The sequence below is a fragment of the Amphiura filiformis genome, chromosome 18 (assembly GCF_039555335.1).
Source record: "Amphiura filiformis chromosome 18, Afil_fr2py, whole genome shotgun sequence".
Lineage (NCBI taxonomy): Eukaryota > Metazoa > Echinodermata > Ophiuroidea > Amphilepidida > Amphiuridae > Amphiura > Amphiura filiformis.
This window is the reverse complement of record NC_092645.1, coordinates 62,265,620-62,337,708: the sequence shown is the minus strand read 5'-3', so window position 1 is coordinate 62,337,708 and position 72,089 is coordinate 62,265,620. Positions and strand designations below refer to the sequence as shown.

The window sequence follows — 72,089 nt, the reverse complement described above, 5'->3', positions numbered from 1 at the left end:
AGGTGCACGCGTACATAGTTCAATCGAGCAAGGCAATTTCATAGTACCGGGTCACATAAGGCTACGATCGCATAGAAGTATACTATCCGGGTATACCATGCACGTTTTGCAGGTGCACGCGTATAGATTAAATCGAGCAAGGTAATTTCATAGTACCGGGTCACATAAGGGCTATTCGAAAAGGCCGTATACCTGCGTATAGTATAGTATCTACCAAAAAAACGTTGGCAACGTAAAGAAATCAGCAAGTTTAAAAAAACCCACCTCGGCTCACTTTTTGAAACTTGTAAAAGGTACTGATTTAAACTTTATCATATTTATATAAATCTAAAACATTTCCAGAAGTGTTATGTATCTTTAATGTGCAGATGCGATATTAATTTGTAAGCTTTCTGGAACGACCTGAAAGGTTATTATCTTGTTCTTGCACGGTAAGCCAATATCCTATTGTGTTTTGTTTTAGAATAATCATGATTAATGATTGAATTAAACGAATAACAAGTAGGCTTGTAATCTAGTTGGAAACGCTGTATTCTGTTGAAATAAAATAAAAGCACTGATTTGCTGTTGGTATTCAAAATGGGACCAAGTTTCAAAAAGTGAGCCGAGGTGGGTTTTTTTTTTCTTGCTGATTTCTTTACGTTGCCAACGTTTTTTTGGTAGATTTCTTTTCTTTTTATGAATGAAGCCAAGCAGCTCCAAGCTTGGAAAGTCATCAGGTTACGAAGTGCTCCATAAAACGAATAAAACGAAAAATAGATGTTTGAAGTTGCTATTCTTCATTCATGACAATAAATAATTAAACAAAACTTTATCAGTCGTTTAAATCTTGCTCGTCACGCGTGACTGTAATGTTAAGAGGCGTACACAATGATCAATAAACATTTTAATATACTTTAATTATTCAAGGCAACGTAAATATGTAAAGAAAATGTAAATATGAACAACACACACCCAATGTTGACAATGCCAAAGAGACACAGAGAGTAAGTCCGATTTAGGCCTACTTCAAGTCGGAACTGGTAAATGCGCATAAGCGTCTAAATGCCCCGACTAGGCAAGATAATCGTGTTTTAATGTTTGTGGTTCTTTGTAGCCCTGCGGGGCAATATACTTGGCTATCCGAATTTCGCGGTTTTTGGTTCTTTGTAGCCCTTCGGGGCAACCTAGTTGGATATTCCTATTAAGCGGCTGTTGTCGGCGATCTTTCGTGGTTTGTGGTTTTCATCAAGCCTTGCCATCTATCGGGAGCTAATTTATAGTTTAAGCTTGTTGGATATCCATATTTCTTGGTTTGTGGTTCTTTGTAGCCATGTGGGGAAATCTAGTTGCAGATCCAAATTTCGCGGTTTGTGGTTTCTTATAGCCCTGCGGGGCAATCTAATTGAATATCTCTATTAAGCGGCGGTTATCGGTGATCTTTCGTGGTTTGTGGTTTTAATTTTTGTCATCAAGCCCTGCCCTCTATCGGGAGCTAATTTATAGTTTAAGCTTGTTGGATATCCATATTTCGTGGTTTGTGGTTCTTTGAAGCCCTGTGGGGCAATAGTTGCATATCCAAATTTCGCGATTTGTGGTTCTTTTAGCCCTGCGAAAGGCAATATAGTTGGATATTAATATTGAGCGGCAGTTGTTGGCGATCTTTCGCGGTTTGAAGTCTTAATTTGTTAGATATCCATATTTCGCGGTTTGTGGTTCTTTATAATCGATAGGCCTGCGGGCAATCTGGTTGGATATCCAAATTTCGCGGTTTGTGGTTCTGCCCTGCGGGGCAATCTAGTTGGGTATCCCTATTAAGCGGCGGTTGTTGGCGATCTTCCGCTGTTTGTGATTATAATTTCCCTTTAAGCCCTGCCCTCTATCGGGAGCTTAATTTATAGTTTAAGCTTGTTGGATATCCATATTCCGTGGTGTGTGATTCTTTGTAGCCTTACAAAGCAATCTAGTTGGATATCCAAATTTCGCGGTTTGTGGTTCTCAATATCAATATGCAGCGGCAGTTGTTTGCGATCTTTCGCGGTTTGTGATTATTAATTTGTGACAATTATAATATTTATTCCAAATATAATTTCAGTCTGAGCTGTGAACAGAGACACTGATAAATGGGTTTTAAATGACGAAGATGTCATGATAGTTAGGCATGGCATCTGGATGGTGAAAGTAGGCCCTAGGCCTACTTCTTCTTCTTCTTCTTCCAATATAGTACAGTCCGCACATAGCGTATATTCGTACTTTTTGCATGGTGGGTGCAGGAAATTTACAGTGCTGACTACATCTAAGGTGCGATAAAACTGGAAGTCGTCTAGCGGAGCTGGACGGACTGCACCTGCCCTCTGAAGCATTCCAGGCAGGTGCTGTCAACAAGCTGCTGGGGAAGTGCATTCCAGAGCCTGATTCCATCTGGGAAGAATGAATGTTGGTAAACATTTGTCCTGGCAAATGGCACATGATATTTCATTGAGTGCCCACGTAGCATCACAGTTGGAACAAGGTAGGACTGTGGAATATCAACAAGTCCGTAAGCAATGCGGTACATCATTTCCACTTTAGCCTGGGCACGCCTTTCCTGTAGGGTTGGCCATTGCATTTGGTAAAGCATGGCTGAGACACTACTGGTAGTTCTGTAGTCGTGGAAGACGAAGCGGGCATATCTACGTTGTACCATTTCCAGTTTCCTGATGTAAGTAGTGGAGTGCGAATCCCAGACAACACCGGCATATTCCATTACAGGGCGCAGAAGTGTCTTGTAACAGAGGACTTTGGTCTCCCTAGGGCACTGATTGATGTTTCTTTGCAGGAATGCACGGGTAGAGTTGGCTTTTGAAGCAACTTTCTGAATGTGGGGATTCCAGGTGAGATTTTGGTGGATATTGATGCCCAAGTATTTAGCAGAGTCTGCCACTTCAAGTGTATGGCCATGAATGTTATATGGTATCTTGTAGATCTTCTTTTTGTTGGTGACGTGGAGCACTTGACATTTTTGGGGATGAAACTCCATCAACCAATCTTTCTCCCACTTCTGCAGTTGATCGAGATCATGCTGAAGACCAGCTGCATCTTCCTCCTTCTGGATTTTGCGGTAGAGGATGCAGTCATCTGCAAATAACTTGACCGTGGATTGAGATGATATAACATCAGGCAAGTCATTGATGAAGAGGAGAAAGAGCAATGGCCCAAGCACGCTGCCTTGTGGGACCCCGGAGTGGACAGGAGATGATCTAGATGTGGCTCCATCCAGGATCACTTGCTGAGAGCGATGGTTCAGGAAATCAGCAATCCAGGCATATGTGCTGTTCTCAATGCCATAAAACTTAAGTTTGTGAAGAAGTCTCAAATGTGGAACTCGATCAAATGCTTAGGCCTAAATGTGAATAAAAAATCAAACATGCTTGTTTGATGAAAAAAAAAAATAATATCACAATAGCAATGGATGTTCGAAATGGTGTTATTCTTGATTTATGACAATAAATTGGTTAATAAAACATAAAAAAAAAAGTGGTGAGAAGTTTCGAACTTGAGCAAAAATTCATAAACGGATTAGAAGTCCATGGCCTTAACCGCTTCGCCACAGGGACATCCCGATACAGCGAGGTGTGAAAGTGGAGTATTTATTAATATGAATGTATGCTGTGGTCCGGAAAGAATAAAAGAATTGTGAAAAACTTGATTTGTTAGCGAATGGGATCCAGAATTTGTATGTAGGGTATCCAGGAAAATGCTAGGGTATATTTGAAAGTGAATCTGAAAAAGTGGTGCGACAGTGACAGCCATGTATGGCTGTAGCAGTGACGAAAGATTGTGGATATCAGTATGATTAGCTATGATTTGCCACTAATTTTGTCTATGAAATACGGCGTGAAATAAAGCAAGAATGTTTGGTTATTATCAAACAATCGCATTGACTGTAAGATTGGTGTAACTTTTTGAAATAATGAGTTATTAAAATATGACACTTTGGACAGTAAATAAGATTTAGCATGGTTTTAGATATATTTTGTACCCAGCGAAAAATATCATAGAACAATAGCGTTTTGTTCCGTGTAAATATAGTCTTGCGGTGCATCTGTTTATTCTTCTTTATCAGTCGTTTATTTTAAAAACTTGCTGGTCATGCTACCGCATGACTCTAATAGTGGGAATCGCGCGTGTTCGATTTTAGTGCAGCGTATACTGTCCAAATTTTAAAAACCTAAAAACCATATGTGACCGTACACCACGAATGAGCCGTAAATGTCCTCAATTGTATTCTGAGTTACAGTGTAAAATGGGCATGAAGGTCATTTAATGAGGTACACGTAGCACCAAATTGAAATACCTATGAATATGACCTTCATGCCCATTTTACACTGTAACTCAGAATACAATTGAGGACATTTACGGCTCATTCGTGGTGTACGGTCACATATGTGGGCAAATTCATTTTTAATAGATGCACTATCTAATTCTGCACATTATGACACCTCATTGAATGCAATGTGACCTCAAGAAGTAAAGTTACAAGCATTTGTTAAGACGAAGAAAATGGGTAAACTGACATACTCGCTATTCGCTATACGAAATACGCTCATTCGATCAGGCTGAGTTCACATAGTATACTGCTATATGAACTCAGCCTGATTGAATGAGCGTATTTCGTATAGCGAATACCGTATACCGTATACTTCTATGTGAACTCAGCCTAAGCAATGATCGCTTAACTGCAGCCTTAGAATTGAAAATGCCATGTCATAGAAATGTTACGTCACCGATGACCATCGTGTTGGGATATAATCCCGAGGATTATGAAACAATAGCGGTTGAAGTGTATAGAAACATGTCGGCAATGCAGAGGTCTGTCGGCAATGTGTTTGGAACTTTGATGATGGTTCGTTGTGGTTCCTTCTCATCTAGGCCTACTATTTCCATGATATGACGACCCGTTGTCTGGCTGTTTATAATAAGCTTTATATTTTGCGTGGTCTTGACTTTCATAAGCCAAATTGGACTTCACGTACACAGAACTTTATTTAGTTGAAAGGATCAGCTTCCATCTAATACCCTTTATTTTTTGGTGGGAGGACATTTTATTCAGGTTTTAGTTCAGTAAAATTTGCTAATTTTCGACTACACATTTTACCATTTAAATTCACAGTTTTCAAATAATTTAATGATATGTAGATGTAATGGTCCTTTACCTACTGAAACATGTAGTTCTTTCAACCAATTTGTCATTCAAAGACAAAAAAATCTAATATTTGAAAGGACCATTTTCAGTCATTTCCAATTTACTAGCGAGTCGAGGTCAATCTATTCAAATCAATGATTGTTTTTATTATATGGGTGAATGGACATGTCACAAAAGGATTGGTTGTCTCCATGAGGCCTGTAGTTAAGCATTTTTTATGAACTGGCCTGTGACTAAGGCTAGCTTCAGACTCCGTATTGTACGTACAATATTGTATGTACAATACTTTTCGTGACGTCAAAAAGTATTACACGTGCAATAAATATACGTGCCACGACGAGTTGAATCAGATTAAATAACGCGCTATAACCCTGACGGTTCATTGTTTGCTAAATCCAAGCGAGGTCACCAGAAAATCTATGCAAGAGAAATTTCTACTGCTGCTGATGAAAAATCCTAGAGTGCGTTTGGAGGTTCTTTCTGCACTTTACCAGTAGCCTAATAAATTCATAAAACAATAAAAATCAAATAAAGATTTAGGGCAAATGTTTTTACTCACTGCTCATCTGATCCACTTTCCCAGGAAACTAAATACCGATACTCCTCAGTTTTTCCCTGACTTTCCAGACATAATTATGAGTAAACATCAAATTTAATGTTTACAAAACAATCAAATATATATATATACATTCTTTTGCATTTTGTACATAAATATTGATATCAATAATGTAGGCCTACAAACATTAAAAAAGGGGGCCTAAGAGTATGTCTATTTTTAATCATTATACTAATTCCGCCATGCCCAAACATATCTTATTATGAAATCGTGTAATGGAAGTGGAACCCAAATTCCAATCAAAAATAAAAACAAATTTGTTATCAAATACACTAGGCCTATACATTGTATTATAGGAATTTAATAGATGGTTCATTTTAATAAATAAATAGATTAACACGGGTAATGGACAAGAAATATTTGGCAATACCGGATTTACCAGAGAGCCAGTGGATAAAGAAATTAATTAAAATTAAAACAAATTAAATGAGAAAATGAAAGCAAGGACATTTGGCGAAGTATTGTTTTAGAATTTGAAGGAGTCCTAAATGTTATCCTGGCCCCAGGACACTGATTAATGTAAATTCGACCCATAGTTATTTTATCTACTTTTGCCAGCATTCAACCTGTTCAATGTGATTTATGCCTATTTTTAATAAAATTCCGAAATCTGACGTATCAACGTTGTATCGTGCACAAATTATGATTCGAGACTATTTCATTTGACACGGTTGTATGGATTTCAGAAGATCGGTCCTATAATAGATATCGATTAGAGAATTACAGCAAGAGGCTTTGAGGATGCCGTAATCCTCTTGACCATCAACCAATCAGAGAGACATATTTCAGAATTATGTTCGTATATTTGAAACTCTTTCAACTCTGAAATATATATTTCAAGTAATCTCGTTTCACATTAACACGTTTATGGATGTATTGGGATGATCATAAGTAGGTCTATAACATACACCATCATAACATGCCTCAACGATATCAACATGTAAAAAGCTGTTGCAAATTCATAACACAACGTGTTATAATGTATAATGTTATATGCCAAAACTTTAAAAAAAACAATGAAAATATCAGTATCAATCAAATCAAAACCAGAATAAATACATAGGCCTACAAATAATACTTAAGAAACTGACTAAATCAATATATGACTAAATGTCAGTATAAATGAATCGCTAAATCAATTAATCAATCAGTAATCAATCAATCAATCAATCAATAAATAAATAAACAAATAAATAAATAAACAAATAGGCCTAAATAAATCAATCTATAAATAAATAAATAAATAAGAACTGAATGTGCCATTTATATTATTATTACAATTTTAATATTATTAATATCGTTAGTATTAATAGGCCTTTTAATATTAAGTACAGTTGAATACAAAAAGACATGAAAAGATGTTCATCATTCCGTGCACGAACACTCACTAAATTTACCACTCTTAGAAATTTGGCAACTACGTATCAATTAAGCAACCAATGATTGTAGCACAATATATATTTTCCCGGTACATACTATTTATTGCACGTGTAATACTTTTTGACGTCACGAAAAGTATTGTACATACAATATTGTACGTACAATATGGAGTCTGAAGCGCGCTTAAGTCCGCTCTATTGGGCGTTTTATTGTTTACGACCAGTAATGCAACGTGGTACTCGAAATAATATAGCGCCAATTCGTTTAATTAGCGCAATTAACGTGGTTTTCAGTCCTCGCTGACGAACTTCATGCTGTTTCGAATTCTCCCGAAATAGTTTAAATAAAGAATGCGGTTCTCGAAATAGCGCTAAATATTTTAATTAGCGTAGCTTTTATAACTTAGTGCAGTTTTGGACCTTTTTGCTCGCTATATACCTCCTGCTTCTAATTCTCCCGTTATTTTCTTAGTTTCAAACAACGCGGTACTGAAAATAATATAGCGCCAATCCGTTTAATTAGCGCAATTAAAGCAATTTATTATATGGACATCGCTTAAAACTTCATGCTGCTTCGAATTCATAGTTTAAATAAAGAATGCTGTTCGCGAAATAGAACTAAATATTTTAATTAGCATAGCGTTTATTGTTCACTCCCGAAGGGCTGTATTTCGAGGTGGATAGCATAGATCGTACACGCTGGTTAGCGCAATTAGCGCGGTTTTCGGACCTTTTGTCTTGCTACAGACATCCTCATGCTTCTCCATGATTTTCTTGGTTTTAAACAACGCGGTTCTCAAAACAACATTGCGCTAATAAGTAAATAAACGATACTTTTACTGATTAGCGCATTATTGTTTTAAACCAAAAACGCATTAAAAGGGTAGTTTAACCCCCGACCGAGTAATTAAAACGAGGCATCTCACACTCACATTAATTATCGCATAAATTATGCAGTTCTCTAAGCATGGCTACTATTAACTAGAAAATAGCAAAATAACAATATTAATGAAGAAGAACTCGTATCTAAGCATCCTCGTGTTTGCAGTTCCTTCATAGCATGCCAGCTATAGGTACAGCGGTTCTCGAGAAAGAGATGTTCAAAACGAAAAAGAGTACTTGATAAATAAATTTCTTGTGTACAGGAAAGTTGCAGACAAGACTCATTCTGCATGTTCTGAGAGTTTTAAAATCAGGAGGCTCGATTTCCGGAAAAAGGGGGGTATTTTCGGTGACTATTTCATATTATATAACCATGCATCCTCATTCTGGCAGCCCATGCATTCAGAGCATGCCGACTTAAGGCACAGCGGTTCTTGAGAAGAGAAGTTTAAAAGGGGGGTAGGGTAGTAGTGTAGGCCTAATACGAGACTGAGATTTAAAATAAGGAGCGGTTTACGGGAAGTGTTTTCATATAACAACGAAAATTTAATATAAATAAATACCAAATATAATATACAGTGTGGCTTAAAAAAATAAAAATAAGGGGATGATTTTTTGTTAAGGGGGTAGTTTTCGGTGACTATTCAGAGCATACCGACTTTACCCAGATAGCAACACTACGTCGGCCCAACGTTGGTCCAACGTGGGCGAACTGACCTTACTACGTTGGGCCAACGTTGCTTTTCGCCGGGCAGCCAACCACCTCAACGTTGGGCCAACGTCGATCCAACTTTGACCCAACCGCAATACAAATTTAATTTGCGACGTTGGGCCAACATCAAATCTTTTATGTTGGGCCAACGTTATTTGACCAACGTTGATCCAACCATTAGCCAACGTTGATCCAACCATTGGCAAACAAGCCCAATGAGAAAAATAAAACCCGAAAAAAATCAGTTACTTGTGTATACTGTGCTTACTTTAAGTCTTAAATTACCTGACTCTCTATTTTACAACGAAGACAAATTAACTACCTTACTTTTACAAAAGTCACTTACCTTAGTACCTACCGGTATTCGAACCAGGGACCTTCTGCTTATAAGTCTGATGCTCACCAATTGAGCTAACTGGGATTACATAGTTGTATAAGTGTTTGAAGTTAATATAAGCTATATTTTCATGACTAAACCTGCCAAAGTGCATCTTTTTAGGGATATTGATCAAATTTACTGTGAATATTGATAACATTTGCTATAAATGTTGATTTTAAAAAAAGAATGAAAAAAAGAAATACTATAAAAATATAATTCTTATTGTTGATTTAATTCCAAAGCAATATTGTTATTACATGTATTATAATTACATACCTAGTAGGTTATAAGCATTATCATTATTATCATCATCATTATTATTATCATTGTCATTATTATTCATTAGGCCTATTATTTTTATTATTATTATTATTATTATTATTATTATTATTATTATAATGGGAGAACACTATTTACAGGTATTTGGGACATCGATGGGGACCCGCATGGCACCGTCGTTCGCCTGCCTCTTCATGTCTAGGCTTGAAGAGCAGATGTTGGATGCTGCCCCTTGTCGTCCATGGATTTGGTGGAGGTACATTGACGATGTGTTTTTCATCTGGACCAGAGAAGAAGACAGCCTTCACACTTTCCTTGACCATGTCAATTCCTTCCACAGAACTATTAAATTCACATCTGAACTTTCTCACCACCAGGTCAACTTCTTGGATGTCACCATCAGAAAGGAAAATGACTCCCTTGTCACAGATCTCTACACCAAGCCCACAGACAGTCACCAGTATCTACACTCTTCCAGTTGCCATCCCCAACATTGTAAAAGTGGTATAGCATACAGCCAAGCTCTCCGCCTCCGCCGCATTTGTACTAATGATTCTGACTTTTCACAGCATGCTAGGGACCTCAAGAGGAACCTTACAACTAGGGGACACGGCGCACACAAAGTGCAGCAGGCCATCAACAAGGTCAAATCTCTTCCCAGGTCAGATGTACTGAAGCAGAAGCCCAGAAGCCAAGACACCAATACCAGAGTCCCTCTTGTGGTCACTTTTCATCCTAACCTCCCTCGTCTCCGCAGCATCACTAATGACAATCACCATATACTTCAAACCTCAGATCGGCTACAACGAGCGGTTCCCGATAACCCCATTCTGGCCTACAGACGTCCCCGCAATCTTAGAGATCTTCTTGTGAAAGCTGAAGTCCCCCCTCTTTCTGATACCATTCCTTCCACACAACAGGGTACTGTCACATGTGATTCCAGGTGTGTTGTTTGCAAGGACCATATCCAAGAAGGGGATTCTGTCACCAGTAATTCCAACAATTCCTCCCACAGGATCAGGGGCAACATCACCTGCACCACATCTAATGTAGTGTATCTCATTTCTTGCAGAGTTTGTGGTATACAGTATGTGGGAGAAACCAAGAATGCACTTAAGAAGCGGTTTTATGGACACCGGTCCACAGTCAACACCAAGAAGCTTGACACCCCTGTTGGTGATCACTTTAACCTCCCCAACCACTCTATCTCCGACATGATCCTTCAGGGATTGAGTCTTTAGGTAACCGTCCTGACACCGTCCGTGCCAGCAGGGAGAAATTCTGGATGAAGCGCCTACGTACCATCCAGCCACATGGTCTCAACATCCAAGAGGGAAACGATTAACTTGGTTTTCATTATCATAATATTCCAAACACCCCCCCCATTTTTTTTTTCTTCCTATTTTGTTATTTATATTTTCCATCCACTTTATTATTTTAGTTTTTATTTTTCCTTTTACTTCCATCATCATGTATTATGTTTTTGTAGTTTTTATTTTTACCACACATTTTCATTTTTCTATTCAGCCCATTGTCTTCATTCATTTCCTTATCCCTCTCATCTCCATTCATGACATCCCACTTCCTGCCCCAATTCCCAGGAACCACTTATGTCTTCTATTGTCTTGCTAATTTCCTTTTCCTTTATGTCCATGTCACTATATATATGCATGTTTGTGTGTTGTCTTGTCACTTTGCCTTTGATAAAGATCCTGCTAGGATCGAAAGCTCAGGCCCCTAAACTTTGAAATATTATTATTATTATTATTATTATTATTATTATTATTATTATTATTATTATTATTATTATTATTATTATTATTATTATTATTATTATTATTATTTGATATTATTATAAGTTTATCTAGGGGCTTTGTCACTCTTTAATACGCCTTATAGTAGTAAAAAGAAAATAATTATAAACATGATCATTTCCATGACTTGAACAACATTTATACCATCGTTGGTCCAATGTTGGGATTCCAACCTTTTGTGCGACGACATTGGAACAACCTCCACGTAACAGCCGTCATTTTACGACTGGCTGGCTACGTTGGTGTAACGTTGGCATACCGACTATCATTTTAAGGTTGGCACAACAACGTTGGCCCATCCTCGGCATACCGACCGTCATTTTAATGTTGGCTTGCTCTGTTGGCTCGACGTTGGCATCTCGACCATCATTTAAGGTTGGCATAACAACGTTGGCCCAACGTTGGCATACCGACCGTCATTTTAAGGTTGGCTAGCTACGTTGGCTCGATGTTGGCATACCGACCATCATTTTAGGTTGGCAAAACAACGTTGGCCCAACGTTGTCAGGCCGACCGTCATTTTAAGGTTGGCTGGCTACGTTGGATTGACGTTGGCATACCGACCATAATATAAGGTTGGCATAACAACGTTGACCTAACGTTGGCCTGACGTTCCCATACTAACAATGACTAAAGGTTGGCATGTCAATGTTGGTCCAACGTTGGCTTGGCGTCGGCTTACCGACCGCGACCATGCCGACCATTGCCAACGTTGGGCCAACGTTGTCTTGCTATCTGGGTAGGCACATCGGTTCTCGAGAGTTAAAATCTCCCGGAGAAAATCACTAGGATCCACAACATGCTCATCTATCAAGGCTCAGTTCTTAAACCCAATACATTTGTACATTCATTGAATGACCTTTGAAAATGTGGGTACAAAAACTCATACTCTGTAACTAGAGGTCAAATTTTGCACTATGATTGTTTAATTGAGGTTATTGGACTATGCCATTGGCATGTGGCCATTATGGTCCATAATGAATCAAGTGGTTGATATAAGCTGCTTATTAGATTGAATTTACAAATGAGGTGTTATTTAAAATCAGATTAAATTTAATCTATACTTAAATCCTAGTCATGTTCTACATGAATCAACTCGGCATGCAATGAGACGACTTGACAACAATTTTACATTACTGATTTAAATCTGCTCAGATTATTCGTTTTAATACGTATTAACGAATTTATTGATTTCAGTTATATAGCCAAAAAAGTACATTTGGGTTTTGATGCTTCGAAATAGTATATTTTCTCTCATTATGACACTTTTTCTTGTAATATTACCAAAATTCATCCATACGGCATTTTTTAGGGCACCCGCTACGGCGGGGCCCCTTATTTGGTATGACTTTGTAAAAAGCTTCTAATTTCACTCTTGCTAGATTTACTTTGCAATTGTTTTGCTTAACGTATGCGCAGCTTAGAAATAAAACCACAATTTGCTTGGGTTTTATTTTACTATTGTTTACTAATATGCACGGGATGAAATCTTGTGCGTATATTCTTTGTTTAAAATACAAAATTAATGGACTTATAAAAACTCCAAATAAACCGACTTTTGTATGGCTTAAACCAGTTTACCGCCTCTTAGACGGTGACCAAGTTGACCATAAGATAACAAGGCAGTAAAACGCCTCTTAAACCGACGGCCTTTGTTTGTTAATCACCATAAAATCCAAATAGTGGTTATTGCCAAACTAACAATATGGTGGCCCAATTGGGCGACAAACTGTATGCAAACAACACGACATACCAATTATACATGTTCTGCATTATCGTATTTTAAAACACTGAAGACCAAAATCTTTTTTACTTTTTTTTTTACTTTTTAATGCTAAGAATCCTTTTGGATATCAGCAAATTGTAGAATCTCTATTTAGACTTTCAGTGTATTAAGAAATAGGTGTATCGATGCTGCGTATTGCAACTATTACATCGACACAGTAGAAATTCAACTAATTTGCCAACATAAGCATGTATTCTGTGTTCAAAGGATAACTGTTTTTTTATGGGGAACCTATTGTCAACAGTAGAGTGTTTGTTTATTAAATATGGGTAACCTATTGTGAACAGTAGAGTGTTTGTTTATTGGATTCGTTCAAGTGTTCTGATGCTTTTTGTGTTGAAGTACAAATTAATCAGGGTTGCCAAACCTATGGTTTGGTAGCCCAAATGGGTGATTTGAAGCTTATCCCTGAGACTTTCGACAATTTCCTGTCCCATAGGAACAGATGGTTAAGAGAAAAAAATGGTGACTTTTCAGCAATGCAGGTGCAAGTCTGGTAAGGTTAAGCATTTGGATGTCTTGAAGGCCTACGTTTATGCATATACGTTTATACGTGCTGTGCAAAATATTTAGGCCCATGTTGAAGCTAAGTGTCCAACAAAATTATAAATTAATTTTGATTGTTTTGAGACTCCACTTCAAATTGCGCTGCATCGGATGAAATTATTGCACCACAACTTTCAAAATGGTAAAAAACAAAAACACCTCAAACATTGAAATTGCAGCTGACCTTCTCAATTGTAATTCTAATCTAAATGACAATATCCTCTCACCTCACTAATCACATTAAATAGAACATTAAAGAAATTATATAAAATATTAGTACCGCAAAATTCTTTTGGATATCATCAAATTGTAAATCTCTAGTCAGATTTTCAGTGTGTTAACAACTATGTATCAAAGACGTTACGTTCATGTACAAAACAATGACGTTCTTCAAATGTATCTTGCAAACATTGTATACCCATAGCTACTTTTATGAAGAATGAATGTTCTGTAATTGTTTTTTATCCTTCATCTCTTTTAGATTTTCAGTGTATTAGCAAGTATGATGATGTATATGTATCACAGACGATGTACATTCATAAAAAACTTCAAACATTCAACAATATTCAATATCCAAAGCAATATCCTCACTACAAACAGATCTCCCCTACCCCACATAATCGCAAATTGACACGAAAGCTTCAGCCAATTCAATTTATTTCATCCAAAACGGTCCTGTCATACACCTTCCTCTTGTATTTGATCATCGTCTACTCTTCCCTAGAAAAAAATTAGTATAATACCAAATCTAAACACCATGGAATTCACCATATCACGTCCAAGCTCACATTGGGCGCCCCATTCCTTTTTAAAGGAATGCATTCGCCCTACTTATTGTAACCCAGTTTCGAGGCGCACTGCCATTAAGGTGTTTACGGTTCGGCGTGCTGCTTGTAGGCGTACATGGTTGCTTCTAATGAAAGACACTAGAAATGCCAACATAATCATCAAAGAAAACTGTTTTAAAAATTATTGCAATATCTAAATCAGTAAGAACGGAAAGCGTACGGTGTACACATGTGTAAATGATTCTCAACGCAATACGAGACATTATCCTCGAAAAATTATACAAATGTAGCACAATTTGACATAACTTTAGAAAATGTTGGAATATTTTGATATCTATTTTGTATTGTAAAACACATTTTGATGAAAAGATATTATTCATGTTATTTGATAAAAAGAATTACCATTTGAGCTATCGTTACATCTTACGGAGATTAATGGCAGCGCCATAAAACTTTCTGGTATACTGCCCTCGTTTTAAATTGGGGGAGATTTAAATTAGGAACACAAGCGAGGGCGACAAAATTTAGTTTTGAGTTGGCAATCATTTGGGGATCAATATGTTCCACCTGTGTTTTTTCTGCCCTTTGTGTGTCTGAATGGGCTGCTTGGACAATTTGATTGTGTTCATCAGTCCAGAGTTTAGCATCCATAGAGACACAGCCAAGACACAGCTGAAGGTAATTATTTGCAACATTACTTTGATTGCTTTTGGAACATTGAGAAATGAGGTTTTATATTATATTATATTGGTTAAGGCGTGGGGTATGAGCGACCTTGAAGTACAGGTATCTGGAGAAGGGAAGCAACGAGTTACCCCAAATCACAGCGACAGGTAGTGACTAGGCCTCCGAGTGTTAATATATATTTATTTTGGAAGGTTCGTGTTTGTTTTAAATTTTGGGGCGTTTTTCCAAAATTGAAATTTTTGGTGATTGAACAGTGTAGCGGCTCATTCATGCATATCGATAGACGATGTTAAGTGGTCTATAAATAAACAGTCTAAACGCAGGACAACCGATTCTTTTGTTCTGCTTAGTCGCGCTAAAAGTCGATCGATACATGTTAAAATCAGCACAATTCCGAGATGCACCTTTTTGCTATGAAATTTATTTTCTCGGTCAAATATAAAGCAAAATTTTATTTTTCTTCAGTAATGTCAAATAAAAACATAGTGCTTGGATGAACATTTTTTTTTAAAAATCCTGGTGTTAAAATTAAGCATCAAATTGTGTCTTTTAGTGTGATATTTTTGATTTTTATAGGCCTTTAGTTCGCCCGTGAGCTTTTTACAGAATTCATTTTTTAGCGTCTCAAACTAATATAGGTTGCTAAAGAAAGATATTTCCCACCTCTGTAAAGCACATCGTGTGGGTCTATATATTATAGTTTTGTCAGAATTTCCGTTTTTATTTTACCCTTTTTCCCTTCATCCTCCGAAAATGTCAAAATCAGTACATTATCTCGAGAGCAACCAGCTGAATTAATCGATATTTCAATTGTTGTCAACCAGGTCCCTTTTCCATTGAAAACCAGGATTGCCTGACCAGCGATTTGGTAGCCCAAATCCCCAATTCTGGTAAATGAGGTGAATTTTGGAAATTTGCTCCCGTGATGGCCTGCAATTTCAATTTATAGGGGCTATGGATTCCATGATTATGAAAACCATTTTGTCTGTTTGTTTGTTTGTTTATTTACCTAGGATGAGGTCCATGGGAAAATCCACTGTCCAAACCTAGAAAAATTCGCGTGTTATTAGAGGGGATTTTAATTTTCTGTCCCTCCTATCTCCAGGTGAATTTTGAATGCCCCCCCCCCCCCCCCCATCGGGCATCGCGGGTTGGCATTTTCATTACACCCTTCAGACTTGCGTTCGGGTTTGTGTAGGCCTATTTGTCATAATTTAGCGCTATAGGACCTACTTTATAAATGTATAGCTATAGCCGTGCTATATAAATATTATAAGGTACCGGTATGTAATATTATGTAGGCCTATGGGGGTGGGGTGGGTACTCAACACATTTTAACCATGACTTACAATGCAAGGCTCATTGTTGCCATAAATGATTTTCCCTTTAGGTCATTATAATAGGTTGTTATAAACTTCCATGTTTAACCTTGTATTGTTTTGGCTGCTTCATTATGACTATCGGTGGGTTTAAGCAATTTCAAACAAACACAAACTAAAGGCACTATACCCAGTCACCTTCATGACAATTGAAACACCGGGTAATTTCTTTGCTATATTGAAGTTCTGGCAACACTCTATCCAGGTCGGGCACCCAGAGATATCGATCCACAATGCTAGTATTAGCCGAAGATTTCACGCGTGGATTTGAAAATATTTCAGCTGGTCGTCAAAAATTATGGAATCAAAACGGAAATTCTGACAAAACTATAATATATAGACCCACACGATGTGCTTTGCAGAGGTGGGAAATATCTTTCTTTAGCAAACTATATTAGTTTGAGACGCTAAAAAATGAATTCTGTAAAAAGCTCACGGGCGAACTAAAGGCCTATAAAAATCAAAAATATCACACTAAAAGACACAATTTGATGCTTAATTTTAACACCAGGATTTTAAAAAAAAATGTTCATCCAAGCACTATGTTTTTATTTGACATTACTGAAGAAAAAAAAATTTTGCTTTATATTTGACCGAGAAAATAAATTTCATAGCAAAAAGGTGTATCTCGGAATTGTGCTGATTTTAACATGTATCGATCGACTTTTAGCGCGACTAAGCAGAACAAAAGAATCGGTTGTCCTGCGTTTAGACTGTAAAACCATGAATGAAATAAGATTGTATAACTATTTGCCGTCATAGTGTGATGTCAAAATCGATCGATGCCAAGTTAACTGGTTTATTCACGGAACCACGATCAAAACGAACACAAACACAAAGCCTGTGGATTTAAATTGGCACAAATTCTTACAAACTGTATAAACCCTGTTTTTTACTGATCATACTCGCTTCGCCGTCCGACATACACCTGTTAAAAAATACTCATTTAAAAAAAACCCCGCAAAACATCGATGCTATGATCTTAACTGGACTGAATGCATGGGTTCGATACACCCAAGGGTGAATTGGTGATTCATATCTCTTTATTATGGTTGTGCATATAACGTATCATACCGTGAATATGACGGACTACTCAAATGCATTCAACAAAAGCATGATCCAATCTACCGCGACATTTAGTCTCACACACAAAGCAAATGCACTACGATCATATAGGTTGATGACAACATTTGAATGAATGGACTGGACTGCGCCATGATTACGGTGAAGGACACCGGTTAAAATCCCTTGTTTGTAGCCAATCGATAAACGTATGCAGGGCATCTATAGATATAATTATTTGTTTCAGCATAGCGCTACCATTAATTTATTGTAGTTAAGTTTCGAAGCGAACGGCATTATGAGGTCCGCCCGCGAAATGCTGTAACAGGTAACCCGTATGGCGTTTCCAGTGAACGCCTCTTCGCAATCTCTCTACTTCCCGCATTGATGATTACGTCTACGCCTAACCAGGAGGGTGAAAGTGCATAGGAACAATGCCGGAAACTACGTCACGCTATTGTTCGACCTAGGCTACATATTTTTTAACGCATGCGTGTTCGTCAATACAGCTTTAGTCTCCTCCACCTTCGCAACATGGTACGTGGAGTGTCTGGAATCATGCTGACGGCGGAGGAGAATATTAGCTGGTCAGACAGTTAAATTTTTTCAAGCATATAATACCTCAACAATCACCGTCATTTGATCGATTTACTGCAGAATATATTGTATATTCAAAATATAATTTTAATATTGTAAACCTGTTAACTTATATATTTGTGTACTAAAGTATAATGACACGTGAATAAAATCATGTCGAAGACAAAATGGCCGCTAATCCGCCTATTGTCTAGACCTAGGATACATATTCCGAATGAGGGCAGCAGTCTAGGATGCTTATCCTTCGTGTAGATCCCTGGCCTAACAATATACTTTTTTATGTTGACTGTAGCTGGTATATACACTGGTATACAAAGAATTGGTTACATGTCAATGACCATTAGATTATTTATGCGCCTTTCTATCATGCAGTATCTTTACCCGCAGACATGTGCCCGTGTCATGAGCCAATATTGCGTAACGTTCAAGGTTAATCCATTTCTTTAACTTCGAAGAAACTGTGATACTATGGCCTAACGGTTTAAGGCATTGTGGTTTCTAAGTTGCTGTTCTGGGCATTGCTTGTTCGAAACCGTGCGTCTGTCACTTTTCTTATGCTGCTTTATTTTTCCAACGTTAGGGCCTAAAAATAATTTATAATTTCTTTTTGTATTATTTATTTATTTATTTATTTTTCGATTGATTATTTGATGATTGAGTGAGCAGATTTACCGATTGCTACTTTAGTTATGGGATTTCTATTTGATTTTGAAGGACATATCGTAAATTAGTATTGATTTTTTCCGTTAAGCATTATCAAGAATTAATATCACAGGTTTTAGAGCAGATAGAAAGTTGGCTTAGTGATATCCGTGGATTCGGAACCGGAAGGTGCAGGGTTCGATTCCCACCTATGCCTATTTTTTTAAAGACTTGGAAAATTTCTGCAGTTTATGAGTTTTTTTTTCCGCTCCACGCACGCTCCCAGGCATCATTTTGTTCTTTTGGGGGGACCCCATTGGAAATAAGTCTACACAGGAAGCTAGACTTTATGGGTCATCCTGGTAAAATAAATAAATATGAATGAATGAATGAATGAATGAATGAATGAATGAATGAATGAATGAATGAATGAATGAATGAATGAATGAATGAATGAATGAATGAATGAATGAATGAATGAATGAATGAATGAATGAATGAATGAATGAATGAATGAATGAATGAATGAATGAATGAATGAATGAATGAATGAATGAATACGATCTCAGTTATTCATTTTCTGATGGCTGTGCCTCTTACAGACACCCTCCCTCTGGAATCCAAACCACGGTTCGCTCATTACACCTCCCTTAAGGTTAGTAATTATTTTAAACTGTTGTGATTTGGTAGTTCACAGCATCTTACGAATGGTAGTGAGCTTTGGCAAAACTGCATTGCTCAATTCATAGCGAGTGTGTAGAAGAATTAAAATATCACAGATATACTTTTATAGGTGCTGCGGTTCTTGAGTTACGTTGTAAAGAGGGCTGAAACAACAACACTTTTGTAAAACGTACATAACTCATTAACAACAATAAATTAAGCAAGTTTGCAAGGTATACGATTTGTAGAATGACCTTTTGCAAAACATCAAGGTGTTATTTTTCAATAATATATTGATCTACAACCATGGCCAAAATGTTTTGGGACACTTATGGAAAACGTACACTATAGTATGAACTTATTTCCGTTATTATTAACGTGATAAAGTGGAGGTTTCTTTGGTGTCAAGTCTAAACACTTTCCTAACACCCCAACCCTCCCCTTCCCCACCAATCAATGTTGGGTGCCACAAGGCTCGTGTGACCAAAAAGTCGAATTCAACATTGATCGGAGTGGGGGCTTATTTACATTACCCTATCAAACCGTCCCAACACTTATGGCCAGCATTGTAGATAATGCAAATCGATTTTTAGGTTGCTTCGACCAACAATACCTCGTCTACCCTTAAGCTTTTAGTGCTTGACGATATTTAACACCAAGTTTTCCTTTTTTGAAGGACAAGATTTAGCCTATGATTTTGTTGATGGACTTGTGGTTTTTGTAATTGTTGAGTTGTTGTTCCGAGATTCTTGTTGTTGTTGTTCCGATGCTGCCTGCCCCGCAACTGCCAGCGGTTTAGAACAATGGCTGCCCTTTGTAGATGAGAATGAGAAACATATATTATAACATATCATTATATATATATGAGAAACCGTGATGCCTATATGAGACCAGCTCCAACCGGAGACGAATCATAGATGGACTAATATACCTCGTCTCAGGCTCTAACAAAACCCGGAACAAGTTGTCAGGCATGTTTAAGTTAGTGGCCTTTAAGGGGGTACTACACCCCTCTATAAATTTGTGCCTATTTTTTGCATTTTTCTCAAAACTGATAACACAGTGGTAACAAAAGTTATGTATATTATAGGGGCAAGGAATCCAACTACTACACTGGAATTTCAATGACCCAAGACAAGCGGTTTGTTATTTATGATAAGAAATAAGGTACCGCTATGATGTACCTCGTTTCCTATCATATATACTGAACCACTTGACTTGAGTGTGAAATTTCAGTGTAGTAATTGGATTCCTTGCCCCAATAATATACATAACTTTTATTACCAGTGTGTTATTATTTTTGAGAAAAATGCAAAATAGTCACTAAATTTACCACAGGGTGTAGTACCCCTTAAAGATGACATTCCGTAAAAAAAAAAAGAAGAAAAAAACAAAACAATTTTGGCATTCTTAATTTCTTGGTATTTGACTGTGGGACTAAGTGGATTTTCAAATCCTTGAAAGTACTTATTAAAACGAGGTTTATTTAACCAATAACTAACAATATTGGGCTATGATAATCCCTATTCAATCATGTGTACGACAGGAAACTAATTAGCCAAATACTCGGAATAACAACTTGGCATCAAGGTATCATTTACAAAATTATCCATATCTTGGAAAAGTATTGATGCCATGTATATAATTTTGGTATTATTTTAAAGCTTATTGTCTAGTGCTTACATCATTATTAGGCATGTCCACTAAAAACTGAAGTACTATTAAATTGATTCAGACCTAACTTATTGACTCGGAATTGATGAAAGAAACATTTTGGCGTTTAAATAATCTTAATCGGACGTTTCATTCCAGAAATATGGCCTTTCGAGTGTCACGGTTTTATATAGGGCTGCTAGAACATGTTAAAAAGTCCAAAAAGGAATACTAACAGAAAGTGCAACTTTAAGGTACTTTTTCTTAATGTATTTATTAACTAGCGTTATCTGGAACATTATATTTGCTTATAACAACATGAAAATAAGATCATCCTGAAAATTTAATCGATTTTGTTGACATACAGCAAAAAATATAAGACCTCAAAACCCATGGTTTGTTTGGTGAAACCTGAAGCATGATCATAGATGGCCGCCATGTAAAATATCTACATAGAGGAGATGAACAATAAGTGCATTATTTCAAATGAATAGCGGTAGTCTTAAACATTGTTCAATCTTTTAAGGTCAGCACATTTTATCTTCAAAAATTATTATATTTCATCATGGCATAATTTCATCATTGGTAACATTAATCACTACCAATTTTGAGAAATTTGCTCCAACTCAAAGGTTATCTTTACTACATTGAGCAATACACTGTGTGTGCATGGAAGCCATGATGGATAGCATATGAAATGGACATGGTAGTGAGAAGTGAGAAGTGCACGGGGAAGTAAAAGATTTGAGATGGGCCGCGGTAGGCTTAAACATTCTTACATTTCTTAACATCCTACACATTTTTAAAAATAGTTAAATTTTATGAGTATGTAAGTTTGCTTGTCTGATTCACTCCAAATTCGGAGATAATTGTGTTTGAACACATGATGCACGGAATGGTGTCACTTCAACCTGTTGTAGTTCTCATCTCATTAAATTTTTCATTAAAAAAGTTGATCTCTTCATGAAGGAAGGTCCTCTCTATTTACTGACCAAACAGGAAAAAGTTTGGTTAATGTTTTCTGGTGGAATCAGGAATTTCTTGAAACACCCTGATATAGGCCTACATTTGGATCAAAACAAGTATGTACGCCATTTAACAGGCCTGGGATTTCTTGTATCGATCAGTTTCTCCATAGACAATACGTGTGTGAGTGCACGCACAAAATAAATAAAAAATCGTTCTAGTGGAAACTGTATTAACAGTGGTCATCCCTATTATTATTAAAATCATGAAATGTCAAAAATAAGTATGTACCCGGTGATAATGCTTGCTATTCATTTCGTTTTATAGGATAACAGCGTTAAAAAAGATGAAGATCACGTTGACAATTTTGCTGGGGGCCATTCTAGTCTCCATGGTTACAGGTTATTTAACAGGTAAATATATATAATATAATATTCAAACAAAGAGGCAAGACAATATAACCCTTTTGGTCCCCTTAGTAAGGAAATCAGGCATTTTATTTGATTGTCACGGACCAAAAGAGTATACTATTTTTTTTAACTCTTCAAAATTTGGTATAATCTGATTTTTTTTTTCACTGAACTGTTTCCCAACTTGAAGCCATATCTCATATGCACAGTTTATCCAGTACATACACTGTGTGTTGAATTGTAGCCCACCAACCATTTGCTTAACACGGAATATCTGGTAGAAGCAGACAGACCGAGGAAAACGAGGGTAGGCGGATTTCTTTCATGCTTTGATGGTTGAGCAAGTGTCCCAAGTTATGCACACCGGTGACATTAAAAAATCTCACGACCCTCTGGTACGAGATACAAGACCCCCTAAAATGACCCCCTGCCTCCCCTTTCCAACAACAAAAAAGCTAGAAAATGGGTATTTTCAAGATGATCAAATATATACAACACCATTATTAATCAAAAATATACTCTGCAGGTATTAAGTTGACATATTAATCTTAACGGATATGAAAGAAAAAGTAAAAAAATCTAATATGTTTATTCCATTTTTAGGAGGGGTGTTTTTCAATTTTTCACTTTTTGAGAAAAAGTGAAAAATGTGTTTTTTACCCACTTTTTGACGCAAAAAATAAAAACCTTCATACCTTTTAATTTTTATTATTTTCACATGTAAACTAGTTTCATGCAAGACTAATTAAATAAAGAAATTAAATTCATGGAGAGTCTTTTAGTTTACGAGATAGAAGCCCCGGAAGTGGACTCCTTTTACCATATTCTAGAATGCAGATGTTGTAAAGAAATTGTGTTTGATTGGTTTTTTGAAGTCTTGATTGTGTATTTTTATTAAAAAGAAATTGCTTCTCCTTTATAATGTCTAAGATGACAATCAAAGGTATTTTGAAGCTTGGGCTATTCCATTATAATACAGAGGCATCACTCTAGAACAACTAGAACAATGACATCGAAAAGGCTAGAAAATAAGTATTTTAACGATGATCAAAGATATGGAAAACCATTCACAATACAAAATATACTCTGTAGGTATTAAGTTGATATATTACCCTTAACAGATATGACAGAAAACATAAAAAAATCTAATTGGTTTGTTCCATTTTTAGGAGGGGTGTTTTCCTATTTTTCACTTTTTGAAAAAAAAAGGAAAATGCATTTTTGCCCACTTTTGACGCAAAAAATAAAAACCTTCATATCTTGTAATTTCTTTTATTTTCACAGGTAAACTAGTTTTATTCCAGACTAATTAAATAAAAAAATAAAAATCATGGAGAGTATTTCAGTTTATCGGATACAAGCCCCGAAAGTGGACTACTTTTTCCTAATGCTAGAATGTAGCTGTTGTAAATATATTGAATTTAATTGGTTATTTGAAGTCTTGATTTTAGTTTTAATAAAAAAAAAAATCCGCTTTTTGCGGCAAATTTGCACAAAATTTGTCGATTCAGCATGTTGGTAGACGTATTATCCCTTCAATGTTAACCATACGAAACAGTGAAATATGGCGAAAACCATGATAATTAAGTTTTACTACAAACACCCCAGTGACACAATGTTAAACATATTTTTTGTTGAAATCATTACCATCTGTTGTACAGGAAGTAGTTTGTGTAAGAAACACATGAAGAAACACAAATGCTTCATTTGACCAATTGTTCAAAATGCTCTGAATTGGTGGATATATGTTAGATGCTATGGTATTCTCTGTAATGATATGCCTGTATTTTTGTGCAAACAGGAATAATGGGATAATGCTAAAAATGAACTGAATTGGTGGACATGTAAGCATGGTAAGTAAGATGCAATGGTTGCAGGCCTTGCCGTTTGAGCGAGCGATCGCTCTCGCGCGCCACCGCTCGCCCGCCACCGCTCGCCCAAATTCGATTTCTAGCGAGCGATTTTCCACTCGCCATAGACATTTAATATCACTCGCCGCGAATCTACCAAAATCTACCATCGAATCAACCAATTCAGCATTTAATCGATTTTGTGCCCTCCAAGCGGAGAAAGTCAAAATTTTAGCGCGCTTTGCGCGCATTTCAACATAAATACATGATACCATTGTAAGACCAAAGCTTTACTTGATTATACCCAAATAAGTGATATTTGTGAAAATTCGACCACTCGGCTAGCATCATGGTAGCGAGTGATTAACCACTCGCCTTTAAAATCTAGACGGCAAGGCCTGGGTTGTCTCAATGATGACTGCATATTTGTGCAGACAGCAATAGTGGAATAATGTTTAACGAACAATAAAATACTTTCCTATAAAAACACACAAATCAAAATTATGAACTAAGGCATTTTGAACATTTTGAACATGGAGACCTGGATATTGTAAAAAAAATCATTTTTTTAAAGTCTTTTGTTGGTTATTGTTATAACCATATTTGTTAAGTTTGACCACGTTAATGCAACTCTCCTAATTAGCATCATACTGTAGCATTTAGCAGACCGTACAGCTATTATCTGCTCAATATCAGCCATTTTACACAGTGGAATATAGCAAAAACCTCAATACCCCAGTTTTCTTCAAACACCCCTTTGAAATAATGGACTAACCCTTGCTAATATCACATGTTTGTGTCACCGTAGTCATGTGGTATAGAGTGATAAACAAAATGTTGCAATTTTAATAAAGTCATCATCATATGCAGTGATATGGAAGTAGAAGTGTAAGTAACACAAATGCATCATTTGACTAATTGTTAAAAGTGCCTTGAATTGGTGGACATGTAAGTAAAATACTAAAGAAGTCTCCATGATTTCGAATGCATTTTTGTAAACATCAATAGTGGGGTAATTTATGACAAAAAATAATAAATAAAAAAAGATATGAAGGTTTTTATTTTTCCCATCAAAGATTGGGGGAAAATTGGGCATTTTCAACATTTCAAAAATACTAGAATATAGTCTCACCCCTCAAGCTGAAAATGGAACATTCCAAAAATTTTTAAAGCTTGCTTTGCATTTTTATATTGTAAAAATATGTAATATTACATGACAGAAAAAATAAACTGATAAACCATTGTGTTATATTCAAACATGTCATCTGAAATGTGTGCAAAATTCAATATTTTCAAATTTGTCAGGGGTTAACAGAAGCATATTTGTGACTCCTCGCCACAACTGAGCCCGGATGTCGCCAGTGCCACTATTGAGATATGCTCCATCGAACTTAACAATAAACAATAGGAAAGAAAGGATTTATTGACTGTTTTATTGATTTTTCACTACTTAAATGTCAAGTACTATAGACATGATATACATCATTTTAAAGCTAATTTCAAGCAGAATATTTTGGTTGAATATCTCAAAATGATGATTGGCGACATCCGGGCTCAGTTGTGGCGAGGAGTCACATTTTAGGGCGGTTTTAGGGTGGTCTGGTATCTTGCTCAGGGGGGATATGGAAATTTTTCATCACTATTTTCATGAATACTTTAGGGAACCTAATGAAACTTCAAAATATGAGTAAAAAATGCTGACCCCTCTTTTCCTCGATGTTGCTATATTGTACTGTTTTCTGAGATATGTAGTGTTAAGGGATCTGGAATGAGCGTTTTGAGCGTTTCGACAGTATTTCTGTGGGAGCACATCAGACATATCGAATTGCATTCTGAATACGAAGAATTTTATTTCAACACAGACAACAGTTGTGGAGTTACCGAAAGTGAAGACTCACAGTGGCGGCGGAAGCATAGGAAGACGAACATATTTTGATGCGCTTATATTAGGACACTTGCGAGCGAAGCACGAAAATTTTTAAATTGCAGCAATTTTAAGCCAAAATGAAGGTGAATTTTGCTACGCAATGGGCCAGTGTAATATGGGGTACTTTTATAGTGTTAATCGCATTTCCTTTTTTTTCTCCTTAGACGCCGAACATGCCGAAAGGATGATTGACGTGGCGAAAAGGTGAGGTTTCAACAAATGTTTCAAGCGCCTAAATAAGTGACTGAGTGGGTCTTGTTTAACAATATCAACATACATGGCTGAGCAATGCTATTGTGAATTATGTCAACCAATACAACTAAATAAATCCCCTGGTATTTGCAGATTTAGTGGGTGACCAACAATACACAAATCACAAGGTACATAAAACCAACTTAATGGGATCCTGGCAAAGGAAAGGGTAGCACCATATCAACAAGTTGATGTTAAATGCCTCAATAATCTCAGCATTAATTCCAAGATTGCTTGAAATGTGTAATTTGCAGAAGCTGTCGGCCTTTTGAAGGTTGACATTTGTGCCACGTGTTCAAGGGATATAATTGTACTATTTAATAATCTGTGGAAATTTAAGGTACGGTATTAGGTTACATACCTGAAATGACCCCTCAATGACCTTTGACCCCGAGTCTGTGTGCAGTGTTTGGACATTGGTTATTGATGATGCAAGTGTGCAGGTAACGTGACGGTAACATGTAATATGAAGGACTAGAATTTAGTAAAAATCACTTTTTTGGCCATCGACCGGAAGTGGATGACCTTTGACCGGAAATGACCATGTGACATTTGTGGCACCACCCAAAGATTTAGTGACAAACTTTGGCCAAAATGGCAGAAAGCATGTGGCTATGATGGCCGATTTAAGGTATTTGGTTACATACCGGAAATTACCCCTAAATGACCTTTGAGCCCAATTCTGTGTACAACTTTTAGACACTGGCTATAGACATGCATGTGCAAGTGACGTCACGCTGCTATATAATATGGGGAAGGAGTAGCATTTTAAGTGGAAACATAATGACCTTGACATTTGCGCCAGATATTTTCACATGCCATTTGTGGCACCCCCAATGGTCCTAATAACCAAATTTCGTCAACATTGACAAACGCATATGGCTACGATGGCTAATTATACGATTGGTAGAAGAAAGAATCGAAACCTAAGAGAAACAGACGAAAGATACGAAATAAAAAGATGCACTTTTGTGTTCTAATCAATGAATGTACAACACTTCAGTTTTTCATGTTAATAAATGAAAGCACGGCGCTAGTTCTATTGTTCGCGAACGCATTGTGTACAAATTAATAGGGCATGCAATGTTGTAAACTGCTGCTTTTAAATTTGCATCTTCCTTAGGTTTTTGGATCGTTGTGTCTTTATTTCTTGAACAATTTCAACAAATAAGGTCTTAATTCGAGCTAAAAGATGTAGCTATTGGCTGTTAGTTCCAATTATGACATATCTGCTTTTGCTTCGTATTTACAAGGGGTGATCCTAACTGGTACCTTAATTGCTTGGCTGATTGTAGCTGGGAGGAAAAGCCGACGATCAATTGAAAATTTTGACCTTTCATATTGAAGATATGGATTTTTTTGCCAAAAAGACCTTTTTTTTTTTTTTTTTTTGGAAAAAAGCACATCTTCAATACGAAAGGTCAAAATTGATCGTTGGCTTTTCATCCCACCTACATACACTTTAAGTATAAATCATCAGATTTATAAAGTTTACTTCGAGTACTGTTAAATATCAATTTTAATGATTTGCCGTAAAATGTGTATTACATTGCGAATTTCAAAAATCAAAATTGTTTGATATCAGAAGGACATTCTTCGTATTCAGAATGCAATTCGATATGCCTGATGTGCTCTAATGTCCCACAATAAATACTGTCCAAACGTTCATACCCCTTCCTTTAAAGCAATATGTGATCTGCATAAAAATTAAATTCCTATGTTGTCCCTTGCCTAAGGGAAAATGACCCTTTCCAAAAGTCACAAGTAGGCCTATACTTGCTAACATGGTTAACTGCAAGGCGTATTGGGACAAGGAATGGAACTGGCACCAAGGGGATTTGCATGGCTGAATGATCAAAAATCGGTACACATATACAGTAAATGTTCACTTGGTGAGGATTTTAAAGTGCACTCAACCACAGGGGTTTTCCATCGGTATCAAGCCATGAATCAACTTTTTTAACAAGCATAGGCCTACTTTGTAACTTTTGAAAAAGGGCAGCCCTGAAGTCGTGGAAATCTCTGATTTTTACACAGCATCTAGTAACCCGTCATAATTATATAATTATTTTAAAGTTAGTTTTATTGGTATAAAACGAAACCTAAAAAGAATGTAAAATGTTATGACGAAATGTTGAGAGGGGGCTTATTTCTTGTGCTGTGTTTATAACTTACCGCTCGACCAAGGTAAACGTATCATGTGATGAAAGCGGGTTATCTTTTAATTGTGTGCCAAATATATTAAGATGGAGTACACCGAGATTTGAATTTAATCTAGCGGCGATGTAATTATGTTTATAGTCTTTATCAGTAATTTTTTTCAAACTTGTTACAGCTACCGCGTGACTCCAAATGTACGAGAAATTAAAAAAAATGCATTTTTTAGCTTGACCATTAGACTAAATAATAAGTAACATGGTCTACGGGAAACATTTTTTTAACCTAACAAAGAGTTTTTCATTTCACTCTTACACTTAGATTTCAATTCATCGGCTCTACAATCGTGCAAATGGTGTTAAAGCTGCAGTATTTGGCAGAGTAATAGTACTTTAGAGTGATTGAAATATATACATAAAAAGTTTAAATTGCTCATGGAGCTCAAACTTGGTGTAACTTTGGCCAAGGAAGCTCAGGTTTGCGTTCGTTCTGTCATCCATGGTCAAAAGTCAGGTCAAACTTCAAATTGAGAGCGAAAAACGGGTCAAATTGCAAAAGCTGCAATTGCGCTCTGCTGTGAGGACAGTGATTCCAGCCAAAGGACACACCCTGATTTTTGAGATCTGTAAAAGCCAATAACCATGAAAGCTGAGAACCGCGAAATACGGGTATCCGCTTTAGTAGCCTATAATGATTAGCTCTATGATAATAGTATTGTATATCTGCCAAATGGCAAATCGATTTGCACATTAATGGTTTATACGGCAATATATTGGACTAAATTTTCTCTTTTCTATCTTGATATAGAGGATGGTGCACACCCTCGTCCGCAGAAAGATTGTTTAATACAATGTGCCTTTACGTAAAGCGAAGAGGTAAGATAGGCAGCATTAAACACAAATCACCAAAAGTATTTAAATACCTACAATTTTCGCAGAACAGTAATTGGAACGCTTGGCACACTCTGTTGAAATTCCGTGCAGAATTTCTTACGATTATGGAAATCACGTATATTGTATTAGGGAACAAATATGACATCTCAAAAAAATTGTGCAAGTGAAAAGCGCCCTCTGTTGCAATTAGAAAATACCATTGTGACATGGTGCTTACATCAACGTCAAGGGTATAGTCTTACCTCTCAAATTCCGTTTGTTCTGTTCAATTTGCTTTTTTAAATCTTGAGATATGCTAGTTGACAACGAAAGGGAAGAATCACAATTGTGCCACTTTTACTAGGGAATAGGTACATGTAAATCAATGATAGCTGATAGCTGATGTTGATGCTTCTAATGCATTCCCCCCTTCGGAGCTCGTGCATTAGACACATCAACATCAGCGAGCGTGCATTATTTTGTCTAATTTCATTAATTTGTCAAATTTCATAAACTTGTCGAAGTTCATTAACCTATAAGTGTGCAATATTTGTTTGTCTTTTAACATGTCTTGAGTGACAAAGAAAAGAATATTTACCATGATAAAATCATTAACATGCACGTGTATTTAATTTTACAGCAGAATGTAAAATATTTATTCATCTTTTAACTTGTCGTAAGTGGAAAAAGAGAATCATCATATCTGTAAAATGATAAAACAGTAAAAAACTATTTTGTATTGTTGTGTAATTGATGTATTCTTTTGATTTCACGAAGGAACTCTTGATAAAATTGATGCTATCATTGATTTACATGTACAGCCCCTTCCCTAGTAAAAGTGGCACAAATGTGATTTTACCTTTTCGTTGTTAAGTAAGCATATCTCGAGATTAAAACAAGCACTTTGAACGAACAGAACAAACGGCATTGGAGACCCAAGACTACGCCCTTGACGTTGATGTATTATGTCATAACGGTATTTTCTAATTGCCAAAGAGGGCTGTTTTCACTTGCACAACTTTTTTTGAGACAGGCTGTATATTAGCCCCTGGGGTATATTGGGTTGCTCTGTTCCCCCTTTTCTCAACATGAGTATTTTTTAACATGTTTTGAGAATTTGCAGATTTGTTGTACATCTCTTTAACATATTTAACAATGACGGTTATAGTACATGCGCGTATATTGAAGGATGGGGTGGGGTGGGGGATTTGTTTGTTTGTATGAAACATAAACGATGCATGGAGATGGTTTGATTATGAATTAGTTTATTATCCCGGGAAGCACAACCCACACCTCTTTAAGAGGGTCTCCCTCCCTATATAACCACCTCTTCCGTAAGTGACTCCTTCTCCCCCTCCTCCTCCCTTACATTCGATATCTGCATCTCAAGCTCTCTTTCACTTCCAATGCTCTCTCCCATCTGTTTCTCTTTCTCCCGGCCCATACCACCTTGCCCTCCCCCCACACACACCACACATGATCTCTCCTCCCCTCTATCTTGCTTCAGTAAAAGTCATTAAATTGTTCGAAGTCATATAATGGCCTTTCATCGATTATGGTACATGGGATTAAGGACATGAATCGATTTTGTTTATAGCACCTATACAATTACAATAGTGGCCCCTTTTGTAATGTCGAATGCAAATGGTTTTTTTTCCTTAAAGGTTATTTAATAGGTTTTTATAAACTTCCATGTTTAACCTGGTATTGTTTTGGCTGCTTCATTAGGGCCTATGACTTTCGGTGGGTTTCCAAAAGCAGTTTCAAACAAACACAAACAAAAGGCACCATACCCAGTCACCTTCGTGACAATTGAAACATTACGTCAAGTATTAACATCCAAGTTATTCTGTTTTTAGGCAAGCAATTTTAAATAATTCTCGCTACTCACAATAAGGGCGCCGCCAGCGGTTTGCGATGTAATCGTGATGTATCATGGAAAAAGGTCGACATCCAAGTCCGCGCAATACGAATATTACCATGCTATTACATAGGAACACGTGACAATATTTTTTAGTTTGTCAATATAACGGTATTACACGCAAATCGATAGAGAAAAAATTAATTGTGCACATTTCAAATCACATTATTAAGTATTATTGAGTATCGATTCGCGTGTAACACCTTTATTTTGACAAACTAAAAAATATTGTCACGTGTTCCTATGTAATAGCATGGTAATACAGTTAGAACGCTGGACTACCGATTGTTAGTGTTCTGCAGGGCTCACTCAGTCATTTAATAAGGCAATACAAACGATCGAATTTGGTATTCAAATGAACAAAATTTTGAGTTACACCTTTTCAGTGTAAAAATTTTTTTTCTCGGCCAAATGAAAAGCAATAGTTTTCATTTTTTCAGTAAATGTCAGGAAAACTATAATGCTTGATACTGTATTTTTTTTCCAAATCTTGGTGTTAAACTTAGTCGTGAAATTCAGTCATTTAGTGTAAGATTTTCGACTTTGATAGGCTTCAACTCTGCCCGCGAGCCTTTTTTTGGATCAACCTTTTAGCTTTTCAAGTAATATAGTTCGCTAAAGAAGGATTTTTCCCAACTTTCTAACGCACATCACCGTGAGCGATATATCATAGTTTTGTCAGAATTTCCGTTTTGATTCCATAATTTTTGACTACCAGCTGAAAAATTTTCAAATCCACGCGTGAAATCTTAGGCTAATACTAGCATTGTGGATCGATATATCTGGGTGTCCGGCCTGGATACAGAGTTGCCAGAACTTGAATATAGCAAAGAATTACCGAGTGTTTCAATTGTCATGAAGGTGACTGGGTATAGTGCCTTTTGTTTGTGTTTGTTTGAAATTGCTTAAACCCACCGAAAGTCATAATGAAGCAGCCAAAACAATACAAGGTTAAACATGGAAGTTTATAACAACCTATTATAATGACCTAAAGGAAAAATCATTTATGGCAACAATGAGCCTTGCATTGTAAGTCATGGTTAAAATGTGTTGAGTACCCACCCCACCCCCATAGGCCTACATAATATTACATACCGGTACCTTATAATATTTATATAGCACGGCTATAGCTATAGCCTACATTTAGAAAGTAGGTCCTATAGCGCTAAATTATGACAAATAGGCCTACACAAACCCGAACGCAAGTCTGAAGGGTGTAATGAAAATGCCAACCCGCGATGGGGGGGTCATTCAAAATTCACCTGGAGATAGGAGGGACAGAAAATTAAAATCCCCTCTAATAACACGCGAATTTTTCTAGGTTTGGACAGTGGATTTTCCCAATGACCTCATCCTAGGTAAATAAACAAACAAACAAACAGACAAAATGGTTTTCATAATCATGGACTCCATAGCCCCTATAAATTGAAATTGCAGGCTATCACGGGAGCAAATTTCCAAAATTCACCTCATTTACCAGAATTGGGGATTTGGGCTACCAAATCGCTGGTCAGGCAATCCTGGTTTTCAATGGAAAAGGGACCTGGTGGACAACAATTGAAATATCGATCATTTCTGCTGGTTGTACTCGAGATAAAGTACTGAGTTTGACATTTTCGGAGCATGAAGGAAAAAGGTTAAAATAAAACGGAAATTCTGACAAAACTATAATATATAGACCCACACGATGTGCTTTACAGAGGTGGGAAATATCTTTCTTTAGCAAACTATATTAGTTTGAGACGCTAAAAATGAATTCCGTAAAAAGCTCGCGGGCGAACTAAAGGCCTATAAAAATCAAAAATATCACACTAAAAGACAAAATATGATGCTTGAATTTTAACACCAGGATTTAAAAAAAAATGTATATCCAAGCACTATGTCTTTAACTGACATTACTGAAGAAAAAAAAAATATTGCTTTATATTTGATCGAGAAAAAAAAATTCATAGCAAAAAGGTGTATCTCTGAATTGTGCTGATGTATCGATCAACTTTTAGCGCGACTATGCATTTCTAAAGAATTGGTAGTCCAGCGTCCTAACTGAATATTCATATTGCGCGGACTTGGATGTCGACCTTTTCCCATGATACATCACGATTACATCGCAAACCGCTGGCGGCGCCCTTATTGTGAATAGCGAGAATTGCTTGAACAGGTTTTTGTTAAAAAACAAAAACCTGTTTAAGGGATCTAACATGAGCGTTTATTGCGTTTCGACAGTATTTTTGTAGGACATGAGAGCACCTCAGACCTATCAAATTGCATTCTGAATACGAAGCATGTCTTTCTGATATCAAATAATTTTCATTTTTTGAAAATCACAATATAATACAAATTGTATGACAAATTATAAAAAATTGATATTTTTCAAATTTTTGATATATAAGTCCTCTAAGTAAATTATATTAATCTAATGATATATTCTTAAAGTGTATGTAGCAGGAGGAAAAGCCGACGGTCAATTGAAAATTTTGACCTTTCATATTGAAGATATGGATTTTTTCCCAAAAGACCTATTTTTTTGGTGTTTTGGGAAAACAAATCCATATCTTCAATACGAAAGGTCAAAATTTTCAATTGATCGTCGCCTTTTCATCCCACCTACATACACTGTAAGTACAAATCATCTGATTTATAAAGTTTACTTCAAGTACTGTTAAATATCAAAAATATCAATTTTTAATGATTTGCCATAAAATGTGTATTAAATAGAAAAAAAAAAAAAATGAAAATTATTTGATATCAGAATGACATTCTTCGTATTCAGAATGCAATTCGATATGTCTGATGTGCTCTGATGTCCCAAAATAAATACTGTCCAAACGTTCATACCCCAGCCCTTAAGTTAACAATGATAATGAATGGCACAATCTCTGATGAGGAACTCAAAGCGCGTAAAGCACGAAATTTACAAACAAACATAAAAACAATCAATTTATAAAGATTGGTTTTAAGCTGGCGTTTAAATAACGAAAGTCTGTAGGCGTTACGAAGGTTATTTGGAAGTGTGTTCCAAACAGTTTGATCATAAAACATACAGCGTAATATTATGTTTTGTAAAAGAAAGTTTTGTTAAAAATATTGTCCAATTGCATGTAAGATTGTCGGGCAAAGTTGTTTTGAGGAGAAGCAAATGTCAACACATTGGTCCGATGATCACGGTGATGATGAAATCAAATAATTAATCACTCACGTGATGAAAGATCCTCATCGTGCTATAAACATGATCAGTTAGTGGCGTAGCTGCCGGGGGCAGGGGGCAATTGCCCCTTGGCAAAATTTGCCTATTTGGGCCCCCGCCCCTAGTGCAAGGAAAAGAGGAAAAGGAGGGAGAAAGAAGAAAAAAAAAGAGGAGAAAGAGGGAAGAGAGGGGCAGAGAGATGGAGAATCCATACGATATGCAATACCATACGATTATATTCAATAAGCCTGGCAAAATTGTCTATTTGGGCCCCTGCCCTCCCCCCCCCCCAAGTGCAGGGAAATTTGGTGGATTTGGGCCCCCGCCCCATACAGGCTTGCCCCCCTTGGAAAAAATCCCAGCTACGCCGCTGTGATCAGTTGGAGCGCTATTAGGCCTGGGAATTTCGTTGCTATATTGAAGTTCTGGCAACACTGTACCCATGCCGGTATTCCTATTAAACCCAGGGATATCGATCCACAATGCTAGTATTAGCCCAAGATTTCACGCGTTGATTTTGAAAATTTTTCAGGCGGAAATGGTGAAATCAAAACGGAAATTCTGACAAAACTATGATATATCGCTCACGGTGATGTGCGTTAGAAAGTTAGGAAAATCCTTCATTAAGGAGGACAGTTTTTATGGTCTACTTAGCTCAGCAATGCTTTGCTGTCTTCGATAATGGTTCATGTACGCTAGAGCGTTCGATAGGAACAAGCGAACAGTATACGAGTTTGCTGATATCTATCGGAACGTTCAGCAGAGCAGCAGGATTATAAACACGGTCGATGGTAAAACCAAAATCAATCTCCTTTGTGTTCAGTAAGTACATAACGACCCACTCATCAACTACTTAAGTGGTCATTAAATACGCATGTCTCGGGTCCTGTCTGTGATCAATAGAACGTAAATAATGTGTGTAAGTTTATGTTTACATAAAGTGGTGTAATTAGGTTTCAAGGGGTTGTTAATTCAAGCATGGTCGTAAAATTGATTCGATCGATATTTTGGTCAATGCGTTGTATCGGAGCAGAGTTGTCAATTGAGCGGAGCCTAAAAGAGTTTGCTACAGGCTTTAATGGGTTTGGGCTTTGATAAAAGCCAGGTACCTCTCCGATACAATGCGCTATCGAAGACAGCAAAGCATTGCTGAGCTCAGTAGACCATAAAAACTGTCCTCCCTTAGCGAACTATATTACTTTGAAAAGCTAAAAGGTTGATCAAAAAAAGGCTCGCGGGCAGAGTTGAAGCCTATCAAAATCGAAAATCTTACAAGAAATGACTGAATTTCACGCCTAAGTTTAACACTAGGATTTGAAAAAGAATACATTATCAAGCACTATAATTTGACCTGACATTTACTGAAAAAATGAAAATGATTGCTTTTTATTTGGCCGAGAAAATTAATTTTACATTGAAAAGGTGTAACTCAAAATTTAGCTCATTTCAACACCAAATTCGATCGTTTGTATTGCCTCATTAAATGACTGAGTGAGCCTTGCAGAACAAAAGAATCGGTTGTCCAGGTTGCTAACTGAACCTACGCTTATTCGATTTTGTAAACCACGTCTTTCAATGTAGATTACTATGCTCGATTTCTCTCCTCGTGAATATTGCACTGCGAAATTTAAACATTTCTATTGTATACCAAGGGGGTGACGCTAAATTCACGGTTGTTCTATTAGCAACGCAAAACCTATGAAAAATTCCGCTGGTTTACTAGCTAGAAAGTGAGGCCAGTTATCGATCCGTTATGAATAATTCATTTTCGACCCCTTGGATCATGTTAATTGATATTGGCAAATAACAACGTTGTTAGTTTTGCGAACTTTGCCTGTTCAATACGAGTATAGCGCGCCCCAATACATCTTGGCACAAACCAGGCGAAAACGATCCAGTTTAATGAAATGGCGGACGGGTATTCCCATCAGGCACCAGTGATATGTTTTTTTAAAGAAAGTCTACTAATTTTATATGAAATGACATTTTGCAATAGCAAAGTCAAAATTAGGACTTGCTGTCAATAATATGAAGGAAATATGTGACAGAGGCAAGGTGTGAAATACAAGTAGTATTTCAAGTTACAATAACCTTTGATACCCGTCCTGACCTTCCATCATGGCGCCTTAAGCGCTCCACAGACTCGAGTATTGTACGTATAATATTGTATGTAACATATATATACGTTATTTAATATATTGCCATTCTATTTCCAGTAATGTTTAAGTTCTAACGAATGTTTGACGAAAAATCGATAATATGTTACATACAATATCTAGCAGAAATATATTATCGATTTTTCGTCATCAAACATTCGTTAGAACTAAAACATTACTGGAAATAGAATGGCAATAGATTAAATAACGTATATATGTTACATACAATATTGTATGTACAATAAAAAGTCTGAATACTGCTTTATTCGTCTTATGTATTTCTATTATGCTCTCAAGTAAAAAAAAATACCAATCTGCACTAAGCAGACAGAATGTTACTTGGCTCCCAGCATGAATTATTGATTTTATACGGAGGTAAAGAAATGCACAGTTGACTATACGACTATGCAAGCCGTAAAACAATGCTCCAAATATTTACGGTAAATCTGAATAGTGGTCACATGTTGACATATCATGTGTTCGGAAAATCACGTGGCAACATTTTAAGATTTCAGGTTTGTTTACTCGTTAATTGCCATTTGTACTCTTTATTATTTATCTTTGTTAATTAACATATATTTTAAATGCCGATAAATCGTGGTTGGATGCCCATGATATCTGTTAAATTCAATGTTTTATAAATATAATTCTACCACGCAGAGGGGGTCGCGCAGCAGAATTTCACACCACCTGACTTAGCTAGATTTCGAAGCTCTGCTCTTCAAATTCATGTAAATTTCAAAGTTTATACACTTAATATATTTAATATGATACTAATTTTTGTTATAACCAACTGGGACACGAAATATGCTAGCTTATTACCTATACAGAAAGGTGATTATCAGCCTTCATTCAGCAATTTGACATGCCCGGCATATGCTACCATTCTATCAGTTGTCTAACTATCAGATATATCGCCGATATTTTATAAAATGTCCAAGTTCCTACTTTGTCTTATCTAAATATCGCCACCTATATCTAACTAGACGATATGTATCGTTTGTCTAATTGTCAGATATATCGTCGATATTTCATAAAATTTCCAAGTTGCTACTTTGTCTAACTATCGTTCTCAAAATCTAGCTAGACAATATCTATCAGTTGTCTAACTATCGCCGATATTTTATAACATTTCCAAGTTCCTACCTTGTCTTACCTAAATATCGCCACCTAAATCTAACTAGATGATATGCATCGTTTTTCTAACTATCGGATATATCGTCGATATTTCATAAATTTTCCAAGTTGCTACTTTGTCTTATCTAAATATCGGCATATAAATCTAGCTAGACGATATCTATCAGTTGTCTAACTATCAGATATATGTCTAAATGTCACAAAATATCGTGGCACTATCAAAAATATCTAAATTTCTCCCTATCTATTAGTACGTAAAATATAATTCACCCACCCAAAAAGACCAATCCTGCACCTTCCTCCAGTTTCTTCAATGAAGCTTTATTTAAAGGTATTTTCTATTTCAGTTTTTACTTCTCTGTACTTTTCATAACACTCATTTTATTTGTCAGTTCTTTTGTTTCAGTTTTCTTTTGTTCCATTTGTTTACGCATAAATTAGCCATTCACCACTCTCAAACCAGATGTCTAGTCCGTGTAGTTTTGAATAGGCCACTTTGTCACTTTTAAAACTGGACCTGCGTCTAATCAAATGCACGTAACTTTACTTCTTGACCATGTTGACGTCACATTGGATTCAATGGGATGCCATAATGTTCCGGATTAGAATAATATTGAATAAATAAATTTACCCAAATATGGTTTAATTTTAAAATTGGGATTTTTCTTCCAATGTAAGGATACTTTTTTGGCGCAGTATAGTTCCTTTGCAGAAATAGGAAGAAAATATGCGCCCATCTCATGAAATTCCCGTTTACAATGGCCATAGGAAAAATCTCATGAACACATTTGTGCTCATTATGACCAGTGTTTTTAGGATCATTGGAGTAACTTAATTATGACTTCTACAAACACAAAAGTAAACCTAATGATGAACAAATTCACACACAAGCTACTAAAAGAACCTACTCATGCACTGACGATTCATTTATTATTTTAAAAATAATCGTTAATCTTGGCCATGTATAGATTTCAAAACGGAGGTACCCATTCATTTTGTCATTCAAGGTTAATTAGAAAAATGTATTTCACAGCCTACGACTGAATTACATGCATTGTACAAGATGCACAGGTTAAACAATAAATGGCATACATATTCTTAAAGGGCATATTTCTCGGACAACATCATATATTGGCAAGCTAATATTATGAGGACAACGAAAATGACTCCTTTTTAAATAAAGAAAATAAGTCGTTTAAAATTGATATTCCGCAAAAAACTGTAAGCCTTGAGTTCCTGCGAACGAGACCGATTTGACCTATAAAACTGATGTCATGGAATAAAATGTCTTAGCTTTGACAGAATAGACTGTCAATACTCTCAATGCACAGAACGTATACTGTTTTTGTTATAAAAAACCTCTGAATCAAGTATTACAAATTTAATTGTTTTTACACATATTTTCATAAAATCAGGCCGCTTCTTTATTATATATTAGTAGATTATGATATTACAATTCATATGTATATCAACATGATAAGAAATATTTGGTCTAAAAAATACAAAAATATTTTAGATCAATATGTTACCGGAAAAGCTAGAATCTGAGCGTGATCAATATTGTATGTATTTGCAAATAAACAATTTCAAAGGGCCAGGAGCTAACCTTTTGTGACCATTCCCAATTTATCGCGATGAAGGTCGCGCATTTATACATGAACGAACATGAAAAGAGCTCTAGTGTACATAGAGGAACGGCGGGTAATCCCGAATGCGGGATAATCACACTACTCTGCAGCAAAAACTACTACAAAGACACATTCACAGAAATCAAAATATTAAAAACTAAATTAGACACTTTTGACTTGTGATCATCGGTTTTCGGATGCGTAGGAAATATTGTAGTTGTATAATTAAAAACAGGGAAAATATGACACAACATCCAATGGGGGAGTAACACAAAATATATAAACAGAGTTAAAAACCCGACGTTTCGAAAAGACAAAACTTTTTTTTTTTCAAGGAGTAAAAATGAGACCTGCTCTCAATATAGTGGAGACCAGCTCTGATCATAAAAAGAAGATAAAAAGCATTGATTAAGCAGCAGAAAATAAAAGAAATCTAAATAACAGTAGAGCCTAGAGTGGGTTAAGAGAGGTGTGAAAAACCATAACAGCAGGCAAAGTATGGAGAGCCAAATGTGCCAAAAGACTGGGGAAAGGCACAAAAAGATATGGTAGGCCAAGCAGGTCACAAACGGGGAAAACGACGTGGTAAGGGAAAATTGAAAATAACCAAAATCTAATGAAAATGAGGAACACCTCTTAACCCACTCTAGGCTCTACTGTTATTTAGATTTCTTTTGGTTTCTGCTGCTTAATCAATGTTTTAGTCAATGCAGCTTTTTATCTTCTTTTTATGATTAGAGCTGGTCTCCACTATATTGAGAGCAGGTCTCATTTTTTACTCCTTGAAAAAGAAAAGTTTTGTCTTTTCGAAACGTCGGGTTTTTAACTCTGTTTATATATTTTGTGTTGCTCCCCCATTGGATGTTGTGTCATATTTTCCCTGTTTTTAATTTTATCCATTGCTAGTGTGACACTGTTGTATCCTTTTGGATCCATCCTTTGGTTCCCTGCTGGTCAGTTGGAACAGATTTTCCCTGTTTTTATATGGGTATATAGTGATGAAGAGGGGCGGATTGTACAAATTAATAAGACATTAGGACGATTGCTTAAAGATAATATTTGTTGATATAAATAGCATATCAGTACAAGTAAGAAAAAGTAATACATGAGTGGTGGGGTAGTTTGATTATTGAAAATAAAATAAAATATGAATGAATTAATTAAGGTTTAGTTAATGAGAACGTGCTTATAATTAAAGTGTTACCCACTCTTATATTGGAATGATTTATTCTATCTTACGTTGTTTTAATGTGTAGTAATGTGCTTAAATGAAAAGGTGTTCGGGATTACCCCACTATAGTATCCTTTTCATTTACTTACGTCATTCAGCCCGCTGCCTTGAAAATCAATTTAGCTTCGAACGAGCCCGCATTTTACCAACGAAATTTCTCCTTTTTCAGGAGAAAAAAGAAAAAAAAAATGCAACTAGTGTCAACTTGTAATGTAATAATTATTCTCTTCGAATGGAGGTAAACTTGTTTTGCAATAGATATGCAATTTAAATAAAGACACTTCAAAATGCCAATAACTACCTTGCTCACAACCGTCACTCGCCTGTACACACCCACACCACACCCCCGCCTGTACACACCCACACCACACACTGGCCTGTACACCCCCACACCACACACTCCCCCACACGCCCCCACCACACACCACACACTCGCATGTAAACACCCCACCACCCACTCACCCCTACACACCTACACCACACACTCGCCTGTACACACCCACACCACACACTCACCCCTACACCCCCACCCCACACTCGCCTGTACACCCCCACCACACACACCCCTGTACCCCACACACCACACACTCACCCCTACACACCCCACCACACCCCCGCCCCACACACCCCACCTGTAAACCCCCACACGTAAACCCCCACACCACATACTCACCCCCACACATCACATCTCACTTGGTTGTGGTACAGAAAAGATGGCTCCTCAATTTATTGTACAGCAGCGTGGATTTCTTTCAAAAACTTATTAGACGATTTCCGCGAGCACGCATTCCAGTCAAAGGAGCGATAGTGTATAACGTAAAGAAGTTTGACGAGCACAGAACTGTCAGGAATCGAAGCTTCAGAGTGAAGCTTCAGGTGCTCGTAAGACTATAAGAACTAGAGCGAACATTGCAGCTGTCCGGCAAGCTTTAAGGCGCAACCCCAACAGTAGTTGTCGTCAAAATGCTGTGCCAAACATCCCACGTTCTTTATTTAATCGTATCGTGCCATTTTCAAGGGTATGCAAGTCGTTTGCGCTGAAAATGAAAAGCAGGGTTTTCATCAATTTTACATTATTGCATGCCATGCCAAAACAAATAAAGGTAGCGTGCTGAAATTAACAGAATAAGTAGGAGACATGTCCAGCATTATAATGCAGGTATCAAAAATAGATAAACTGCCCGTCTTCTATTTTTAGTTATTTTTGCAAACACAGTACAAATCATTCTGGGACACCCTGTATATCAAAAATTGAAAAATATCAAATTTTATAATTTGTCATAAAATTTGTATTATATTGTGATTTTTAAAAATGAAAATTATTTGATATCAGAAAGACATGCTTCGTATTCAGAATGCAATTCGATAGGTCTGAGGTGCTCTCATGTCCCACAAAAATACTGTCGAAACGCGATAAACGCTCATTTTGGATCCCTTAATGCAAGCCTGATAAAATACCAATAAGGCGACGAAAAAAGAAAACCCTGTTCAACGGTCCCGACCGACCCAGATCTTGAATACTTTGGGAAAAAATTCCTGTACAAATGAATGCCGACCCAAATTTCGAAAATTTCGGGAACATTTTTTTTTTTAATTTTCTCAAATTGAAAATTATTTACAGATTTTGTTGATTTTTTGGGGTCATTTAAAAAAAATAAAAAGCAGACCGATCGACCCGCCTTGATAGGTCAGTCCGCCAGTACAAAAGGATTTCTTATTTTCGTCGCCTTAAATTGATAAGTTATGTCACAAACTCATTCTTCCTTTTTTTTATTCATTATTCATTTTAGATGCTCTCGATTTCCTGAACCTGAGAGATGTGGGGAAGCGAGCCGTGTACAACGCTGGGGCCAAGGAATCTATTAACGAAGAGTGTTGTCAAGAGAGTTGCATCAACGAAGAAGTTTTTGAACTGTGCTGACTTATGGTTACTTAACTATTTTGTGATGGCGTTGCCTCTCAAAATATCTTGTTGCTTTACATGTATAAGAAAGCATGCCTATACTAATCATGTAGAATTAAAAAATCTAGAACAAAATGTATCAATTATTTTAGCCTACTTTGTCAGCTGTTGTGAAGGACCAGTGTGTAAAATATAAACCGTTCGCACGTCCGAGATGTTCGCCCGTGAGAGTCGGACTTTTTTCTGTCTTCGGACGTGCTATTTTCTTAACCAGCCCGTGTTGTAACTATAACTAGTAGAGTCAACTCATATTTGAGGGGCTGTAACTAGAGATCTGTAAGGAAGCTGCTTTCATTGGAAAGAACAAATTCTACACGTCTAAGTTTAAAAATAATTGTTGCAAACTCAAGTTATACAACCACCCATTTTTGTAGCTGCACACGGTTTCACTTCCCAAGTACCTATTATATTGAATGGTTAGGCCGATATTCAAATGCAAATAAAGTTACGTGCAGGTGTGGTTTCGATCAACAATTAAAGGGTCCTTTTCAATATGAATTTTATCTCATTGCACTACATTATAATGAAACGGGCCAAATGACAATATGGCACCACAGTTTACGGCACGGGAGCGAGTCGAGTCGAGTCGAGAGAGTGGGGGGAGGAGAGGAGAGTTAGGGGAGAGGAGGAGAGAGTGGGGAGGAGAGAGCTGGGGAAGAGAGGAGAGAGTTGGGGGGGAGGAGAGGAGAGAGTTGGGGGGAGGAGAGGAGAGAGTTGGGGGAGGAGAGGAGAGAGTTTGGCGGGAGGAGAGGAGAGAGTGGGGGGGAGGAGAGGAGAGAGTTGGGGGGAGAGGTGAGATTTTGGAGAGGAGAGTTGGAGGGAGGAGAGTTGGGGGAGGAGAGGAGAGAGTTGGGGAGGAGAGGAGAGAGTTGGGGGAGGAGAGGAGAGAGTTGGGGAGGAGAGGAGAGAGTTGGGGAGGAGAGGAGAGTTGGGAGAGGAGAGGAGAGAGTTGGAGGGAGGAGAGGAGAGAGTTGGGGAGGAGAGGAGAGAGTTGGGGAGGAGAGGAGAGAGTTTGGGGGAGGAGAGGAGAGAGTTGGGGGAGGAGAGGAGAGAGTTTGGCGGGAGGAGAGGAGAGAGTTGGGGGGATGAGAAGAGAGAGTTGGGTGAGGAGAGGAGAGAGTTGGGTGAGGAGAGGAAAGAGTTGGGGTGAGGAGAAGAGAGAGTTGGGGGAGGAGAGGAGAGAGTTGAGGGAGGAGAGGAGAGAGTTGGGGGATGAGAGGAGGAGATGGAATCCTACATATCTTTTGACTCTTTCCTGTGTAACATGCTAACTAGACATCGTAGATAGTGCAAACTATTCTTTTTCTGAAACCTCTAAGTTAGGCGAACAATTTGCCTCAACTTTGACCTTTTGTGCCCCATAACGACGATAGGTCGTATAGACGAATCCAACGAGCCAAGTCATGGTCAGGATTTGGTCGGCCATATTTGGGTACCCGTGTGCACCAAACACATGTTGTGAGTACCCAATTGGGTGGATTAAACCAGCTTAAAATTCGTTAGATTCTTTTGTGTTGTAAACTGTCATTCTTTTGTCTACGTGTTACACGGGTGAGAGAATGCAGTTTATAATACCCTTCAAGGCCGCATCAACCCACATTTTAGGTGGGATAGTTGGGTACCCGTCGCGGCTAATGGCTACCATTGAGGAGCAGGAATGCGTGAAATTGATTCGTCTATACGCACAAACATACCAATTCTGGGATCTGTGAGACCAGACGCATAATTTGACATGTTTGAAAGTATTATTTTGGCCCCTTACACGATCCTATGGGGGAATTTGGGTGTATTTGTCTTTTTGAGGGTCACGGTCTCAAAATATTTTTGGCAGACAACAGATTAGAGTTCAGCATACCCATTAACAATCTGATTGCCAACTTACGCAAATTTGCCGCTACGAACTCGATTTTGCCAAAATAGAACCAGCCTACAATGCTCCGTTTCGCCACAAATTATGATCATCATCGACACATGAAGACTGAGAAAAACCAGTGGGACCTGGGGGAGTGCATAATTCAGTAGCGTAACCAGCGGGGTGGGGGCAGTGGGAAGAGTGCCCCCCTGACAAAATAGAAAATGAAAGAAAAAAGTGCCCTTCTGACAAAAAACTAAGAGAAAATCAGGAGGGCAAAGGAAAAGAAAAGGGCAAGGAGCCCTTTTCACCGAAATTCATCCCGAAAATACTCCATTTTTGCGCTACGCGAGCACATTGTAAATTTAAGGCCATTTCCATCCTGATAATGGGCAAAAATGGTGTAAAATACCAACCTTTTCCGCGCTATGCGCGCACATCGTCTCAATAAAGCTTTTTGTCTCTTGTAATTTTTTTCGTCTATGCCCTCGAAAATTCCCCCCCACGACCAAAGCTAAGCCCCTGGCATAATTTTATATTAGCCTGACACCTCTTGCATATTGAGTAAAGTATGATATAATTTGTGATCAAATGGGGATAAGTGCTATCCCTGCATGCATTGCAGTGGTTCTGAAGAGTAAACGTACAAAACTAAAAATAACTAAGACAACTCGGATATTGGGGCATGTGGATAGCTTCTGAAAACTTAATTAAAGCATTGAGCTTCTTTTTCAAACAAAGCGAGTAATTTAATTGAACTTTGAACTTGAAGAATTTGTAAGGCAAAACTTAAGGAGTTAGATTTTCTAAAATAGCCAAGATCCTTTGCACCAATATTCCCATTCATATTTATCAAGGACATTTGGTGAAGTATTGTTTTAGAATGCGAAGGAGTCCTACGTGTTATCCTGGCCCAGGACACTGATTAATGTAAATTCGACCCATAGTTATTTCATCTACTTTTGCCAGCATTCAGCCTGTTCAAGGTGATTTATGCCTATTTTAAATAAAATTCCGAAATCTGAAGTATCAACGTTGTATCGTGCACAAATTATGATTTCATTTGACACGGCAAGTATGGATTTCAAAAGATCTGTCCTATAATAGATATCGATTAGAGAATTACAGCAAGAGACTTTGAGGATGCCGTAATCCTCTTGACCATCAACCAATCAGATAGACATATTTCAGAAATATATTCGTAGTGTTAAAACTATTTCAACTCTGCAATATATATTTCAAGTAATCTTGTTTCACATTTAGCTGCACTTTGGCTTGCAATAAAGCAACGAAGGGCGGTAATGCTAATATACGATTTCAGTCAAATATTGGTGCAAATATACGATTTCGGTCATTTATTTGGCTATCCTTTGCCCGAAATTATGCAATGTATATAAGTAACAACTCTTAGAAGGGTTAATTTTAACGACATAATGAGGTAAAATAAAAGAAAACCCACTTACAATTTTGGACTTGACGCTTAAATGTGGTGTTCTAGGGGAATTAAAATATCACAATTAACATGTTTAATTTAAAATCGTTGTCCTACAAGCACATGTTATATGGCTCGATTCACATTAGGTATAAGTTGGGACATTGTCAGATTGTGTGAACATTACAAATACAAACAATAAGGTTGTAAAAGAAATAGCCAAATAAAAATGATTTTAAAAGATCGTACATTTGTAGCTTTATGACACTGAATAGACCAAATATCTGCCTCTGACGAAAAAAATGCCGATTTGTTTTCGTAACGAGTATGTCATTTCAAAAAGGACAAAAGGCGGATATTACTTTTTAAAAACTCAACGCATTACTATTAATAGGCCTATAATTATAATTATAATGTTATACTTGATTAGATAACAATTAGCCATGTGTTTGATAATTACAGAAAATAAAATGGTGTTAAAGTATGCAGTTTAAAGTGAATTGTAAACAAAATGTGAAAAAAGAAACGGACCTCTTGCATTATATGACCACTGGGGGTCAACTTATATTCAATTTGCTCCTCCTGATCATCCTCCACCCGCAAATTATGCTAATTATATACCAATTATTCAAATGTTAATAATTGTTTACAACATTTATTATGCTTACTGTATTGGTCTCATCACAAGCTTTAGTTTGACATCAAATTTAACGACATAGGCTGTATGCCTATATTATGAACCCCAACATGTCGCGCGCATGTTACATCTCCACTTAAAACGCATGGCCACTTATTGACGTATTTATTGACTTATTTATTTCTTTATTAACTTATTAATTAATTTATTCATTTTTATTTTACAGACATTAAACCATGATAGTAGTTCAATATTGAGTTTACCTATTATTGTATTGACTACGTACAGAAATTCTCTAAATTTTGCTTACCTAGGTCAACGGGCAATGCTTGGTAACAGTCTGGCAACGCTGTGAATTTATGAAATACATGTATATCTTTCTCTGGTTCATAGTTTTATATTCTGAGCCGCATATATTTTGACGACCAAAAAGTATTCAAAGCCGAATATTCGCCTTCGAATATACACTTTGAACCGGCCTTAAAACTAACTGAAAACAAAACATTATCAAAAAAATGTTAGGGCGTAATTTTCCAAACCACAGTAGCTCTAAGCCATTGTGTGTGTCCAAGGCCATACTATTTTTGTATACGCGATACAGTAGAATGGCTGTTCCTTTTACCATTTGTCTCCCCATGTTAATCCAGAAAACAAAATGTTAATTTAAAGTCTCATTGCAAATGAATTTTTACTTTTACTTTTCGGATTTAGCTTTGAGCAATGGTGACACATATCTTGTTTACAGAAAAAAAATGAAAATTCTATTCTAGACATCGTCAAAATGTCAAACTTTGTATTTTTGTATTATATTTAAAGGTCCGCAACCCGATCGACAGCATCATCCCCAGATTTTTTTCATTGTTGATGAGGATTTAGTATCACATAATAGATACTATTTTTCTCATTACTATCCTGAAATTTGACGCTCCAAGTCGATGTATTTCCGGAGAAATCATGAAACACAACGGTTTTTACAGGCTACCAGTTGTTCGCATTTTACACGACACGGGAGTTTTGGGTAGTCATAGAATGAAATCGAAATAGATTCGGAAGACTTCACCCCAGTACCAATTCGTCCGCAAAAATACATCAAATAGGCCCCCCAATGTCAAACTATAGATGGCGCTATAATGATATAAAACAAAAAACAAAAATAAAGAAATACATAAGAGGCGAAATAAATAAGGAAACATGACCTATATTGTCAAGCATGATACGAGGAATATGAAAAAAATTATGAGAGCATTCCCCCCCCCCCCCATTAAAAATTATTTAAAAAATAAAACAATGAAAAATCATAAATATGTGAAAATGTGCATCATATGTGACCGTAGAATGAGCCGTAAATGTCTCAATTGTATTCTGAGTTACAGTGTAAAATGGGCATGAAGGTCATATTCATAGGTATTTCAATTTGGTGCTACGTGTATCTCATTAAATGAGGTACACGTAGCACCAAATTGAGGTACCTATGAATACGACCTTCATGCCCATTTTACACTGTAACTCAGAATACAATTGAGGACATTTACGGCTCATTCGTGCTGTACGGTCACATATAGCTAAAAATAAAGAAATAATTAAGCGAAGTAAATACAGCATGGGCTATCTTGTCAAGAATGATAATGAGCGCAGTGATATGTAATGTTTTTTAAGATTAATCAGTATGAATAGAGGGTATAAAAGTGTACAGGGGCGAGCCGGTTTTCAGTGCCAAGGCGAACACTTCCTGCTTCCACCGGGACATGCGCTCGGCCGTTGTTTCGGGATGCCTGACCAGAATGCAATTCACGCGTACCAGTGTATTGGCTTGCTAATATGCTAATTATTCACATTTATGCTGAAATTGTTCCCGTTTTCTCGCATAGATGGATAAAGAGGACAATATTTGACATTGTATGTAAGTTTGAAGAGAATCCATATCCTAAACCAATAGGGTTACCCCCTTTAAGTAATTAACTGCAGATTCTTTATTCAACATCATAACAGGTTCATACTTGACAAATTTATGGTGAATGAATAAACTTTCATTAAATAAAAAAAAAAAACCAAAATTACTCATGCCTAATTTACATAATAATATCATAAATACATAATTAGCTGTAATTAGCTAATTTGCATATTATTACTTTTTGTGTATTTTTTGTTATCAATTGAAATAACTTTGTATACATATGTGTGCAAAAAAAAACCCGCACCCTGATATCATGTACGGTTTTCTATTGGCATCAATTTTGCATATTAATTAGCTGAACTTAGTAATTTTTTCACCTTTAATTTGTCTGCTGGTTGGCTGAAATAGCTAAAATATTTGGTTAATTATAATTATTCAGTGATAGATTTTTAAATTTTGTTTTCTTTAACGAAGTACGGAAAGATAGGCATTTAACCTGTGATAGTTAAATTAACGCTGCTTTTTCAAGCAATGGTCCAAATAAACCTTCAAAATCTCGAAATGTGCCAATTTTGTCATTATAGCAGGTTTTAATTCCATTTATGAGCATCTTCAAATTGACACTACATCACAATGCATTGACCGATTTCTATTCCGTTTTTTTTTTTTTTTTTGTTTTTTGATACTTTAATAAAGCTCATTCATGTGGAAACATTAAATAACGTGTTTCTGCTGCGCTTATCTTTGGGGTGATATGCCTAAAAATTATCCTATCATGTTGTAATGTTGTAATCTCAAATTGTTCCTCTCATCGCTAAGAATTTAAAAAAAGACAATTGCCATAGTTCTACGAAGCTTAGTTCAGGGGTTATAACATCGAATATATCAAAAATATCATAAATAAAGGTCAAATTTTAAAATGGTCCAATTGCACCAATTAACGTAAGAAACCTCAATCGTATACTACATTCAAATGTTGGTGCAACGATTTGTATTCCCGTGTTCCCCTTCACAGTTAATGCAGCCAAAGTTGAGGTAATATTTCCCCTACCCTTAAATATTATCATATTTGACACTGTTACACATGGAAGGTTTTTTCTCACATTTCCTTTGTATCTACATAACAACTAATGATACTAGAACGTTAGATGAATTCATTATCACGAGTAAAAGTTGAGTTATGGGAGTTTATATTTCCCCTACCTTGATATTGTCATATTTAGTGACCGTTCACAAACACTTGTAAGGGGGGCCTGATGCAAAAAAAGGGGCGGGGGTCTGAAAAAAATGACCAAAAATGTTCCTGGAAAAATTGAGTTTATATGATTTTCTATGGGGTTGACCCATAATTTTCATGTCAAAAAGGGGGCCCTAATTTTTGAGGTCTGTAAAGGGGGGCGAAAAAATTTTGCGATGAAATTTTTTTGCATCAGGCCCCTCCCCCTTACAAGCGTTCGTGAACGGTCCCTTACGCTGCTTGATATAGAAAATGACTTCTTCTGACAGTTTCTGTGTGTATCTACCTAACAACTAATGCTCGCTTTGTTTATTGAAAGTTAGAACTGCCAATCGGATACATTTTGATACCGAGATGAATTCATTTTCATGAGTAAAAGTTGAGTTATGGCAGTTGTAAATTTCCCCTACCCCTTAATAGTGTCATTTTACGCTGTTAGACATAGAAAATTTACCTTTAACTCACAGTTTCTGTATATCTGCCTGACAAATAGGCCTATCAATAATAGGCCGAAGGACATCTGACTAAGGCTACTGACAATAGCCCAGATTACCTCCGTGACTGACCTTGCTGTGTGTCCGAGTCGAGCATGGTAGCCATAGGTCATATTCTTTTAGACTACCTTCACGATTGGCCGATACACTGCGCTATATAATTCGGCACATATAAATCAGAATTATTGCGGAATTATTGTCAGTTTTTGACTCAAGACGCAAGCTGCTGTCTCAAAGCGCAAACTAATTGTACGACTATCATGTCTGTTCAAAATATATATTCATGTGCAAGGAACCACATCTGGTTTCTTTATACGAAATCGTTTACGGGAGATATTCATCATTTTCTACACCGGTATCCAAAGATTTTCTTCTCATATCAAACTCGTGCATAGCAAATTCACATGTATCGATCCCGGGTATTTATTTAAGTATCACTGCTGACAAAGTAATTATTAGCCAGGCGATGTCGGTGTGTGCCACACGATTAACGTCTCACACCACGTTATATCATCCCATCTTGACCCAAAAGGTTTTTTAACGGGTCGTTTTATGAAAGTTTGTTGTCATAATGTGTACCTGTAATGTTTAAAAACCTGCGTATATAAATATCATAATATCATTTAGTTTAGGGCTAACGTGCTTAAATTATTTTACATTTTGACACGACACATTATCAGTCCAGGAGAACGCCAAATATGGATCAGGAGTATTACATAATAATACCCTGCTATGACAATAGCTGCACTAGGTTAATCGTATAATCTCCTTATGTGGTTAGCATGGCTGGGCCAGGAAATCCACAAGGTCAGCCAATGTATGTACATGTATTCGGTACATGTGCCATATCTTTTACAATGGGTGATAAATTTCTGGTTTGTTTTATTTCAAAACGCAACAGTCGATGTTCTAAAGCTTGGTCCAAATCCAAGAGAAGAACCAACTCTAGTAATTTATGTGGTTTCAAATTATATCGGCCGTTGCCTTTTTGATAGAAATGGTGTTTGTTGATGTGCACAGTTTCCCATTAGATCATAACATGCTGTTGTACATCCAAGGTCAAAGGTCTTTTAATCCATATTTGGCGTCGTTCTGGGACTGATTATCATTATTCTTGAAAAGAACTCTTTGATAATCGAGTATTTTCTCAATAAACCTATAACCGAAATTGTTTTCTCTGAAACACGTTCGAGGCTTCCCTATATCTGTTAATGGTAACACGCTTGAATGATCACAAGATGCAGAGAAACGCGCCATGTCTTTTGTTGCTACGTATGCCATGGTTAAATTTGTTGTATTTTTGTGCTATTCGCGTTGTTAAAACGTGAATAAGAGTGTCAGGGGTTGATATTAATTAATTACTGAAGTCCCTGAAGCGGAAGCACTACTACCAAGGAGCATTTCTAATTTATATGTAATCGTAGTTTGATCAAGCCAACTTTCTTTTCAAAAGATATTTCCGAATTGTATGAAAATCCGAAGATCATTGTGTAAATAGATCAAATGCAGCAATATTAGGATGAAAATTTACGTTTCTTTTATTTTGATCATCATCGTCACTGGTAAGTTATATTTTTTTATTTTACGTTATCAGTATTGGATAGATGTAGAAATCTATGTTATCATAGCTATGACATGTATAACTGACAAACATGATATCACAATATAATGGTGTTGGGGGCTGCCATTTTCTTCGGAACGGGGGTGGGGGGTGTCATGGATATACATGGGGGGTCATAGAGTTTTTAGTCTAAAAATAGGGGGTACACCAAAAATAGTATGGGGTATAAAATTATGAGGACTTATAGAATGGGGGTTATAGAGTTAGAGAATTAAGGTGGTTATAGAATTATTAAGGGATGGTGACCCAAATTCAACTTACGAGCAAATTGCAATCTTTAGTTATATAATGCTACATTTTAATACGCTCCGTGCAGTTTCTTCGCACTTATTTTTTAGGCGCTCCACGTCTTAGTTCCGGCAAAGAATGATTTAGTCTGGCAAGGCGGAATTGGGGGCGCATATTTTTGACCCGATATGGGGGGCATAATATAGCCCTCGATAGGGGTCATAAAAATTGGCTCCGGCCACCGACATTTTCACGACTCCACCCCCCTTCTTTCGAAGAACATGACATTCCCCTTAAATTAGTTTAAAGGGCATATCTATTGCAAAAACAAGTTTGACTCCATTCGAAGATAATAATTATTACATTACAAGTTGACACTCGTTGCAATTTTTTAATGCGTATTTCTCCTGAAAAGAGAAATTGTGTTGGTAAAGTTCGGGCTCGTACGGGTCCTTCCCCTGTTTGAAGCGATTTTTTTTTTCAAGGCAGCGGGCTGAATGACGTAAGTAGGTAAATGAAAAGGAAACTCTAGGGTAGAGTGGTGTTCTCCCGAACCCTTTTTCATTTAAGCCTATTACTACACATTAAAACAACGAAATATAGAATAAACCATACCAGTATCAAGAGTGGGATTACCTGCCGTTCCCCTATGTTCACGATAACACATGAGCCAAGAGCTCTTTTCATGTTCATTCATGAAAGCGCGGCCTTCAATGGTCGACAAGAGGTTAACTACCGGCCCATTCAAATTGTTTATTTGGATAAATAAATACAATATCGATCACGCTCAAATTTTTGAGTCCAAATAATTATTGCTCATGATGTTGATATAGGCCTATATGAATTGTAATATCACAATTTAATAATATATAAATAAAGAAGCGGTTGGTTTATCGATATGTTTAAAAACCAATAAATTTGTAATACTTGCTTCAGAGGGTTTTTTCTGAGAACAACAACAGTATACGTTTTGTGCATTGAGCGTGTTTTACAGTCCATTCTTTCAAAGCGGGCACATTTCATTTCATGACGTCAAACTTTTTTCCTAGGTCAAATCTGTCTCCTTCGAAGGAACTCACCGCTTACAGTTGTATTTTGCGGAATATCAATTTCAAACGTCTTGGTTTCTCAAAAAAGAAGTCATTTTCATTGTCCTCATAATATTAGCTTGCCAATGATATGATGTTGTCCGAGGAATATGCCCTTTAAACATGTTGCAAAAAGCATTTGAAAGCATTTTACGTTTATTAATCTACTCTCGCTCTTTGTTTCCTCATTTCTTTTTTTCCTGGTAAGAGTTAGGATTGTGTAAAACTTAGCGATTCTTTAAGTTTTTCACAGTGTTCTGGATATTGTAAGGAGTTGTTTTCTAAGGAATAAATTTAATTGTGTAATAGGGATGTGGTTATATGGTATGTATGCATCGCAATTCAATAGAATTTAAAAAATGGGAATATAAGGCGCAGAAAAAAACCTTGGTTTTTAAGATTCATTATTTACACCATGTAGTCCAGTATCTACCAGGGTTTAATGTGTATCAAACCAACCTTTAACCTATAACACATTCAACATGTTATTAAAAATAATTGTGTTGGTCGAGCAGCGTTTTTTTTAACTGTTTCTTGCTTCTTCTTTTAAATATTGGTAAATGTGTTTCTAAATAATTTTTTCAGCATAGAATGTTGAAAAAGCTTAGAAAAATGTCAACATTCGAGCCCGATGGTTTTGTTTATTTCAACCACAGGAATCTTGCGATTTCCGAAATAAAAATAATGCCGTTCATTAATATCATTTGTTATTTAATATAGAGTTCAGTCTGCAGTAAAGCTAATAAAGTAGCCTGTTGGCAGCAATAACAACCTGACTAACAAAGTAACACTATTTGCTTTATAGACAATGAAGTATCCAATGATGCATATTTTGAAATGCATATATCCCTTTGTTAGAATTCATATATTATTTATAGCACTTATTTATGTGGCTTTTTAATTGCCACTTAACTCTATATAAAATAAGCAAGACTCTCAAACTTAATTATAATTAAGTGGTAAGAATAGCTATAATGGTTTACTGAGCTCAGCCAAGCGAAGATCGTTCGTGCACTAAACCAATCTCATGATTTGATAAACGCATAAATAAAAACAATTGTTAGGGAGACAGTGGTAAAAAAACTGTATTGCATTGATATTCAAAATAATATTAATGACCGGCCTACATAGGCCTACACCCAACACACACCCCCCCCCCACACACACACACACACACACACACCACACCCAACTCATAACAAGACAAGAGAGAGAAAAAAAGATTCCTAAACGCTACCGTAGTGGTTCGAACCGTTAACCTCTCGTACTAAAAACAATGGTCTTAACCACAACTTGCAAGAAAATACTTGTGCGTTTTAGCAACCCTGTTTCTCTTTCAGTGTCTCACTTAATAACAATCCGTTTAAAACTGAGCGCACTTCAGTAAAATAAGGTGATATTACTTTTTACATTGTCCTCAATATTTTGTTCGACGATACCCTATCTTGCATTAATAAACATCACTAGATGATTTTTTTCTCTTTTTAAAGCTATTTCGCGCACCATAAACATTATTTTTCCGCAATAATTCAACTTTTATACGTTATTGTTTGCTTTAAAATCATGTTTCATATCTTATATATGGGCTCAATACGGAATCAAGCGAGAAATGTTTGAGCGTTTTCCATAAAGCTGTATTTGTCGGCTTGTTTTCACCGTTTTGTTACGTAAAAGTAGAGGACACACCGGTAAAAAATATCGGAAGTGAGCTAAGTTGCCGTCGTACTGTATTGGTGTTTTGCACCAAACTATATCTTGTTTTGTAACGGGTTAATAAATTTAGTATCCACGCCAAAATTACAGCAATTTAAACAGTCCGTAGGGCCTATCTGTCTTGAACAATTATCCTAGGTCAAAAGACATACTAACGTGTGTATCAGAACGGGAGCCAAAATTATTACGGTGGAAAAAGGCGTTTTTAGCGGGGAAGTGTTAGCTTTCGTTCCGTATAAAAAAATCTGATTGGACGAAGGGAACATTTGAGATCTCACACAGCTCTTATGATGCTATGCACTCAACCGTGTAGTATAAATATAGACTGTGTAGGGGCTAGACTCGCTGTCCTTGGAAATATATGTTGCTTGGGTGTATCGAGGTGGAAACTCAGTGCACGTGGATGAATTTATAAGAGAATCGTTTTTGTAGTCGAACCTTTTCATGTGAAATGGAATTTGAAGACCTGAATTTGAGGACCTGCACACAGAAAATTGATGGATGTTACAATCTAAGTGCGGATATGGTTGGGCAATATGCGGCTGCAACTGGGCCGGCTAGTTGATGCGATCTGATTGTGATAATTCACTACGACAGCGCTTTGAATCCTCCAAGATTTAGAAAAAGAACGCTGTATCAATCCGAAATGTATTTATTTACTGCGATAGACCTTAAAAGGTATTTAAAGACGATTCAACGCGATTGAGGCCACAAATACGTTTCTGCCCTAGAGCTTGTTTTTTTCACCAACCCTTTTGGTATTATTTTGTTACCATATATCCACAATCCATCACATATCCAATAATAGTCCAACTCCTGTCAATTCGTTGTCTTCTCTAAGTGTACTTTGATTGGTTTAACGCTTTGGTTGAGAAGTTATTCACATTAGAACACAGGCGCAATCCCCTTCAGGGTTCGTTGTTGTGCACTTCCCTTTTTTAACATACAAAGTTTACTTCAGTATGCATACATTTCCATACAAAAACTATTACGAGATTAAAATTTGCCGATAAAACTGCTAAACATAATTTCACAATATTACGTGATACGTGATGTATTTAATGTGATATGTATTTAAGTTTTTGGTTTCCAATTAACATTTGCTTCATTTACAGCTCATTTGGGTGCGGTGCAGAGCCACCTTTGCGTTCTGGAAAAAAGACACGAACCATCAAGAGGCGGTGCCTTGAGATGGTCTCTACCATTTGCAGAAATATGTCTTTGTCATGGCGTTGTAGCACCTACACGTGGCAAAACCTGTCCAAGAAAGAATGTAGAGTATGAAGAAGGTATTCTGTGGTTTGTTGATGACCCGCAGTCACTCACCATGCGTCATAACTGGGAAAAAGATATAATTGATGACCTCTTGGTTCGCACTACGTATTGCAGTAAGAAGCTTTGTATACTCATAGTCATAATTTCAAAAATAGAATATCAATAAAGCACTTGATATAATTAATGAAAAGAAGACAATGCAAAGGTTCAATCATCATCATCATCATCTTATACTTACAACGTATCCAATTCCAATCAATATCACTCTTATTTGTTTTAAGGGGGAATAACACCCTGATTTTCATCAGTACCCCTCTTCTTTTTTTTTCTTGCAAATTTATAAAGTACATATATATGTTCATCACCTCATGTCATGAACTTATAAAATATATATACATACAAAGTATTTTAAAACCATTTTAGTAAGCCATTTTAGCCCTATATATATTTTGTTTACTGTAACCTAGTAACTGAGAAATGTACTCACTGATTATAACACTGAATAAATTAAATACGCCTAATCTCTTCCACATAGACAATTTAATACTACACCATGTATGTATCTTCAATAATGTGTTGTTAGGAAAAGAGATTAAAAAGGCTTAAGGTCATCAAAGGTCAGGTTATAGGTCAATTGGTTCAGGTCAAATTCAGGCATCAATTTTGAATACATGTGATAGTCTGTGATACCATACATGTCATAATGAGGCATCACTTTTGATATTTTGTCTGTTACTGGATATTTAATGGAAATTTGTGAGGTGGATATACTAAAATACCTTGGGATGTAAATGGTGAGTACAATTTAAATTGCCTAGTTGAGATGGATTGGGCAAATAAATATAAAATAGTTACCAAAATCACAAAAAATGAAGCTTACGGGAAACTACCTAATATGGTGGTATAGATGACAAAAAAATACAATCTTTTTCAACATTGCTGTAGTGTGGTTGTGGTAACCTGTTACCTATGGCTTAATTAAGTTTCAGTGAAATAGTGTCGCAAGTTCAAAATACAAAATATAGCTCAATATTGAAAATAGAAGCATTTTAACCGGTTCGTTTTTTGATAGTTGTGGAGCACCAAGCTCATGAAGTCATATAAGAAATCAGGGACCACTTTTCCCCATTTTACATACCAACATTATTTCCCTAATGTGTTAGCAACACATATCCAAAATTTAACGAAATCCGTTGATAGTAAGCTTTCCAACATGAAGTGAAATTAAAACATCATTGATGTACCACTTTTTGGCTCATAGCATTAGAAGTATGTACGCGTCATTGATACTGATGCCACCAATTGAACGAGAAGATTTGCCCCTTCATTTTGCATACCACTTTGTCCAATTTCTTTTTCTCATTTCTTCACAAAATGCAAAAAAATGCAAAAAAAATGCAATGGGTGTAGTACCCCCTTAATAACATATTTGTTTTAATAACATAATACATAACTTTACATAGCCTACACCAAAAAGTGAACGTTACAGAAACTGACTTAAATCGTCCATTTCATACAGAATGTACTTTGGGTACTGATAACTGTGACGCAAACGCAGCTTGCACCAACATCCCCGTTGGTTCCTACACATGTGCATGTAACGCGGGTTACAGTGGAGATGGAATAGCATGCACAGGTTGGTTTATTTTGTGTCATATCACCATTCTATTTATTTCTAGTAATCACCACTCATTGGCGAGTCACAATACTTGTTGGAAATTATGGATATGGTGAATTCATATCGACATTTTCAGCTCTATGTGATGTGATATATTATATATTATATTGGCAAACTAATCTATAATTGAGTTCAAATTCTATCGTGCTCCCAAATCTATTTATTTCTAACATTTGCCACTCATTCGCGATTCATACTACTTTTTTGAGATGGTGCATTCGTATTCGTATGTCGACATTTATATGATTGCTTTACGTTTTCAAAACAAATCCGTTTAGTTACAAGAATCATTTTTAAAATGAAAATTTAAAAACTTTCATTTTGATTATAGCTCAAATGTTGTACCTAATAAATTTGTACCTAAAAAAATATGATTTATTTCATACGATTTGTTACAGATGATAATGAATGTACTTTAAGTACTGATAATTGTGACACAAATGCTGCTTGTACCAATACCGTCGGTTCCTTCACATGTGAATGTAATGCCGGTTACGGTGGAGATGGAATAACCTGCACAGGTTGGTTTCATTTGTGCCTTATAACCATTTTTACTTATTTGAACTTTTGCAAAACATTAGTGTTATTTTTTCAATAATATATTGAGTTAGATAATGAAAATCGATATTTTGGCAACTTCGACAAACAGTACCGCGTCTACCCTTAAAACACGATACTTTCAGGTATTATTATGTTAGTTTCTATTGGGCAAATCCTAAATACACATGTGACACTCTTTTGTACCCCTACTCACATGTAGTAGCTGTACACAACCCTTGACATTTTCAATACATATTTTAAATTCCATTTTGATTATAGCTCAATTTTGTTTCTTCCTAATGAATTATGACTTATTTCATACAATTGGTTACAGATGATAATGAATGTACTTTGCGTACTGATAACTGTAACGCAAATGCTACTTGCGCCAATACGGTCGGTTCCTTCACATGTGAATGTGATGCCGGTTACAATGGAGATGGAGTAACATGCGAAAGTTCGTCTATTTTGTGCCAAAAACCCCATTCTATCTATTTCAAATAATTGTCAGTTGTCACCTAAACGCGAGTCCAAATGTATTTCAAAAATGTTTAATTTTTTATCTAACACATAAAATATGACTTATTTCATACATTTTTGTATAGATGATAATGAATGTACTTTGGGTACTGATAACTGTGACGCAAATGCTACTTGCACCAATACCGTTGGTTCTTTCACATGTGCATGTAATGCCGGTTACAATGGAGATGGAGTAACATGCGCAGGTTAGTCTATTTTGTGCCAAAGCGCCATTTTATTTATTTTAAATAATTGTCACCTAAACGCGAGTCCAACTTTATTTTAGAAATGTATTTATTTTATCTAACACATTATAACTTATTTAAAACATTTTTGTATGATGATAATGAATGTACTTTGAGTACTGATATCTATGTCGCAAATGCTCCTTGCTTTACTTTTCTTTTGATTACACCTTGAAATCTGCATTTTACCTTTCATTTAATTCATGGCTTATTTCATACATCTTTTACAGATGTTGATGAATGTGCTTTAAGTCCCAATAACTGTGACGCAAATGCTACTTGCACCAACACCGTCGGTTCCTTCACATGTGAATGTAATGCCGGTTACAATGGCGATGGAGTAACATGCACAGGTTAGTCTATTTTGTGCCATATCACAAATCACAATATTCTTTTCTTTTTTTTAGTATTCGTGCCCATATTCAAAACTATATGATTGCTTTAAGTTTTCAAACAATCCCATTTCAATACTAATATTTGTGATGTGATCTGTCCATTTAAACATGATAAATTATATTAGCAACCTAAGCTAATTTATTCAAGAATTATTGAATTTATTTCTAACATTTGCCACCCATCCGCGATTCACACTACTTTTTGGAAATGGTGCATTCGTATCGATATTTAAAACTATATGATTGCTGTACGTTTACAAAACAAATCCGTTAAGTTACAAGAATCATTTAAACTTTCATTTTCATTATAGCTCTATTTTGTTTGTACCTAATTAAATATGATTTATTTCATGCGATTTGTTACAGATGATAATGAATGTACTTTGGCTACTGATAACTGTGACGCAAATGCTGCTTGTACCAATACCGACGGTTCCTTCAAATGTGAATGTAATGCCGGTTACAATGGAGATGGAGTAAATTGCACAGGTTGGACTGATTTGTGGCATACAATCATATTACTTATTTCCATTAATTGTCTAGGCGAGGCATCATATTTTTTTAAATGGTACATTTATATGGACATATACACGCAAGTCAATTTACCTTTTGGAAATGATGCATTCTTAAGTTGTTGTTGTATATCGTTATCAATCAAAAATGTCACACTATGCCATTTACTCACGCTTTATTGAACTTAAATCTTTAAATTATTTCAGATTACATTGACCATTAGAATGCTTTTGACTAAACTAGCCCTCTAGCTTGCAAGTCATCACTTGTGGAGAAAAATGTGATTGGGAGGGATAATTAAGTTTGAGATAGGAAAGGTGGCAAACCATACAACATGCATTTGGTTAGTATAGGCCGTGACAGTTGTGACCTAACAAGTTTGAAGGGGATATTCAGTGGCTTCTTGAGAATATCAATTGAGAATCAATCATGTCTATTGCATGCTTTAAGCCGTCGCCAAGTGCTACACTATCGTAAGTGAAATTTTTGGCCAAAATGAGATTTTGACGAATTATGGAAGGCGATATAAAAACGCACATTTTAAACCAGGTTTTAAGTTTCAAAATTGCTTAATTATTTTTTAATTAATAAAATAAAATGTATGTGCCACTTACGATAGTCTTGCACGCTAATTTTATTTTTCATTTGTTGCAACACCATCGTATGTGCACATACGCTACTTTATTGGGCCTAAACAACAAAATCACGGAATGCTACACCATCGTTAGTGCAAAACAGTCTCTAACATATCACTGGCTGTGACGCTGTATGCGTTGTCACCATTCTGGCTAAGTTCATAGCTCCCATGACTGGTAATAGAGACGATAAATCCGGTGTTTGTAGTTTTAGATTCAGTAATAAATCTTGAGAGATAACATTGCGGCAAAAGGTGTCTTGCTATTGTAAATATTATGTGCCAAAAAAATTAACACTTGTTAAGAAACATATAATGACAAAATATTGGATATTTGAGCCGATATTACGCATATCCTAATTTAGCAACGCGTGCTAAACTATCGTATGTGGCACATACGATAGTGTTGCACTCTACACTTATTTCTATTTGAGTGCAACACTATCGTATGTGGCACATACGATAGTGTTACACTCTACACTCATTTCTATTTGAGTGTAACACTATCGTATGTGGCACTTACGACATCTAAATCAGTAAATAATTCATCGCTTTGTTAACTTTGACCTACCTTGACCTAAGGCGTCGGCACGGATGCTGATGCACTCTGCCTTGCCATCTGATCCATGGTGAATCCATGCCATACCACTCGGTCTTTGGCCATTCTTCCTGCTGCTGCTATGGAGGTGATATTTTTAGCCAAGCAGTCTGTTTTGATAGTGTCCATCCATCTTTTGGGAGGTCTTCCACGTGGTCTTTTTCCATGTACATTGCCCTCTATCACAATTTTGGGGTATCTGTCATTTCGCATTCGCTGAATGTGACCAAAGAAGCGGATCCTTTTTTGGGTGATTTTATCAATGATTGTGTTGTTCAGTCCAAGTGTGTCCCGTATTATGGTGTTGCGTATTCTGTCCAGTCGTGATACGCCCATGATCTTTCTCAAGCACATCATTTCAAAGACTAGGAGTCGATTTTCGTCTTCTTTCTTGATGGTCCAGGTTTCGGCTCCATACATTAGGACAGATAGTATTACGACTCTGTACAGTTCAATTTTGGTGGCCTGTTGAATGTCCTTTGCATTCCATATGCTATGAAGTCTTTGGACTGCTCCTAGAGCTTTTCCTATTCTGTGTTTGATGTCTTCTCTGCTTGTGCCCTTCTGAGATATGGTGCCTCCCAGGTACACAAACTCATCCACTTGCTTGAGCAGATTGCCATTAATGTTGATGTTAAGGTTGACTTTTTGGCTGCTGATAACCTGTACTTCAGTTTTACCAATATTGATCTTCAGTCCGAGGTTTGAGCTGCTACGAAAGACGTTGTCCACTGCAGTCTGCAGGTGACTAGCAGAGTCAGCTAGCAGGACAATGTCATCGGCGAAGCGGAGGTTTGAGATCATATGTCCCTGGATCAGTATTCCTATGTCGGTGTCATGGGTTGCGTACAGCATAACAAGTTCAAGAAGTATGTTGAAGAGTTGTGGGGATATCACACACCCTTGCCGCACTCCCACTGTTGTGTGAAACCACTCAGTTAGGTCGCCATTCACACGCACAGCACTGTTTGATATACTGTATAGTGCTTTGAGGAGCCTGATGATCTTACTTGGGAAGCCGAAGAATCCCATTGCTTTCCACAGCCCATCCTGCCATATGGTGTCGAAGGCCTTTTCAAAGTCAATGTAGCAGCAATACAGGTTCTTGCCTTTCTCACGGAATTTCTCTGCGATTTGACGTAAGGTGAAAAGTTGGTCGACTGTTGATCTTCCAGGTCGAAAGCCAGCTTGGGATTCTGAGATGACCTCCTCTGCTTTTTTCATGATTCTACGTTGGAGAATGGTGGTGAACACTTTCCCTGCATGGCTCAATAGGCTGATGCCCCTGTAGTTTGCACAGTCTAGCTTGTCTTTTTTCTTGAATATGGGTGTTATTACGGCCTTTCCCCAGTCCTCTGGGAAGACTTCATTCTTCCATATTTTGTTGCACAGCCGGTGCAGGATTTTGACACCTGCTTCACCCGATGCCTTAAGCTCTTCAGCTGTCACGTTGTCATATCCAGGTGCTTTGCCATCAGTTAGCTTTTTTATGGCACTGGTAATCTCATCCTTCAGAATGTCTGGCTCCTCTTCTGTGCTTGGCATTTGTGGGATGCTGTTTACTATATCTTCATTAATAGGGTTTTGGTTGTTGTAAAGTTGTTCATAATTTTCTCTCCATCGGTTTTTCACATCTTGAAGTTCAGTTAGTATCTTTCCTTCTTTGTTCTTTACAGTCTGCATTTTGGTGGTTGGTTTGTTAGTGATTTTCTTTATTGTAGAATACACCTCTTTTGACTTGGCAGCCTGGTGTGCATTCTCTACATTTCTGCATAGGTCTTTCAGCCAAATGTCTTTGCAGCCTTTGGTTTTCCGTTTGATTTCCCTAGTGAGGTAGTTGTACCATGTCTTTTTTCTAGTTTCTATCAGTTTCTCCTGCTTGACCTTTGAACGTTCTTCACTTAAACTGATGACCTCCTCGCTTATCCAGGGTTTAGGCTTTTGAGCCTTTTTGTTTCCCAGTATCTTCTTTGATGTGTTGCTGAAAGCTGTTTTTATTGCTTCCCATGAGTCATTGATGTCAGTGTCTTCATCGTCAAGCAATGGGGCAAAACTACCCCCCAATTTCGACCTCATACTGTTCTCTTGTAGCTTGAGTCTTGAGTTTGAAGACATCATATCGCTTGGGATATTTAAGTTTAGACTTAGTCTTGAATTTCAATTGGATGTTTGCCATTACAAGTTGGTGGTCGGATCCCACATCGGCACTTGGAAAGCTCCTTGAGTTTGTAATGCATCTTTTCCATTTGCTGCTGATCATAATAAAGTCAATTTTATTATGAGTTCTTTGATCAGGGGATTCCCATGTCCATTGTCTGCTGGCTTTGTTTTGTTTGAACATAGTGTTGGTGAGGCACAGATCGTTTGTGGCGCAGAAAGTTAACAACTTTTCACCTCTGGCGTTTATGTTCAAATATCCATAGTTCCCCATTACATTTGCCCATTCTGAGTTGTTGTCTCCTACTTTGGCATTGAGGTCCCCATTACCATTAGAATGTCTTTTTTGGGCGTTTTGTTTATTTCATGTTGTAGTTGGTCGTAGAATTCGTCCACGCTGTTTTCAGTATCTGCAGTATTGGGTGCATATACTTGGATGATGGTTCTTGCTCCCGTCTTAGTTTGAAATCTTGCAGACATTATTCTTGCTGAGATGGGGTTGTAGCCTAGGAGGGCATTTTGTGCCTGTTTGTTGAGAATCAGAGCGACTCCTGCTCTGTGGATGGTATCATTTCCTGCGCAAAGGATTTTATAGCCTTCCATGGTTAATTCGCCAGAGTCTGTCCAATGCGTCTCAGCAATTCCCAGTATTTCCCATTTAAAGTTTTTCATTTGATTAAGTAGTATTTCCAGGTTCCCTGGTTGATACAGTGTTCTAACATTCCAGGTCCCGATTCCAATACTTGTTTTTGTAGTTAGTAGTGCCACTCTTTCCTTTGGTGTATCAGCAACAACCCGTCTAATTGGGAGTCGGCTTGGTGTTGGTCCCGCGCTGGGAGAACCATCAAACCTTCCGATTGGCTTTAGGGCTGCAGCGTCATGGTGCTCTGTCCTTTGTAGGCCCATTAGAAGAAGTGGCGGGTTAGTAGTTTCAGGGGCTTTAACCCTGGTGCTGTTTTGGTTCTTCATCATGAATCAGTTACACTCATATGTAAGCTAGGCGGGTGAGTAATCCTCTCCTAGCCACCCTGGTCTGTCCGCCACCAACTGAACAAGTCAGTTGGCTCACAACCCCCGCCACTTGAAGGTAGACCAGGACGTTTACCCGTTATCTCACAAGTCGGTCGTCCCCTCACACTACATGCTACACTACTGTCTAAACTATCTACATGCTACATGCAAGATGCTACCAGGGACGGTCTCCTCCTTTGTTAACTTTAACACCATTTATATAGTTTATATTGTTAAAATCAAATTGCTTCACATTCCCATGTCATTTTATGGCCACTTGGAAACAAACGTCTACGCTAAACACAAAAATGCTCCTCCTGTAAAACTGTCCAAACTGCACTTACGATAGTGTAGCACTCTGCCGACGAATCATTTCTACTGCATGCTTTTTAAAAGCATAAGCGAAATGTCTTATGGTGTCTTTTGTAAATCTATCAAACTTCATTTGGCCTACTATACTGTGTTGCTGACACTTTATATGACATAAATGAAAGGTGATAAAGGCAGTCGTGTGTGAAAATTACCTCGTACTTGGGAAACTGAGAGCCAATGTTTGATTTCAGGATGGAATTAATATATATGTTCACTGCGTTTAAAACAGCTTACACAAAGCGAGTTGCCGTATTTAGGCGTTTCACTAGGTGCGTTCCGTGTAGTTATTGTCCAGATAGTACACTGTACACTTTTCCAAATGTCAATGTAATATACGATTGAACGAAGTTTATGTTTACGAGTAATCATCCAGGCTTATTTATTCTTGGTTCAATATTCCAGTTTGCATGGATTATCTGGGAATGAGAAATGGTGACATACCTGATGAGAATATTCAGGCATCATCAGAGTATAACTCTATACACGCAGCAAAAAATGGAAGGCTGAATGGTTCACTCCCTTCATGGCATGCGGCTGGGTCACAGACAGGAACAATTTGGATACAAGCTGATATAGGTAATCACACTGCTCTATATCGCATTAGTAATATTTTATAAACAAATATAAATTTAGCTTCAATTGCTTTAGACTCCCGATGAATAACCAAAATAAGAGCATGTATGAATGGTTCAAACAGCTCATTTATTAAGTGTTCAAATTGTCTTAAACGTGAAACATTAATTCATTTAGGAACTTAGGGGAGTTAGGGCCCATCACTTTTGCATCCCATGTACTGTGTACAGGGTGTATCAAAATGATTGGTACCCATCAGTTTCCAGTGATTATGGACAGGACTACATTTGTACCACAATAAAATGCAACTCAGGACCATGTACCTTTTTTTATAGATAAATGTTATGAAATGTCATAAAACTATAAATCCTGAGCATTTCAAGATGATTCAAGGTTGCATATTGAAGAAGCAAGCAAAGCAAGCTTGTCAATAAACACCAAAACTGATAGGATTTTGGGGTACAACCTGTACTCACAGACATGCATATAGTAAAAGTGACATGACTTCAGCGTACACACTTATTCAAGGCAAGACGTCAAGGACTCTAAAAAATAAATATATACATTTTTTAGTAAAAACAACAATAATGGAGAAAATCACAAAAAAAGAGCATGTTTGGCAACTCTTTTTGGCACATCATAATAGTGAGGGGTGTAACCTAAAGGACTGACCACCCCATCCTTTACCGAGAGGTATCGTATGCCATCTGGATACCCGGACTGTTCTGAATCTGAAGATGATTTCAGTTGAGGTCATGTATAGTGCACACCCCACCGCACCGCTTAGGTGTGTATCTAGAGTGAGGGACCAGCACCCTCACTCTTCAACTTCTCTCGCTACAAGTAAGTTAAAGAAGCCTCGAATTAAAATGGAAACGACCCATGTCTACCCAATGACTACGTGAAACGGACCTGACTTCACTAGAACATCAGAGGACTACGTTCTGTATATAGACCACCTAGTGTCAACAGTGATATCATCAGCTATCTGAACTCCAATACCTTGTCAAAGCTTTCTTAATTCAATACACAATCAGTAGTTCTTTTGGCGACCTCATTGTCCACCACGAAGAATGGCTAGGTAGCCGCACAACAGATGCTGCTGGACGTCGTACACTTGAGATGTGTAATGATCTTGGTCTAACACAATTTGTTGAAGAACCTACCCGGGAAGACCAGCTTCTCGACTTGGTTCCTCTCTGATCTTGATACCACCAACACAGTACATCAAAGACCGCGGTCCACCTCATTTTAAACTGAACGTGCCACTGTACAGAGATAAACCCTACAAGCGCAAAGTGGGGCAGTATGACAAGGCTGACTACTGGGGAATGAAACGTTTTCTTGCATCTGCAGACTGGTCTCTTGCGGCCAGAAGAAGCTTGCAGCAGCATCACCACTATCACCAGTAATGCTATGAAGATCTTCATACCAGCAAAGCACGTTTTCAAGAAGACTGGAGACAAGGTATGATTTGATGGCCACTGCAAACTAGCAGCAACCAAGAGGCGCCGATTAATCAGGAAGCTGAAAGAGAATAACACCAATTAATACAAGGATAAGTTTACAAAATCTAGAAAAGAGTATAATCGTGCAGATAAGGTAGGCAGAAAGAACTCTCAGATGGCAGCCTCAGCAGCAAGAAATGGTGGAGCACTGTTAACACTCTAGCTGGTAAGTCCACCAGAGATTATAGGACTACCAGTGCTTAAGGGTGGCCGTCAAGTATACACTACATCAAAAGACAAAGCTGAAAAGTTCTTCCAAATCTTTACCTGTAAATGTCAGCTTGCAAGTGCAGAAGAATCTGCTCCTGAAGTTCAGCACTCAACAACGTGCACAATGGAAAATATAGCCTTCAAGATCAAAGATGTTAGGAAGCTGCTCAGGAATCTGCAACCAGATAAAGCTACTGGTCCTGGCGAAATCCCTGCAAGAGTCCTAAAGGACTGCAGCGCAGAACTTGCAAGACCACTCAGTCTGCTGTTTGAGCCTTGTTTCTCCTAGGGAGTTATTTTTCCAAGCCAATGGAAGACTGCATCCGTTATCCGTATTCACAAGAGAGATTCTAATCTATCTATGTACCGGTACCGCCACATCACTCTGCTCTGCATCACCAGCAAGGTCATAAAGGCTGTTGTACAGAACCAACTTCATAAGTACCCCCTAGTAAACCAACTTATTTCAGATAGACAGTTTGTATTCATGCCACACCACACAACAGCACAGCTGACATCCTCACCATTCTGACTCAAAGGTGGCCAACTCCCTGGACAGAGGCAACGAAGTCCACTTGATTGCCCTGGATATCAATGGAGTATTTGAAAAGGTCTGGCACGATGGCCTTGCTCGAAGCTCATGGACAAAGGAGTATCCGACAAGCTGCTTACCTGGATTAGGAGCTTCCTGGCGGATCGTATCATCAAAGTTATGCTATCTGGCTAGTCATCAAGTACTTCCTCCATCAATGCATCAGTTCCCCAGGGGTCAATATTGGCCCACTTTTATTCTCTGTCTTCATAGATGACCTGCGTTATCAGTGTAAAAACCAGCTATACCTCTACGCAGATGATTCCACCTTGTTTTGTGAGATTACATCTAGAGACAACCCTGAAGCATTCACTGCTAGCCTAAACAGAGACCTGGATAAAATGAGGATGTAGGCAGACAGATGGAAGGTGACCTTCGAGACATCAAAATTGAAAGCATTGACAAAACCAAAAAGAGGAATCCAACAAAACTAAATATCCTGTTTGGTACCACCACATTTGCTGAGAAGGAGGCGCTAGAGATCCTGAGAATCAAAGTTGACAGCAAGCTGACCTGGACAACGTCTCATCCAGAGCAGGACAAGAGCTGGGCGCTCTGAGGAGAGTTGCAAACAAACTTTATGTGAGAGGCAGAGCAACCGTTTACAAGGACCAAGTGTGATGGAATACGACTCACTGTCTTGGACGAGCGCCAGCGCCAGCACACTGGGATTATTAGACTCTATCCAGAGGAAGGCCCTTCGAATCACAGGTGTGAGTGAAGATGCGATTACAGAGCTGATCATTACGCTTGTCCATCAAAGACGTCAAGTTGCTTCAGCAACAGTCTACAAAGTACACACCAGCTTTTGCCCACCAAATCTGAAGGCACTGCTACCAAAGCCATTTGTAGGCAGAAGGGCTAACCGCATCAGCTTGTACATGCCTTGCCATGCTCTCACAGTATCAGCATCTAGAACCGTGTCATGTCGAAATGCCGCCACACTTAACTGGGGTACTGTATCAACAAATGACGTCAGGGGTGCGTGGCCGGCAGACCCGACACCGGCGACTCCCTCACGATGACTAAACACTCCAAGTGGGACCCCATATGTGCCCTGCTACCATCGTAATCAGCGTAAAGTCGCCGCGACGTTATGCTCATTTTGTTGAGTTTGTAGTTTGGAGATATTTGGCCTGACTAAGTTGATGTTCTTTGTTTACCGCCACGTGTACAAGCCAGCAGTGTTATCCTTCGTGAATGTCCCACTGTGCCGCCATTCACAAAGGACATACAGACATACTTAGAGGCTTTAACAGGTAGCCAGGTCATTTTGAGTGACTGCTACCTTGCGACTTTACGCTGATTTCGTGGTAGCGGGTCACATATAGGGCCCCGCAGGACATGAAAGCATGATTAATCTTAATTTAAAAAAAAAAAAAAAAATCAATATAATACAAAAAACGGCCCCTTTTTACGTTTTGAAACATTTTTGGCAGATCATGCTTTGACCAAATCAATCTTGTTAAAATTGCATTCATGGTGTTCACCATGTTCCCAAAATGCACAGCCCTTGTTCTTGTCATAAAAATAAGGATGTATAGTTTGATCTAGCTGTGATGTAACTGTTTTTGAGCTGCAAGCGGAAAGAGAAACTAGACTTAGCTGTGGTATAACCCACGAACACAGCCGTGTTGTGACCCCTAATGACATTTGACCCCAAAATATATGAAAATGCCGATAGACATTGGCTAATGTCAATGCATGGGTGCACGTGGACCCATTTTGCTATGTTACTTGTGGCAGAAGTGACCCCTTAATGACCTTTGATCCCAAATATGTGAGGACCCCATAGACACTGGATAATAACAATGCATGTGTGCAAGTGGTGTCACGGTCCTACGTAATCTGTGAGAGAAGAAGCATTTTGAGTTGAAATCACGTTTTTGACCTCTATGACCCCTATGTGACCTTTGACCCCACGAGTTTCATATGACATGTAGGGGCATGGTCAATGATGATTGTGACCAAGTTAGGTCAAAATCGGTGTAAGCATGTAAGTGCTAGAGCAAATGTAGTGGTCGGCAGAAAGAAGAAAGAAAGAAAGAAAGAAAGAAAGAAAGAAAGAAAGAAAGAAAGAAGAAAGAACCTGTAAGAAAAAGGACACAGCCGGCTGTGTAAAGAATGGACAATAGCCTTAAAAAATGTTTTCTCAATTTCTTGCATCAATAGGTAACCTGACCTATGTATCTGGTGTTATAACGCAGGGTGATGGACATATTGATGTAGGCGCTGATTATGTGACATCTTTCAAAGTGTCAACATTCGTGACTACTGGTGCCGACGAGGTATTTGTTGAAGATCAAAATGGAACCGCAATTGTAAGTAATAATTTTATATAGTGAATATCGTCTAGTATCATGCTTGTGGACATGCAGACCATCCAATTTCTATGATGTATTTTTTTCTAACTCACTGAAATAACATTCTCTCCCCTACAGGTATTTCCAGGCAACGTTGACCAGTACGCCAAGGTGACCACAGTTTTTTCTGAACCAGTATTTGCCCGTATTGTACGCATCAGCTGTGTGACCATATTTAGATCCCACTGCGCACTGAGATTCGAAATATTAGGATGTAAAAAGGACTAGATATATGACTCAACGCGACAGAATGAAGCGGATATCGGCAAATGTAAATAAAAAATGTGGTAGATGACAACATTATATTCGTGGTGGCTGTGAGGTCATGGATTGTTTCATCGGTACATCTCTTTAGTTTCCAATACATTGTCTTTTGCAAAAATGGCCAAAAATTGTGTTTTAGTTATGTTATGAAGTGTATTACTTCCAAACATGTTCCAGTCTCACCAAAATGCATAACTTGACCTCTTTCTGTTGAGATTTAGAAAATATCCGTAAAAAGTGGATAAAGCACATGACAGTCTAGATGACCGTATACCTCGTTGATGCAAAATAACAGCTACAGTTAAAATAAGATTAGGTCAAGACGGTAATATTACTGGCATCTGATAATAGCAGATGCTAGTAAACCACGTGAGGCGGATTTTTTTTATTAAAGAAAAAAGGTTGTTTTTTTAATTACAGAAAACTTCTCTTTTTAGTGTAACATAAAAGGTGTCTTATATACAGGGTGATTTGAAATGAACTGTACCCAACTTGCATGCGAAATAACTTGGTTTTGCTGTACTGTTGTAGAGAACAAGGATAAACTAATTTCCGTGTGTCGGTCTAAAAATAGGATAATAACTTGAAATAATTCGATATCTTCTGACTAAAACCACTTATTATCAAAATTCAAAATTTCTGCTACAGAACAGTTATCACTGCTTCCTATGATAGTTTTTTTGATATTTACAACCTCCACAAATATATATAAAAAAATGGACGAAGTTGGGTATAGTTCATTTTAAATCACCCTGTATTTATATATTGTTTGTGATTATCGCATATTTAGAGAATAAAGGTATTCAAAATATTGTATCAATAAATGGAGCAAGGTATTCTAATAACATTTGGCATGCACATTGGAAATATTTATCTGGAGCACAAGAGTTAATGGTTGATGATTATTGATTATTGATCTAATCAATATTATTGATTTTGGTTTTTTGCCATTTTTCAGCTCGGATCAATAATGATACCAAATTCAAACATTCTAAAAAGCAATTAAAAATTATGAATTTGGTTTTAAAATGCTTGGTATTATATTTTATGAGCACCGGAAACATCAAATCTGCTAATAACTCAATTTCGTTAAACACTCCATGCCTATACCTTTACCAAAACCCACGCAACCACATCATGGCTTGGTAACTGTAAAGCAGAAGTATACGTAAAGTGTTGTTTTGTTTTTTGAACACACCAATAAAAAAAATGCAATTTGAAAAGTAGGTAATTTTAGCAACGTTTGCCCACAACCCCGTGCGCTAATTGATCGTTATTTTTACTTGAAAAGGGCAAAGTATTGTTCAATGTATCACTGCTAATCTAATGTTTTAATGCGAAGTCTTATGTTAATACAGGGTGTCTCAATAAAAATAGGCCCTATGGAAATTGGCGCATAACTTAAAATATCCGCAGTAAAATTAAAAAAATTCTTAAAGATTCAAAAACCATGAAGTGTCTGCTTAACAATGGTGCAAAAATGATCCAAATCCGTTCACGCGTCACTGAGCTAATTAAATTTATACAAACAGACACATTTTTGGCCCATTCCAATGGCGTAATACACATAAACAGAAATGTGGAGTTTATTATAAAAGAAATAAAAGGAAACGCCAAGTGTTTCTGAGTATGAGTTCAAAATCAATATCAATCAATCTCCCAAAGAATGCCTCATTTCAAATATATAGTTTTAGTTTTGGTTTTGGTTTTGGTCACGTGGTTTCCTATTGTCCTGCCTAACCACTTGAATCATAAGATATC

General features: G+C 37.1%; 1 protein-coding gene across 1 annotated transcript; it reads left to right on the top strand.

Annotated features, from left to right (window-relative positions):
- The first annotated feature begins 14,938 nt into the window (after window positions 1-14,938).
- On the top strand, window positions 14,939-43,130 carry LOC140138905 (uncharacterized). Its single transcript, XM_072160691.1, has 5 exons — window positions 14,939-15,023; window positions 22,322-22,407; window positions 26,346-26,385; window positions 29,398-29,465; window positions 42,510-43,130. The coding sequence occupies exons 2-5, from the start codon at window positions 22,341-22,343 to the stop codon at window positions 42,638-42,640; spliced, it is 306 nt and encodes a 101-aa protein (XP_072016792.1). The 5' UTR covers window positions 14,939-15,023; window positions 22,322-22,340; the 3' UTR covers window positions 42,641-43,130.
- Window positions 43,131-72,089: the final 28,959 nt, after the last annotated feature.

What these genes read in the sequence shown, in the direction of transcription:
- LOC140138905 (XM_072160691.1), top strand. Translation starts at nt 22,341, where the DNA reads ATGAAGATCACGTTGACAATTTTGCTGGGGGCCATTCTAGTCTCCATG. An exon ending in GGTTACAGGTTATTTAACAG is followed by an intron (nt 22,408 to 26,345) that starts GTAAATATATAT and finishes TTTTCTCCTTAG; the next exon opens with ACGCCGAACATGCCGAAAGG. An exon ending in ATGATTGACGTGGCGAAAAG is followed by an intron (nt 26,386 to 29,397) that starts GTGAGGTTTCAA and finishes ATCTTGATATAG; the next exon opens with AGGATGGTGCACACCCTCGT.